Genomic DNA, 70036 nt, shown 5'->3' with positions numbered 1-70036 from the left:
CTCCCCACTAGCTCCCTGCTAGCTCCCCGCTAGCTCCCTGACAACCACCGAATGTAGCTTGACGCCAGACAAGGGCAGTAGCAGCAGTGCTAGCTGGCTACAGCTGGGAGCTAGCGGGGACAACCACTGAAGGTAGTAGCGCCTTATTACCTGATTTTTGCGGTAAATCACTACTGTTACTGTGTGCTCACCTTGAGCAGCATGAGGTCGTTGACCTTCTCTGTTTTATCGTAGCATGGGTGACAAACTCTCTGCTTCACCTTGCGGACCTGCCTGGACTCTTTGCCCTGTCCCGTGATGGAGTGCACCCCAAGAGACACCTTCTTAACGCTGCAAGAACAGGAAACAGGATTTTAGTAGCAACCTTAACACGCTAGGAGAGAACACATGAATGACAATATGATGACGTTATGACAGTTGCATCATTATATGTGGCAAAAGTGCAAAACCTCCTATCTGCAAAATGATCCAGGAAAAGTGGGGGAAATCCTCCTATTTGCACTTTTCTTTTAACATTCTTCTTTTTTGTATTTTGTATTATGTATTGCGTATTGCCCTCCCGTTGTCTTGGGGTCGAAATGACCCGCGTACGAGTGTATATGTATGCATGTATGTGTATACTATATGCAGACTGTTGTCCTCGGGGTCAAAATGCCCCCGTAAGAGTGTACGTCTCCCCAACCCTAACTCTCAAAATGACCAAGACTGTATGTCCACATCCTCCCGCATACATATACACTCGTACACGGGTCATTTTGACCCCAAGATAACGGGAAGGCTAACAAATAGCATTCTGCAAGAAAACAACAACATTTTTTTTGTATTCTCAAAAAAGTGCATTTTGCAGATAGGAGGTTTTGCTCTTTGGCCATCGATGTAAATTATATATGTGTATTTATATATATGTATATATATACATATATATATATTCACATATATATATTAGTGTGTATATAGACATATATAATACAGATATATGTATATATATATATCTGTATTATATGTGTGTATATATATACAGTATATACACACATATATAGACACACAAATATATATATACACAGTGAATATATTTTCACTGTCGTTGTGTTTTTTAAAGTTTGCCCAACATGCAGATAAAAATAAATAGATAAAGGCTACAAGGCTGAAGCAAATCCTGTCTCAGGTTGTGTGTCCTTTTTTTTAAGTGAGTGACATTTGTGCGAGACGACAGCATCGCATGTCTTTGTCACATTTTCACTGACCTAAATCTTAATAATCTTTCCTCTTGTGTTTAAAAGTCAGGTTGCAAATCATGTCTCATCCACATCAGACTAGTGAGAACTTTGAGTTTTACTTAAAAGAGCAAATTACAACAGTTTTTGTTTTCAATTGAAACTGAAAGTAGAGTTTAAATAGAACACAATAGCTCCGTAATAAATAAACGTTGTTCTTACTCGCCACAGTGGGCAGCGGTCAGGACCCAGGACGGGTGGATCAGGATCCCGCCACACATCGGGTTCTCCATCAGAGCCATGAACGGCAGCGAGTGGGGCTCCACTTCTTTTCCGCCAATAATCTCAGAACCGTGACCTGAAACAGAACACGCTCTCAGCTCAGTAGTTCACACACAAAAGAAGTTGATGAATTAGTCAAAAACAGCTGCACTGTATCATTGAAAGGAGCACGACTTTGCATTGTGTGCATGTTTACATGCATGAGAACATGTCACTCACTGGACTGGACAACGAGGAGGAGGAGGACCACAGGAGAGAGGAAAGCAGTGAAATCCCCCAGGCGGAACATTTCTTCTTCTTCTTCTTCTTCTTCTTCTTCTTCTCTCTTTGATGTGATGCCAGAAGCTTTGAAACTAACCTCGATGCACACACTTGTCTTTTATATGTCAGACTGGAAGGATGTGGTCTGGCGGTGGAAATGCACGAGTCAGCAGAAAGGGTCTCAAGCATCACGCATCATCGGACGCGTCCCGTCTTCATTTCGAGGCCTCGTGGTCACGGTTTCTCATTTCCCAGCAGTCAGTCAATCAGCACCACTGTTACTGACAGTCTGTGGGGGGCTGCATGGACCGGTCCCATCACCAGGGCGAAGGGCCTGGTGTGAACCATACTGGAGCCCTCCAGCTACACTTATGAGTAGATAGCGTTGCGTCATGACTCATGAGAAACATGGAACATGCTGGCTGAGGTGAATGGTGAAGAAATGCATTAATAAAAAAGATAACTCCGAGGAAGATGAGGAACTGAAGCTGTATTTAACATTGTTCTGATTTCCTCCCAGAATTTTGCAGATTCTGTGTTTTTTCCTGTTGTATTTATTGGCAATTAAGTTATTTTACTCACAAGTAGTCGTTTGCTTATTTAGGTTCGATTTTTTGATGTATTAGGATAGTTTTTAGTTTTTTTATTTGTAGTTGTCTAGGTTTACTTAGTCTTTAGATTGTTTATTGGTTTATTGATTGGGTAATGCTGTGGGCAGCTGGGGTTTAGGCGGGTACAGGACCAGCATGCACCTGGGTAGGGCGATGCACAGGAGAGGCAGCATGAGTTCTTTTGTTTGTTTGCTTGTTTTGTTTAGTTAAAGTAAATATCAGAAAAATTGAATCCTGCACGGACAATGCATTGTTTTGGCTGCGTAATCCACATACCCACAATGCATCAGTGCCCCTTTGAGTTATGTTTATTTTCTTTGATTTATTGGACAATATGGACACCACACCTGTTTCTTCACATCATGGACTCTGAATGTAATCATCTGAGAATGAGATGTTTGTGGTGACGGACCTCTCATGCTCTCAACACGCCCGTCTGCACATTTTAACCAAAAGAAGTTGATGCGGTCTTTCTTTTTAAAGGAAGTCTTCACCACAGGTACTTTTGCACGACATCTCTGGAGTCTCGTCTGTCTCACAAGTCTCTGCCAAGAGTTCTTAACTTTGCATCTGTTGACATGTACACTCACTGTGGGAAGTGACACATGTCAAGCATAAACACATACACACATAAACACATACACACATAAACACATACACACATGCACCTGATAATGAGAATCAAGCCCCTACATGGTAGAGATAACTATGTTTATTGGGTTACATATCACAGGAGGTCACCTTCAGGGGCAAGAAAGAAAGGATAGAATGAATGGAACCAAACATTAACTTCATTTTTACAAGTTACATGAATAAATATATAAATATAATTAGTCTCGCCCGGGGTTATGAAATACATCCTCATACACAAGGCTTCAAAGGGTGAGTGTGTGACTTTATGCGAGGCTGCTTAGTTAGGTTAAAGGTGCAATACGCTCTGTAAAGATATAGCTGGGTAACTTCCCGGGCTCCATCCAATCCAATTGAAACCCACGCATACATATACATCTGCCCTCATCTGTACTTTCTGCCTTTTTGAGATGAAATAATAAACACACACACACACACACACCTACACACACACCGTTCTTCCATACCCTGAATATATGATGTTTTGCTGGCTTGTCTCTTGTCGTCCTCTTGATCTTATGTCTATGCATTGTCTTTTTTCTTACAATAAATAAATAAAAAAAGGAAGTATTTCCTGTACTTTCCTCACATGAAGCCGCTGTTGTGCATATTTCAATCACCAATATAAATAAATAAACTTATAGCGTAGCTAAAAACGAAATTAAATGATTATATTGTGTATAATTTGAGCAACTTCTTCATGGTTTGACACTGACATGAACTGTCTTTGCATGGCAATACGTTTGACTGTGGTCTGTTAGCTTCTCTGTGTGGTTTGCTAGCTTCCCCTCAGAGCAGGGCACAGTGTGTGTGCACGTCTTCACACAGGTCACCTTCCATGTGCAGGGATGTTGCGTAATTACGCGTCCCAGATGTGAAACTGCTGGTCCGCTCCAGCAGAGAAAAGCTGCGTGCCGTCGGGGTTCACGGCCAAGTGCAGGACTCTATGAGAATGACCTGAAACGTAAAAGATCAAACGCGACTCAACTTTGACCTTTGAATGCCTTCTTTCTCATTTTAAACAACCGTTAGAGTCAAAGCATCGTGGGGACGGATCATTTATAGTTTATTCACATCAAAACACACAAGTTGGAATGGAACAAGTTTAGGACATTACGAATTAAAAAGTCTCATCGATTTGAAAAATGTCCAATTTCTTTTTTATTCTAATATGAATAGCACAATTACTGAATGTAAAGAAAGTCATGAAGATATTGTGAATGATCTTCATGGGATTTTTAGAGGAAACTGTGACTTGTCATAGCAAACTTCGTGGCTTTTGATGTGTTCGAGTCACAGTTTCACATTCGTTAGAAACCCGGGACACGAATGAGTCAAAACGGTTAGAACGAAATATCAAATCTACAACCCCGTTTAAAAAAGATGTGTAGAGGAAAGCTGCTCACTGCAGCCACTAATACTGATGAAACGTGACGACTCGCACATCTGCACTCATTTTTTTTTGTTTTGCACAGGTTGCACATTATTGTCATTATCTTGAAAAGATATTCAGTGCAAAACAGGTTACTTTCTTTTTCGGTGGGGCCTGACAAAAAGAGTTTGAGAAGCTCTGCTCTGACCTGACAGCTGGCCGACGGGCCGGAGGGAGGGGAACTCCCAGGACCAGCAGTGGACCTGGTGGTGAGGAAGGCCGTGACCTGTGACCAGACGTCTCTTCTGCTCGGCCCAGCGCAGAGAACAGATCTGCAGGTGGAGTCGAGGAGAACGGTCAGTCCGATATCGATGCACAGTATTAAATAAATCAATATCTTTGATACACTTTGAGTGCAAAAGGGGACAGTTCACCCCAAAAAAATGCACTACATATTATTCCTCTCACGAGGAGCGCTATTTATCAGCCTGGATTGTTTTGGTGCGAGTCACCTAATGGGGCGACTGTGGCTCAGTGGTTAGCATGCCCGTCTTTCAATCGGTGGCTCGAGCCCCGGCTCCGCTAGTCCATATCTATCTGTCCTTGAGCAAGACACTTTACCTCGATTTGCTCCCCGTTGCTGTGTTTACAGTGTATAGAAAAAATGTAAGTCGCTTTGGTTAAAAGTGTCAGCTAAATGTAATGTAATGTAAAGGGCCCCAAAAAATTACACAGCAAAGTCACTCAAGAGGAGTGACCTTTGAGTGACATATAGTCGCCTTATATTGGAGAGACGATACCTCCAAAACTAGGATACTCACACAAGAGACTTCTGGATTGATAAAAATCATTACAGGTATTAGAAAGAACACATACACACATACATACATATATAGACATATATATATATATATAACTGTTCCATCATCACCTGAGAATTTGTGTTGGCAGAAGTCACGCACGTCCCTGAATCTGTGTCCCAGACTCTCAGCTCTCCATCGGTCCACCCGCCTCCCGTGGCGATTATCTGTCTCTGCCATGGACACCAACCCATTGCCTGAACACACAAGTACAATGAGTCCAATACAAACACACACACACACACACACACACACACACAGTTAATATTCACACGTTTAGAGCTTCTACGGAGGTCTGGATTTGGTCTTTTGGTAATTAATTTAGTCCAAATACAAGAACACCATGAAGACGGTGTGTGTGTGTGTGTGTGTGTGTGTGTGTGTGTGTGTGTGTACTTGTGTGTGAGAGAGAGTGGATTGCACAGAATGGAGACTTACAGTTATCAGTCATGGATTAACTGCACACACACACACACACACACACACACCTTAACAGCGCTGGGCTGTGTCATCGTGATGATTGGCTGACGTGACCGCGTGACCCCGGAGATGCCGCCGCCCCAAATACGGAGCCGGCCCTCCGTGGAGCCGCTGGCCAGCCGGTCGCCCCCCGGAGACCACTGGAGGCCGCAGACCCCGTCCTCCTGCACGGCGGCGCCCACCAGGGCCGCCGGAGCCCGAGGGTCCAGGTGATGGATGCGCCCCAGAGCAGAGCCGCTGTGGGATTGTGGGAACAGTCATTTCCCCGTGCACGCATGCATTCAAGCTTAATGAAAGCTGCGTTTCCATTTGGATGTGGAGGTCATTCCTGCTCTCGTGATGCTGTAATTCTTTGTCACTTTCTTTTTTGCGACAACACACACACACACCTGCTGAGTAACTGCTGCTTCCAGGAAAGCCCTCTGACCACAGACAGGTGTGACGGCAGACAGCTCATGTTCCGCTTGCATTCAACATCCCACAGCTACGAAAGTCATAAAGAGAGAGAGAGACGCCACAAACCAGTCATCACCCTGCTGGTGTTACACCCCACCTCATGAATCAGTTTCCACCCTCTTTGTACTCATTCGTCACCTGTATCTCGCCTCGCCGGGTCCCGACGCAGAGAGCGCTGCCGTCCCCGCTCCAGCTCAGGCAGGAGACGGCCGGCGTCCGATGGCGCCCGCGTCCCGGCTGCGGACTCGTGTCCAAAGACCCCGCCAGGGCGCGGCTCTCTGAATCCCAAAGGCAGACAGAGGAGCCCAGTGCCAATGCAATCATGCCGTTGCAGCTGCAGTCGAGCAGATTAGTGTCTGAAAATGGTGGGGAAGATGGAAAGTTTGACAAACTGTGGTGTGACTTAGTTTTGTTAAAAAACAACAAACTAGGGCATTATTAATCCACGGCGGAAAATAATCGCCCAACAAATACACTGTTTCCTCCAATTTATACATCATTTGCAAAAAAAGTAGGGTGTCCAGCTGTTTTAGGAAAAGATGGAGCATTTTATACGAATTAAACTGGATATTTGTGACCAGTTTTTACAGATTAATGTTGAGTGTCACAGGCTGGGCGAGGCGGCCTAACACGCTTTTGGTTCGGTCTCTTTTCATGGGAGGGACTTGTTCACCCGCCCCCAAAAAAAAATATATAAATATAAATATATATATATATTTCTTCTCTTACAGTAGTCGTTGAGCAGTGACGGTGCCGCCAGCTTCATCACTGACTCTCCCCGCTGACTCACAGGAGTTTGGTCCAAGAGAGCAAACGGCTGCAGAGCCCGTCTCCTCTCATCAGAGCCTGCGATGGGGGAAACAATACAGCAACATAACATAAAACACATGCACAACGTTTCACATCCAACAGCATCTTTTGGGTTTACTGTTGACGCCGCACTGATTTTCATTCACTGCAACTAAGATGGAATCATTCTTAACAAAACAAAACACCTGAATCTCTAATCTTTACGAGATGGACTCAACCTGATGCAATAATACATAATACATATACATGAATTAAATATGCTGTACCGGCAGGTTTAGCACCTCCATGTTCTGGAACTGCAGTTCTCCACACCCATCCCTGCAAAACAAGAAGAAAGACATAATGTAGCCTTTTACCACGAGGTTTACATTGATACCACTAACTGTTGCCGTAGTTTGCACTGTTAGCGTCGTTAGCTGCTACTGTTGCCGTAGTTTGTACTGTTAGCGTCATTAGCTGCTACTGTTGCCGTAGTTAGCTGCTATTGTTGCTGTAGTTTGCACTGTTAGCGTTGTTAGCTGCTACTGTTGCCGTAGTTAGCTGCTACTGTTGCTGTAGTTTGCACTATTAGCGTTGTTAGCTGCTACTGTTGCCGTAGTTTGCATTGTTAGCGTTGTTAGCTGCTACTGTTGCTGTAGTTAGCTGCTACTGTTGCCGTAAATTGCATTGTTTGCTGCTACTGTTGCCGCAGTTTTCACTGTTAGCATTGTTAGCTGCTACTGTTGCCGTAAATTGCATTGTTTGCTGCTACTGTTGCCGCAGTTTTCACTGTTAGCATTGTTAGCTGCTACTGTTGCCGTAGTTAGCTGCTACTGTTGCTGTAGTTTGCACTGTTAGCGTCGTTAGCTGCTACTGTTGCTGTAGTTTGCACTGTTAGCGTCGTTAGCTGCTACTCTTGCCGTAGTTTTCACTGTTAGCGCCGTAAGCTGCTGCTACCCCCCTCCACACCCACACCTCGGCGGCTGAAATACTACCAATCTTGCGTAAAGCAGTAAGTGCAGTTCACAGCTTTTCTTATTAAAGTAAAAATAAACAAAAAAATTAAAACAATGTGGCGGAGACAAACTAAAATGTCCTCTGCCATTTGTAACTGAAGCTAAAAACAGAAACCAGATGTGCTGTTGTGATTTCTGACTTCTGACGTTTCAACCTCGTCATCGATAGGATCACGTTGTGATAAATAAAAGATAAATAACAGACGGCCTGCAGATGAATCCCATAACTTCAGCGGCACAACTTCTTTAACCCAACCTGTTCGGGGGGATCTTCCGTGGCGGGCCGTCCAGCAGTGAAGAAGGAGCGGGGTGCGTTTGCCGTCTCTGATCCGGAGAGATAAAGTCACAGAAAACGATGACGTCACAAAGCGGCGCTGCAGTGAATCGTCTGCATATAACGGTGACGAGGATGAGGAATGGACACATGAGGGTGTGAGGCGGCAGTTTTGCATTTCTGATTATACAAACCAGAAAACTGTAATATAATGCTGTGGGTGAGTGAGGGTTCTGGTACCTCTCCGTGCCGGTTCTCGGGGTTTCGGTGGAGAATCCAGCTGCAGCCTCTGGCGGACCGCGTCGAGCTCAAAGCGGGGCCGCCGCCAGGTGTCCAGCGGCGTACTCGCCGCTGGACCCCCGCTGCCGCTCCTCCGGATGATGCGCCTCCTGAACCGAGAGTACGAGACGCGCTGGACCTCGATTGGTCCCTGAGAGGAGGAGGAGGAGGAGGAGGAGGAAGAAGAATACATTCATAATTTAAACACAAAATTACAGGAAATCCCAGTCATCTCAGAATACTGAATACTGAAGAGGAGTCGCCCTCTGGTGGTCAGGAGAGAGAATGCAGCTTTAACACATGAAGCATAGACTTCTATACAACCAGAGGAGTCGCCCCCTGGTGGTCAGGAGAGAGAATGCAGCTTTAACACATGAAGCATAGACTTCTATACAACCAGAGGAGTCGCCCCCTGGTGGTCAGGAGAGAGAATGCAAGTTTGAAGACACTTCCGCTTCGAGGTTGCCGCCTGCCAACAACACTCAACAGCAGACGTTTTGTGCCTAAAAACAAATTTTAGAAATTAGATTCCAGATAGTTTAACGTCATTGTGGACATATTTCATAATTAACCGACTTACTCCATCCGCTCACACACATTACCCAATGAGTGTGCGTATATCTCTTTAAAGCTTTTGCACTGGAAAACCCAGCAGGTAGCCTAACGCAAGACTTTTGACTCTCCTCTTATTTTGAAGGACAGTTTCCGGTGTTGCCGCAGCGTTGTTCTTCTCGCCAACTTCAGCAGAACTCGAGGTGGACTTCATGCAGGACTCCAGCCCGTCTCCAAGATGGAGGCCTTAGGGGGCTACCCTAGCAAGTCCTCCAGCCCGAAAGCGAGGACGCTTGCGGTGCTGCTGAGCATGACGGTCGGCGTCGGCTGTCTGCTGCTCCTGCAGACGCAGCTGCGGCCGAGGAGACCCGCGGACTTCTACTCGTTCGAGGTGAAAGACGCGAAGGGGAGGCCGGTGTCTCTGGAGAAGTACCGGGGCAAAGTGAGTTTTTGGGGAATACGCGCAAACTTTGTGTTGTTTAGATTGTTTTAAAGTCACCCAGCGTGAGTTAACCCACGCTGGGTGACTTTAAAACAAACTGACTTCCACATAACGGCACCCCGGGGTGCGTCTCCCTCTCTCCCAGGCGTCGCTGGTTGTCAACGTGGCGAGCCGCAGCGCGCGGACGCAGGAGAACTACGCGGCGCTGCAGGAGCTGCACCGGGAGCTGGGCACGTCGCACTTCAACGTGCTGGCCTTCCCGTGCGCGCAGTTCGGGGACACGGAGACCGGGAGCAGCCGGGACATCGAGGCGCTCGCCAAGTCCGCGTACGGGGTCACCTTCCCGTTCTTCGGCAGGATCAAGATAATGGGCTCGGAGGCGGACCCCGCCTTCAAGTTCCTCACAGGTAAGGAACCGAAACCGCAGACCGCGAGGACTCTGCTACTTCAGTTACGGTGATCACCGAATGAGCGGCAGCCTGGACCGGAAGTGCCGTCTGGACCGGGTCTGGTCCGAACCTTTCTGCTGTGCCACGTTTCCCTACAGAGCTGCAAGAGCTACTCAATGTTTTTTTTTATCAATCTGGAAAATCTGATATTTTTGCATGATACAACTTTTTTTTAACTTTTTGTTTACTTTTTTTAACTTCTGTAAACATACAAAATACATATTTATGCTTCCTCAGGGTGGGGAGGGACTACCTTAATTATTTTTTCTTTTTTTTATTGGTTGTGTGTGTGTATGTATGTATATATATATATATATATATATATATATATATATATATATATATAAGTGCTAGGCAAAGTTGCCCAACATTCAATTATGAATGAAAAACTAGTGTATTGCACGCTTTTATTTTAAAGTAATGTTATCAGAACAATATAACAGGCCCTCTGGAGCAACAGCAAGTTAACAACAGTATATAAATCTGCTTATATAAAATGTGTCCAGCCCTAAAATATATATATGTGTATATATATATATATATATATATATATATATATATATATATATATATATATATATATATATATATATATATATATATTTACACAGACAAGCGTCTTTAGAGCACATCTGGAGCTCGTCCGTGAGCTCCTGAGGTTATTGAAATGTAAACAAACTGAATGTACTTTTGGGTTGAACGTAGGCTCATACTTGTAAGTGTCACCTATTTTTGGTGCGACTTCTCAATTTAGCAGCTTAACGTCTTTGCAAAAATATGAAACCATAAGAATGTTATCATTGCTGCAGCTGCTGAACGTGCACCGCGACAGAAAACATCAGGAACGTACGTTTTCTGTCGTGAGCCGCGCTGATATTCCCTTTTTTCCCATGTCTTTCCAGAGAAATACCCTCCATCTCAAGGTATATGGATGTATTTTAGATCTATATCACGCTTCTATTGGAGAGTAACACAAGATAATATACATATATTCATACGACTGATTGACTTTACCGACTAATAAGCTGTCAATAATTAATTTGGGTCGTTACATGCACCGGTAATGAGTTGTCGATGTGCTTCTTTTTTTAGATTCGGTGCAGAAGACGCCCAAGTGGAACTTCTGGAAGTTTCTGGTGAGTCCGGAGGGGAAAGTGATCCGCTTCTGGAGAACGGACGAGTCGGCCGAGAGCGTGAGGAGCGAGGCCACGGCGCTGGTGCGAGAAATCATCCTGAAGAAACGGGTGGAGCTATGAGGGTCCGACGTGTGTGTGTGTGTGTGTGTGTGTGTGTGTGTGTGTGTGTGTGTGTGTGTGTGTGTGTGTGTGTGTGTGTGTGTGTGTGTGTGTGTGTGTGTGTGGACCATCCTGCGGTTAATGACAATCCAGAGGGACAATCCTTATCATGACCACTGCTGCAGTTGAAGGATTCTTTAGCCATTTGAAGTTTTGGATTTTTTTTTTTAAACAAAAAAATCGTTTAGCAAATGTTCAGTTTGGGCTGTAGTCTCCATGTACCATCTCTCTCTCATGTTTACATTAAAATTGATTTCTCACGGTGGAGCATAAACTTTTCAGCCCCTTTTCACTGTCCATCTGACGAACTCGTGACTTGATTTAGCTCGTGAGGATCGGTTTTAAAAGCTATTAAAATGTTTCGAGCTACTTAATTAACTGTTGATGCAACAACAGTTTTTAAATAAATTGTTTCTAACGCCGTTATTTTAGTGCACGTCACCTTTTAGTTTGAAGACGGATGACTGGTCGCCAAAAATAAAAGCTTTCCTCAAATGTACAACCACAGACGAAGAATCGGTCATTATGATCGGTTTGGTTTGTTTACAAAACCTCAAGTTCGATGATTTCGGCGTCACCATTGAGATTACAGCCGCCATGTTGTTTTTCAACCAATGCAAGTTAACACAATTGGAATATGGAGGAGTGACGTCGAGATGCAAATCTCTGATAGCAGTAGAGACCTGTCAATCACCTTGTAGCCCCGCCCCTAAAGCGTCCCCTGCTTTATGGTCTGTTTGACTCTAAATGACCATAATTTACTAAATGAACATCATGCTGTATTGAAGAAGACTTGAAACTAGAGATTGAGACAAAAACTCATGTTTACAATGTTTACTGAGGGAATACATCAAGAGAAGTAGAGTCATTTATATAGACTTCTATACAACCAGAGGAGTTGCCCCCTGGTGGACAGGAGAGAGAATGCAGCTTTAACACATGAAGCATAGACTTCTATACAACCAGAGGAGTCGCCCCCTGGTGGACAGGAGAGGGAATGCGGCTTTAACACATGAAGCATAGACTTCTATACAACCAGAGGAGTCGCCCCCTGGTGGACAGGAGAGGGAATGCAGCTGTAACACATGAAGCATATACTTCTATACAACCAGAGGAGTTATTAGAAATAATGCAGGTAAAGACACTTTAGTATTGGCTTCATATTTCAGACCCGTAGGTTTCTGCCTGCGCAAAGTCAACATTTGGTTTCACCCGGGACCCGAATGGCAGCCTCCTGGACTAAAAGTCCTTTTTGCAGCCGGAGGAGTCGCCCCCTGCTGGTCGGTAGAGAGAACGCCCGTTTTAAGACACTTCTCAGCCTGCCTCCGTTGGTTTCCTGTCGGCTGCAGAGGTCTATGGCTTGTGGGTCGAGGTGGACGGTCGGAGGGCAGCAGCAGGTTAGCTGGCGCGCAGAACCAACCAGCTAACGAGACACTGCCTACCAGCCGCCCACAACCAGAGCGCTGAAGATGCACCACCAGGAGATGCAAGCTTTCAGCGTGTCGTAGTCAAATGTGACCGTTTAGGGAGCAGAGCAGAGTGAGCTGGCACAAGAGACCTCAGCTAACATTACACTGCCTCCCAACCAGCCAAAGGCCCGTATGCAAACCAATGGATTTGACCGTTGAGCCGAGTGTTTAATTAAAGGGACAGTTCAAAACCAGATCATTCTTCTTCCTCCACTACAGTGTATCACGCTAGATTGCTTTGGCGTGAGTTGCCCCAGCAACGTCTCTCCAGAAACCACGGCCCGGCTAACTGGAGATAATCCTCAGACAATGAAGTGTCCTTTTGAGCTCCGGACTTCACCGACTGTGTGGACGCTTTGTTTCTCAGGTGATGAGCAGCAGTGAGGAGTGCAGCTGACGGCTGTCAATCAGATACACGGCAGCAGCAGTGCACTGCCACACTGTCACCACCAGGAGGAGGAGGAGGAGGAGGAAGAGGAGGCAGACACTACAATTAACCCTTTGGTGCAGATTTCCTTCTTACCTTGAAGCGACACGGATCTTCTCTTTCTTACAAAATCTCTCATTATTCTCCTCATATTGTCCTGGTTATATATAACAAATAAAACACTAAAAACCACTTCAGTCAAAGCGCTGCTCATTAGCATAAAGAAAACTGTCTTATTGGCTAATTTGAAATGATGTATAATGTCATAATGAGTGAAAATGGTGTTATTTGAATGATTCTATAATAAGCTCTTTTTTTCTTCCGTTGAACCAAAGAGACAAAGCCATGTGTTTAGACATTGAAGTGGTTACCTTGGTACCAACAGCAACAGTTCACATGAAAAACACCAATCTATAAAGCTAGATATTGTAAAAACATATATATATATATTATATATATGTATACATATATATGTATAAATGTATACATATATAAAATAGATAAATGACTCACCCAGTCGTTTGATGGTCCACCTGTAAGTTTCATCTCCACTTTTCATAACTTGAGTAACCACACACACACAGACACACACACAGACACACACACAGACACACACACCCATGAGGCCGCGCTCGTGCCCGCGCACCTGTCTGTGCGCTCTCCCGGACGGACTGCGCTCCTAAATACTCTCCCCGGGCGGAAGCGCGTCAGCGGCTCTGCTATTGGTGCTGCAGGGTTTAATGAAGTAGTGTCCTGTTCCTGGATGCCCTCCGCGGTTCTGTTTCTATTGGAGACAAACAGATACAGAACAGAAAGAGAGCAACGCGGTAACGCTGTAAAGGCGGAGGCGGCAACGCGTTGCCAGAGAAGGACAACAAGACGTTTATCATTTAACTGCCACTCTATTGTCTGAAGGGAATGTTGTTCTAAAGATGAATAATGGTGATTAGATGAAGTGTAAAGAGTGAGGGATATTTAACACAAGCCATGTAAAGCAAGGGATCGTGTTAAAGTATTTAAAAGGAAATACGAATGAATATATATATATATATATATATATATATATATATATATATATATATATATATATATATATAAAAACATATGTATTTCTTTCCTCAAATAAAAGGCAGTAAAAATACGTACCATAGACAACACACTTAAATAATAGATCATAAAATCATACAGCAGTGTAAGATACACACATATATAAATATGGCCCTGTATAGCAGATCAAATTTAACCGTTTTCTAATTTAATTTTAGTTATTAAATACAATGTTTGTATTATAAACTAGTGAAATGATGCAAAAATGTATTCATTGAAGGATTCTAGAGTTTCAGATATTGTGTTTTACTGTGTTTTATTGTGTTTGTGCATTGTATCTGCACTTTTTTGACTATACTGTTGTCTTTAATGTCTTTTTTGTCTTTTTTATATTAATCTTGTTTACTGTATATTGTGTACGAAGAGCAAAGTGAAACTCCATGTATGTGTAAACGTACATGGCCATTAAAGCTCATTCTGATTTTGATTCAAAGTAGAATATTTGAATTAACAACTAAACTGATACTATAATAATAATAATAATAATAATAATAATAATAATAATAATAACATATTACTTTGATAAAATGAATAAATAAAAAAACACACCAACACCAGAGGAACAAAAGACATTTAATGAAACATGATTTTTGGGGATAATCTCGCGCCTCTTCAGCTCAGCCTCGTGGTGCGCTCGCGCTCTCTGGCGCTAAGTGGGCCGAAACGGCGCGAGCGGCGCACGTTCTCGCCACCTGCCACGTCCAGATGCGCTCGCGCACCACGAGCTCGAGCCTGGAACATGCGCGGCAGGTGCGCGCCTCTCAATGACACGCAAAGCACGCAGTGCACGCGCTCCCCTCATGAGCCCCTTTACTCACAACAAAGGGCCATAATGCACGTGCACGCGTTATTAAAGGTGCACGTGCGTCATGACTAATTAACTGTCTAATTAAACTGTAGGCTGTTTAATTATTATGATTTAGGCATTTGTAGCATCTTTTTTGTCTTAATCGTCTTACGGTTTTCCTCATTTTATTACTTAAATATTGTATTACTTAAATGAGTAGATATACTTTCAAATATTCATATAAAGGCTCACTTTCATCATAAAAAAGGGCTCAAATAAAAGCTCAACTTCTGTGTATAAGCGACATTTACCCAGAGGCCTTTGCGCCTGCATTACAGCGTCACTCCACGGGACTAATGACTGCTTTCTTCTTTTTCCCGCGGGGCTCTGTGTGGTTTAGCCTCCCTCCAGGTTTGGCTTTAGTCACCTTAGAAACTCATTGTGTGTGTAACACACACACACACACACACACACACACACACACACACACACACACACACACACACACACACACACACGCACACTGCTTGGCGGCAGCTTAACCGGTCAACGCGTGTCGCGAGCAGCTCGGCTCTCTGCGCGTAAAGCGTCTGGAGGCGCGCGCCTGGCTGTGAAGGTTCGCGCGGTTCCTCAAACAAAGCGCGTGTCGGGCTGGACGTTGGCAGCAGGACGCTGTTGCTGCTGACGGCTGCGGGGGAAAGATACCTTTATGTTTTATTTACTTTTCATTTAGGAAGCCTACTTATGCTTTAGTTGCAGTACTAGGTCACAATGATTCAGAGGGAAACAATGATGCACTTTACTCTTTACTGCATACTTTTAATACTTTGAGATATCAGAATCAGCTTTAATGGTCATGACGTTTACACATACGTGGGATTTTAATCCGGTTTCACTCAGCTCTTCGTATTTATACACAATGTAAACAAGATACATTTAAAAAAGACAAAAAAGACATTAAAGACAACCGTAGTCAAAAAAAGTGCAGATAGTGCAGATGGAGGTGTCTGATTAATTGTTAAAATAACAATTAAAATACAATAGCACAAATACATTATCAATTTGTACTATATGACAGATAGATAGAGAGAGAGAGAGAGAGAGAGAGAGAGAGAGAGAGAGAGAGAGAGAGAGAGAGAGAGAGATAGATAGATAGATAGATAGATAGATAGATAGATAGATAGATGGATGGATGGATGGATGGATGGATGGATGGATGGATGGATGGATGGATGGATAGATAGATAGATAGATAGATAGATAGATGATAGATAGATAGATAGATAGATAGATAATAGATAGATAGATAGATAGATAGATAGATAATAGATAGATAGATAGATAGATAGATAGATAGATAGATAGATAGATAGATAGATCGATAGATCGATGATAGATAGATAGATAGATGATAGATAGATAGATAGATAGATGATAGATAGATAGATAGATAGATAGATGATAGATAGATAGATAGATAGATAGATAGATAGATAGATAGATAGATAGATAGATAGATGAGGCACAATACAGTCTTGAGTCTCTACTTTAAGATATTTCCCCGGACATTGTTCATAACTCTCTTATTCTCACCAGGGAGGAACTTTATGACCCTTGACATTTGTCATTATGACATGTTCTGTATCCTATATGCAACCTTTGTCACGACATCACAGCTAAATCCACTTTTGATTGATATATTTCAGTTACTTTTTATGTTTTAAGAATCATTTTTGTATATACTTTTTGCACCCAATGTATTTTAAAATGTTTGATAATAGTTTGATAATACATTTGTTTTAATGTACTGTTATTTGTTTGTTTACCCATCTTTCTTGCACATTCTAATATTTTTCTATTTTAAAATGATGTCTCATGTTATTGTTATTCTGATCATGACATCATGGAACAAAAGCCTCCCGCCTTTTTGTTTATAGATTGATGATGGAGGGATATATAGATAGATAGATAATATTTAGGCCTAATATTTCAGATTTATGTAGTTTAATTGCATATACAATTCATATACATTTAGATTACACAGTTTTTCATGAACAAACTAATAACTTTATTGTGGTGTATATTTGCAAATGTATATTTCAAATTCATAACCAGGTTTACGTATTCTTTATTAATGAAACCTATTTGTTTGATATTCATAATAATCAGGTTTATGCAATGTATATCGACACCTTCAAAGCCTCTTTGTTGATGTACCAATGGATGGATGGAGCAGCAGACAGATGAAGCCGCTTTACAGCTAAAGGCCTCATGGTAGAAGGAAGATTACGGGACAGACGCACAAAGGTCAGAAGGTCAAATCTCTTCTTCCTGTTTTATTTTCTTCTTCTATAAGTAAAAACAAAAAAAATCATTTCAATTTCCCCAAAAAACCAAAAGATCTACGGCTGTCGCTCAGACCACACGGTCACTGAGAGGCCGAGACAAAAGGGGAGGAAGTCCCTGCTTCTTAAAGTCGGGGTCACGGGGTCACGGGGTCACATTTGTTGCGCCGCCGCAAACAAGACACGTTTCTCTCCGTTTGCTCAAACGTCACCTCTCCACAAAAAGCACTCCGACACAAGCGTTTATAAAACATAACTTTTATTTTCGCCAAAACAAATCCCGTCGCCGGGGCGCGAAGACAAACCCGCCGGCGGCGCTCCATTGTTTGGCGTCATTACATTTCGAGGCCTGTAAACAGAAACACAATGAAAAGTGGCAGTGTTGTTTCCTTTCTGTCCGGGGCGCCGCCTCTTGACTGATCAGCTGGCGCTACCTGAGGAAGACATCCCCCAATCATTTACAGCTCTCCCTATAGATCTGCTTGTTAAGCATTAACCGCCGCTGAGCCCACCCACCCGCCCGCCCGTCCTCAGCTGTGGTCGGGAACCCAGCGGAAGCGGTGCCCCCCTTGCGGCGTCGTGGAGGTGAAGGCCCGTCCGTGAGGAAACACCCGAGTCCTCACGGTGCAGTGCTCTCGGACGGACGTCCGGAAGCACGAGACGCTCTCGACGGCCTCTGCTGAGTCCGCCGCCGAGCTGCCGGACGCAGAAGACATCTGCAGGCCCGAGAATGCGCCGTGCAGCCGTATGGCCTCCGGCGGCGGTAGCGGCGGCGGTTTGTTCCCGGCGTTGGCGCCGTGCAGGACGGCGTTGCAGCGCGTGCTGATGTCCCTCAGCATGTCCTCCACCGAGTCGGAGGGCTCCGTTTCGTAGCCTTCGTCGAGCCGCTGCCGCTTGCAGGACGAGCCCAGGGACGTTTGGGCGCCGCGGGGCGCCGCCGGCTCCCTCGCCTGCGGCTCTCGGACCGTCATCAGCTCCTGAAGGGCCGACAGACACGGAGAAGTGATTTAGGATTCACGCTCGGCCGTGCTTTCTGTCTCGGCAGCTCGTACTCACCTCCAGCACCGAGGCCAGGTGCTTGGCGCGGCTGGCCAGCTGCCGGAGGGGAAGGTTCCGCTCCCGGAGAGAGTCGACCTCTTCCTGGCGCCGCCGGAGAGTCTCGTGGAGCTGCGGACGCACAGAGGAGAAGGTCACGCCGGCACGAAGACACATCGCATGAACTTTGGCCTCTTGGCACAAACAATTCTCTGTGTTTCGACACACAAGTTCTTTCAAATGGAGCTCCGGTCACATGACAAGGACAAACTCCACCTAAATGAATACCGTCACCACGATGTCACGTCCAGCGTGCACATTCTGTCCGTTTGGATATGTCGTCGCTGTCGTCCGTGTTTACTTCCTGTCAGCTGATGCCAGTCACATAACAGGGTTCATGCACATTCTGACCAATGGGTTCCATGACTTTAAACCAAATTTCCATGACCAAACATTTAGTGAAATCTGGGTGTAAAGAGTGAGAATACAAAGCATACAGTAAACCTTAAATGACTCAAATGAATGAGACAATAGTTTGATTAAAAGAATAAACATTCATATAGATGCCTGTATGTATGCCTGCTTATATTTTGAGCGTCTTTCTTTTAAAAGCATAGTAATTATTTCAAACTCAGCGTAAATGAACGACATGAACACATGAATATAAAACATTTACATGACTTTTATAAAACTTTTGGGATTTTATTTTTTTCAAGGACTTTTCCAGGCCTGGAAATAACCATTTTAAAATTCCATGACTTTTCCAGGTTTTCCATGACCGTATATGAACCCTGACACATACACTGATAACTGGAAATAAACTGGGACCCATTTAGAATGTTTCAGGTTGAAAGACGTGATATTATGAATACAATATTGTAAGTCATTTTTGGAGACAAAAAGACAGAACAGTGATTAGGTCACGGCTTTATGCTCCACCACTGCATCATTTATAATAAACACATTCGTGCACCACAGTCACTAAGTCCAGATAAAAAAGAAAAGAAGCACTGAACATTGTTCATCTCAGGGAGGATTTACCTGATTGTTGACTTCCATGGAATCTCCCAATGCCCTGCCCTGGTACTGAGCCATGCCCAGCCAGGGAGCTGCGTCTTGGGCTGATGGGTCACCTGAAGAGTAAACCAGACCGGCGCCTGAAGAGAAGCACCTCTGAGGGGCGAGGAGGGGCAGGACGCACCCCTGGAACGGGACCAGCTCGGCTGGAGACAGACTGCTCTCCAGGGTGGCCGGAGAATCTGACAGAGGAGACAAACACCAGGGGTTAGTCTTATTTTAGAGGGTTTCTACTGAGCTGGAGCTCATGCGGATGAGTGGTTGTCCTGAAACCACAAAGTTGCCGGTTCGATCCCCAGTCTCCCCATAGTGTGCATGTCAAAGTGTCCTTGAGCAAGACACTGAACTAGTTGCTTCCCGGGTGCTTTTCAGCAGCCCACTGCTCCTAAATTGCTATGAATGGGTTAAATGCAGAGACCACATTTCATGTATGTATGCAATATGACTAAATAAAGTTTATTCTATCATTATTATTGTAGAACACCCTATCAAGACTCATGTAAATGTTTGCATCTCCACAGCTTTGCGTTACTCACCAGCCATGAAATCCAGCGCGTAATCTCCAAAGTCTTGTTCATCTCCATCGGTGTCGTTGACCTGCAGGGTGAGTCACACAGACGGTTAATTAACAGACACGCACGCGCATTCATATTCAATCTCGGCCCACACGGAAGTCACAAACTGCCCCCAAACCTGGTAGTCCCACCACGACCACGCGGCGTGGTGCGGCTGCGCGCCAGAGACCGTCCGGGTGCTCATTTCAGCCGCGTGAGCGCGTGTTTGTGGACGCGCTGTGCCAAAGACGCGGCTCGTGGACCGAAACGTGGGAGGTTGTGCCAATTAGCGTATTATACCCTGCAGCGCGTCACGAGGGAACGCGATCTCATTGGTGCGGCATTCCAGCACATCACGTCAAACATTAACAACCTTATCTTCCGCCATCGCTCTCTCTCTCTCTCTCTCTCTCTCTCTCTCTCTCTCTCTCTCTCTCTCTGATCTCACCTGAGAGCCGAGGGAGTCGCTCTCCCGCCTCACCGCAGACGCGCAGTCCTCCAAATCATCCCAGGAGATTGTGGAGAAAGCTGAAAAGCAATAAAAAGAAGGTCTGCATGATTCAAGTGTGGACCATTAATGTGCACGTGCCGTGCACGCGCCACTGGCGCACGAGACGCAGAGTCAGAGGTGCGCATACCTTGCTCAATGACGCACGGGAGCTCCACGTACCCGCCGACCGGGCTGCTGCTCCTCGGCACCTGCAGGGAGAGAGTCTGCACGTTAACACCGCTGCACGTGCAGAGATGCATTGTGGGTCAGTGTGGTGTGGCGTTGTGTCGCATACCTTTGTGTTCCCTGCAGCCCTCCTCCACGTGTGGCTGTTGCGCGCAACGCCAAACGCGCTGCAGTCTCTGTGCGTCTCCATCGGCTCGGCTCTGGCTGCAGGTCTGTTTGGTGCAGAGCGGATTTATAGACGGAGTCCTTCCCGGTTCGAGGCTCTCCGTGCCGCGGCCTCGGCACCAATCAGATGCACGTAGCCGGTCTCCAGGGAGCGACACGCGTCCTCGGAGACTAACGGTTTTGTCTGGTCTGAAGTGTAAAGTGGGACCGCGCACAACGGCGCCATTACAGCAGGTGCTCTCTGCGTCTGACGTGCCCTCCATACCTCCTCCTCTCCCTCCCTCTCTCCTTCCCTCCCTCCTTCCCGCCTGCGGCATCATATTCCCCCTGCGCGCCGCCAGACGCACATTATAAACCAAGTCCGAGAGTCAGAGAGGTTGTGTGAGAGAGAGGGAGAGAGGGAAAGAGAGAGAGGGAGTGAGAGAGAGGGAGAGAGAGAGGGAGTGAGAGTAAGTGGGAGTGAGAGAGAGAGAGAGGGAGAGAGAGAGAGAGGGAGTGAGAGAGAGAGAGAGAGAGAGCGTCTCGATGAATGTGAATCCAAACCTCCCCACAGAGCTCTGTGAACCAGCAGACATGCGCATTGAGTCCTCAGGGGAACAGCATCCTGCTCCGTATCGTCAGCGCGTCATCAGCTGTGCGTAAAACACTTCATCCGGTCAAGGCCCGTCTCAAAGTGGGGGATTAAAAAAGGGAAAAGGGCAATTACGGCAGACAGCTCAGCAAACACTGCTGACTAATGTCTCTCTTAGTAAACAAACAAGAGTGAGCTGTTGACCCTTCACGCTGACGCACCTGTGTGGTCACGCGTAATGGATCATCAGAGGAAGACCGAGCCTGTTGGCACAGGTCAGGTTCTAAAATAGTGACGGTGGGTGAAGTGACCTCCAGCAGCTACAATGGGCCACAAAGGGAACTTGTATGCGGAGAGAAATGTGTTTATTTCAGCTGTTAACCCCAAAGAGGGCATGAGTCATGACGTCATTCTGCTGGTTTATTGTTCAGAAACCAAACAGAGTCATGCAGTTTAGTGGAAACATGCACGCAGTTTGGCACGATTTGCCATTGATGTCTCTGGAACGACTTATTTCCAATTTTTTTAAACTTTATATTAAACTAGTAATAAAATGCCTCCTGTGGGTGTGAATTATGTTGTTATGATCATTAAAGAGACCAACACGAAATAATTCACAGATCTTTTATTTCTTACAATACAAACAATAAATCAATGACAACGAGTGCATTTTTTTTCCTTCATGAAAGAGGTGCAACAGTTACAACACGTTCCGTAAACTCGCAGTGCATACACAGTAAACAATGACTGAATGAATAACATAACAGAATATATCAATGTATACATGGAACATCCCCTCTAAATAAGCTATGCCTTCAGTGACTGCTGGTTTAAGGACACCAGCTGCCGCAGGTTGTCCCTGCACTCCCGTGCCAGGTTGTGGTTGAGGGGCCCCTGCTCCAGCCAGGACCAGAAGTGGCCCTTCGCGCCCAGGGGGTCCCCTTCACTGGTTGGCTGCGCGCGCAGCTTCCTCTGTTCATCTTCCAGGAGCTCGCCGGCTATCCTGAGCGCGCACCCGGCGGTGAGGGACGGCGGGTACGTGTTGAACGCGTAGTCCGCCAGGCTCAGCTCGCACACCTGGCGCGCGAGGGCGCTGCGCCGCCCGGGGCCCTTTGTGCGCGGGTCCGTGCGCGCGAACCAGCTGCACTCGAGCCGCGCTGCCTCGGCGTACGCGTAGTAGTCCAGGAAGAAGGCCAGCGTGGGCGCCGTGAGCCGGAAGTTGAGCTGCCGGAGCACGAGACCCTCCAGGTTACACAGCTGCTCCTTAGTGTACGCGTCACAGCACAGCGCGAGCAGGTCACGGATCCACGGAGAGCCACCCTCCACCTGGGGATATAGTGAGAGGGAGTGTGTGAGTGAGGAGTGTGAGAGAGGGAGATAGAGAGTGTGTGTGTGTGTGTGTGTGTGTGTGTGTGTGTGTGTGTGTGTGTGTGTGTGTGTGTGAGAGAGAGAGAGAGAGAGGGAGGGAGTGAGATAGAGAGAGTGTTAGAGGGAGGGAGGTAGTGAGAGAGAGAGTGTGAGAGAGAGAGTGTTAGAGGGAGGGAGGGAATGAGAGAGAGGGAGTGTGAGAGAGAGAGAGTGTTAGACGGAGGGAGGGAATGAGAGAGAGGGAGGGAGTGAGAGTGAGAGAGTGTGAGAGAGAGAGAGTGTTAGAGGGAGGGAGGGAGAGTGAGAGTGTGAGAGAGAGAGAGTGTTAGAGGGAGGGAGGGAGAGTGAGAGAGAGAGTGTGAGAGAGAGTGTGTGAGAGAGAGAGTGTGAGAGAGAGTGTGTGAGAGAGAGAGTGTTAGAGGGAGGGAGTGAGAGTGAGAGAGAGAGTGTTAGAGGGAGGGAGGGAGAGTGAGAGAGAGAGTGTGAGAGAGAGTGTGTGAGAGAGAGAGTGTGAGAGAGAGTGTGTGAGAGAGAGAGTGTTAGAGGGAGGGAGTGAGAGTGAGAGTGTGAGAGAGAGAGAGTGTTAGAGGGAGGGAGGGAGAGTGAGAGAGAGAGTGTGAGAGAGAGAGTGTGTGAGAGAGAGAGTGTTAGACGGAGGGAGGGAATGAGAGAGAGGGAGGGAGTGAGAGTGAGAGAGTGTGAGAGAGAGAGAGTGTTAGAGGGAGGGAGGGAGAGTGAGAGAGAGAGTGTGAGAGAGAGAGTGTTAGAGGGAGGGAGGGAGTGAGAGTGAGAGAGAGAGAGTGTTAGAGGGAGGGAGTGAGAGAGTGTGTTAGAGAATGTGAGAGAGAAGGAGTGAGAGAGGGAGAGAGAGTGTGTGAGAGGGAGTGAGAGAGAGTGTGTGAGAGAATGTGAGAGAAGGAGAGAGAGTGTGTGAGAGAAAGAGAGAGAGAGAGAGAGAGAGAGAGTCGCTATGGATGGAGATCCAAACGTTCACTACAGAGTTCTGTACTAAAACCACCACATGAACAGCTTCTTTCTGCCTGACGTCACTCTGGTGAACATGTATCACTCCTCCATCTGCACTTTGACTACTGTTGTCTTTAATGTCTTTTGTATATGTATCTTGTTTATTGTATATTGTGTATGTATGAGTATGAAGAGCAACGTGTAACCGGAGTCAAACCCCATGTGAACACACATGTCCAATAAAGCTGGTTGTGGCTCTGGCTCTGGTTGTGGTTCTAGTTGTGGTTATGGTTGTGGTTCTAGTTGTGGTTGTAGTTGTGGTTCTAGTTGTGGTTGTAGTTGTGGTTGTAGTTGTGGTTGTAGTTGTGGTTCTAGTTGTGGTTGTGGTTGTGGTTGTAGTTGTGGTTGTAGTTGTGGTTGTGGTTCTAGTTGTGGTTGTGGTTCTAGTTGTGGTTCTAGTTGTGGTTCTAGTTGTGGTTGTGGTTCTAGTTGTGGTTGTAGTTCTAGTTGTGGTTCTAGTTGTGGTTCTAGTTGTGGTTGTAGTTGTGGTTGTGGCTCTGGTGGTTGTGGTTCTAGTTGTGGTTGTGGCTCTGGTTGTGGTTGTAGTTGTGGTTGTAGTTGTGGTTGTAGTTGTGGTTGTAGTTGTGGTTCTAGTTGTGGTTGTGGTTCTAGTTGTGGTTGTGGTTCTAGTTGTGGTTCTAGTTGTGGTTGTAGTTGTGGTTGTGGCTCTGGTGGTTGTGGTTCTAGTTGTGGTTCTAGTTGTGGTTCTAGTTGTGGTTCTAGTTGTGGTTGTGGTTGTGGTTGTGGTTCTAGTTGTGGTTCTAGTTGTGGTTGTGGTTGTGGTTGTGGTTCTAGTTGTGGTTCTAGTTGTGGTTCTAGTTGTGGTTGTGGTTCTAGTTGTGGTTGTGGCTCTGGTGGTTGTGGTTCTAGTTGTGGTTGTGGTTGTGGCTCTGGTGGTTGTGGTTCTAGTTGTGGTTCTAGTTGTGGTTGTGGTTGTGGTTCTAGTTGTGGTTCTATTTGTGGTTGTGGCTCTGGTGGTTGTGGTTGTGGTTCTAGTTGTGGTTCTAGTTGTGGTTCTAGTTGTGGTTGTGGCTCTGGTGGTTGTGGTTCTAGTTGTGGTTCTAGTTGTGGTTGTGGCTCTGGTGGTTGTGGTTCTGGTTCTAGTTGTGGTTCTAGTTGTGGTTCTAGTTGTGGTTCTAGTTGTGGTTGTGGCTCTGGTGGTTGTGGTTCTAGTTGTGGTTCTAGTTGTGGCTCTGGTGGTTGTAGTTCTAGTTGTGGTTCTAGTTGTGGTTGTGGTGGTTGTGGTTCTAGTTGTGGTTCTAGTTGTGGTTGTGGCTCTGGTGGTTGTGGTTCTAGTTGTGGTTCTAGTTGTGGTTGTGGCTCTGGTGGTTGTGGTTCTAGTTGTGGTTCTAGTTGTGGTTGTGGCTCTGGTGGTTGTGATGCCCGAGGCCGCACCTGCTTGCAGGCCAGGAACAGCGCGGTGATGCCCAGCAGCTGGAAGCAGTCCGCGGCCACCGGCCTGGAGGCCGTGAACCTGTCCACGATGTTCACCGTGAGGCAGCAGCACTCGAAGGACAGCCCGAAGTGCTTGTGGACCGGGACGAGCCAGCTGACGAGCCGACAGCGGTCCTCCGCAGTCAGCTGCGAGCAGAACACAGTATATCAGGGAGGGGTGGAGGAGGGTTTAGTGACAAGATGACACGTGCTTATCATCTGCATAACGGTTACATGTTCATTCTTTATGCATTCAGCAATACACGTTTCACCAGCTCCAATATGGCAAGATGGTTGTGGGTATAATAATAAATAATAACAAACACTTTGTAGTTTGACTTTCTTGAAGAAATTGTACTGCCTTGATTCTTGTTGTTCTGAGTCTACTATATCATTAGTTATGATGAACAAAATGTAATCTCTATTGGGAAAAAAGTGCGCCACTATACATTATATGAATATATGGACAACCTCCCGCAACAGAGGATATACGCGGTTCGGATAATGGAATGGAATGGAACATTTTATGAAATTGTTTTGGTTTCACAGATGTTTTTCTATGAGTTCTGCAGTAAGTAGGCTAGATAATAGCGGTATGTCAATAAAAACAAAAACAAGAAGATTAAGCTACATAAAAACGGTTGAATAAATGACACATATTTCGTATTCCTGGCCTGTAACACTATGGTGTGCGTCATAGCCTACTTGTGGCTGGCATGCCAAGCTTTGGCCGGATTGAAACTGCGCCTCGGCGTCTCTCTGGATCTGGAAGCACTCGTCGCCGTACTGGAGGTACCAGTTGCTCAGCTGGCCCGCGGGAGGCTCGGCCGCGCGCAGCGGGCACACGTCCGCCTGAGCCGGGGAGCAGACCATCGACGCGTCCAGCCCTTCCTCGAACCCGGAGTCGCTCAACTTGGACACGAGCGTCTGCTTTCGGCGTGCCGAAAAGAGGCGCGCGCAGGCCGCCCGCCTCCGTTTGCGCACGGGGTTGGAGCCCACACGCTCTCGCTTGGACGTCACCATGTCTCCGGCTGTCTGTCTTCACTGAGGCCGGGTGCGAAAGCGGCAGCAGCCTCCTTGGATGTGATGGGGACGGGTGTTCCATCTGGTGTCGTTCCCTTTCCCGGGGTGTTCCCCGCGCTGCTGCAGCGCATCGCCCGGGCAACACGAGCTAAACAATCACTGCCCCATGCAGGAATTAATTACCAGAAACCTTGAACCATATGTTAGTTAGATGAGGCTTTCACTGCTCACGAAAACAAAATGAGATAAATACATCAAACCCTTCCCCCAACGGGTGTTATATACAACTGTAAATCATAGCTTGTTTTATGAAGAAGAAGAAAAAAAGGCTCAAACTGCTGTATTTAGATGTATTGAAAACCATAAATAATATACAAGTGAAATATATGAACAAATTAAAATGTCACAGATGTGTGTAAATGCAAATTTTGGAGACCTCGCCTGAATGTTCTCTGTTCTAAACCCTCTCTAACTTTGTTCTGCTTCACTTTATCAAAGTCAACCTTTGCAGAGAGAATGTTCACATATACATGTACAAAGAGCAAAGTGAAACCGGAGTCAAATTCCATGTATGTGCAAACTTACATGCTGATTCTGATTCAGATATTGTGCTATGATTTGGGTTACAACCTTTTAATTTTCATCTTCATTTACTCTTAACCAGTAACATATAGACTGATATTTACATTCAAATAGTCCTAGTGGTTGCAGAGATACACCCTTTTTAGTTCGGGGATGCAATTTTCGAGGAAAGGGCCTAAAAATGTGGTTTTTTTAAATGTTAAAATACTGTAAAGAAAGAAAGAAGGGAAATGTGGCCTAGTGTGTTACATTGTTCCACATGTTACTTTGTGAATTCATCAGGTAAATAATTTGCTTTTCCTTGTTGTGAAACTTCTAAACATTCTTGCAGAAATAACATGATCCTATATGTGAAAAGGCGTTGTAGTTTCACATGAGATGCATGCAGCCCAAAAGGCTCATTTTGCGATGTAAAAAAATGTCTTATAAGTTTTATACATTTCGCAAATGTAAGGATGTTTATCCATAACAATTACATAACCTCATCTCCGATATTTTTGTTGTACTATTTATTTATTATTATTTTCAAAACGCGAGCCAGATGCGGTACAATATTAATGAGTAATTCACAATATTAATTTTGTGTTTAAAAACATTTATAAGTTAAAAATCAGTGGGATCCGAGCCGACTGCGCGCGCGGTGGGCGGAGCTTGATCGCTGACGTATACAAAACAGAGGAGCCCCTACGTCATCTTTCAAACTCCAGCGCAGGACGAGCGATCATGCCAAGTCAGACCTGAACAAGGCTTCCAGTGTGCCCTCTGCACACGTACCGACGGTATTTCACCGACTTCAGTGCTCTTTGGGGACAATAACCGCTGGCGTTTTGTTGTTTAGTTGTTTGACGTGGCTGCAGCATGAGCGGTTTAAAAATTACTATGAAATGAGCCCGTAACGGCTATCTGTTCTAGCTAGCTAACGTTAGCCGTTCAGCGTCCTAGCTAATGAGCTAAATATGAACGGCTAACGGTAACGTTAGCTGGGGGGGCTATACGTCGCATGTTAGCTAACTGCCGTTTCGTTTGGTGGCGAACACTTAAATCCAATTCGCTGAAGGGACTGAGAGCGATGCGCGCGAGGTGAAATTATACGGTTGACTCGAGGAAGAGGAAACTGCGAAGCTGCCCGCAGGAGCTAAGCGAGCTAGCTAGCTAGTTAGCTTACGCGGACGCCGTGTAATAACAAGTTCGGTTAGTTAGCCGTTAGTTGGTCACGTCCCAGTTAGCCAGGTAACTTGATCCGCTTGATTCCGTTTGGTGCTCGCGCGTTTACCTCGCAGTGATGTTGTGTTTGGTTTGGTCACATGATGGGAAGCACCACACGTTAGCGTTAGCTTCGCTTTTTCAGTAGAGAACTGTCAACATCCACAGCCTATGCAATAATAACGATGGTGTTATTAGCCGTTGCTTGTATAGCTCTTTGGCAAACGTATTGTTGTGCTAATTCAATGCTTTAGCTTACATGGGATACAACACTAAACACTAATAAAATAGGAGTAAAAGATAATATATGAGGGTTTACATGCAGCTGGCTAATCACACCAACACACATGAATACAATTGGATGGTGGAGGTATTTACATAAGTTTATGAAAGTGTCTTTTGACTGAAGCGGGTGTAAAAGCATACAATACATGTATTAAATCCACATGAGATAAAAAAGGACTTACTATATTTGTGTAGGATGGGAATTATCAATGGGACTTTTTTAATTTTTTAACAAGGATCCAAAGTTAGTTACTTGTCCCCTGGGGACCTCAATTGGTGACAGAGACCAGGTCACAGGAGGCAGAGGGATGAGGAGTTAACGGTTAACCCGAGAGCCTGAAATTACAAAAAAAAATTCCGCCAGATATCTGTGGGCTCAACTCCTTTTAAGATCAGATTGTAGCTGTGTCTTAATTGACTCCAAAGTTTGCGCAGGGGCCTGGTCTGAATTAGCATTTGCAGCCAATGACAAGAGAAGGCAACTGAAACGTTTCTCCAAAGAAAAAGCGCAGATAAATGTTTCCATACCGTTTGTGTTGAGGATGTTTTACACAAGTACTTCTTCTCTTATTAACTGAATATTTCTTCCTGCAGTTTCTTTTGCAAAAGTGAACCATGGACTCGGGCAGGCCTTACCGGGGGCGGCAAGGCGGCAGAGAGAGGGGAGGGGGGACGGAGAGAGGGTCGGGGACGGAGAGGGGAGAACCCTGGAGGTCCCAGGAGCAGGGTCGAGGACAGGGCTTCAGATCAGAGGGAGGTCAGCAGGGCAAGAACCAAGGCGGACCCTACCGGGCTAGTCCCAAGAAGGGAGGGATGGGGCCCCTGAGCTACTCCCCCGGTGGATTCAGAGGCGGTCACAGCCCCTCGCAGAAGGATGACCCCCGGTGGTTCTCGGGTCCTGAGAACAGTGGCGGCGGTCGCGAAGATGCCTGGAGAGAGCGCTCACAGCAGCAGCAGTGGAGGAGGAGCGCCCCGGGAGAAGGGCCAAAGGATGACAGGGAGCAAGGCGGGAGAGAGGACCCCGACGGCAATGCTCACAAATCAGGTGAGGATTTCGGAAAAAATCGGACTGGCTGATTTAACGGCGCTGAAGCTTATTCAACACGAATTGACGCCACCTTCCTTCCCGAAGGGAGACGACGGAGAAACCGAAACAAGAACAGAGCTTATGGCGAGGAGAACAGGGGCCCGGTGATCGAAGAGTCCACGCTCTCGGCCCAAGAGCTCCAAAGCTTACGGCAAGCAGAGCAGCGGCTTAACAAAGAAGAGATCTACACCCTGAAGAAGGTAGTGTGGGGTGTCTTTTTTATTCAGGCAATTTTTCTTGGGAAAAATATCAATTTGCTGCTTTTTACAGTAAATGCACTTGCCACTTTCGCATTACACTTACATCCCACCTTAAAGTACTGCTATCTGTTGACTGCACTTTATTTTAACTTTAATTTTATATTCTACTGTAGATTTAATTGTAAATATTCATGCTCCCCGTTATTGCACTTTGCTTATTGTTAAATGTTATGCATCTCCTGCCAGGACAAATTCCTTGTATGTGAAAACCTACATGGCAATAAATGATATGATGTAGTACTTTGAATATTTGTGGGTATTTCACTATTGGTCAAAAGATTGTCTGGGGCACGGCTGCAACTAACGATTATTTTTCCTCTAATCAAGAACAAAATCACCAGATTAATAATCTATTTGTTTTGGTCCTTTTTTGAAATGACAGAAAATGGAAAAAAGACAAAGTTTTCTTCGATAACGATTGTTTTTCTTTCTTCTGTGCAACAATGTTTGATATGTTTTAAGAGGCTGAGTTAAGAAGCTCCACAACAGTTTAGTTATTGCAGCCGCTGTCTGACGTCTGTACTCTCCTCCTTGTTGCTTCAGAGGTCACACAACAACCCCGGTGCCCTTTACACCTGCGCTCTGTGTGACGTCCTGCTGGATTCTGTGTCGGACGCTTACAGACACATCCGAGACAAACGGCACAAGAGGAGGGCCAGGGTGAGGAAAATGACCGTAGCGTTATGCAAGTCACCATTTAGACGATGTGGTCGTCGCGTGGCTGCAGTCTTCTGTCCGTTGAAGCCGGTCCTGATCCTGTCGCCTCGTTTGTGTCCACCAGGAGAGGCAGGAGGAGGCGATGCTGACGGAGATCCTGCCGCCCGGCCCGGAGCACGCCGCCGCGGTGAGCGCCGCGCTGGAGGCCGTCGTCCTGCAACACGGGATGAGCGACCAGGACGTCGCCACGAGGCAAAGCGTCGTCTCGATGATGCAAGACCTGCTTCTGTCCGTCCTGCCTGGTAAGTCACCCGGGGGACGAGATGTTGAGACTGCGGTTCACCAGACTGCGTGAATAACACCGATCCATCTCTCGCCCGCAGAGATCCGGCTCAGGCTTTATGGATCGTCTTGCACTAAGTTTGGATTTAAGGATTCTGACGTCAACATTGACATTCAGTATCCATCTCACGTGAGTTTAGGTTTTATTTTTTTCACACTGTTTTTAAATGGGTTTCCTCACACACCTTCAGTCTAAGTAATTGATATTGGTGTTTGGTTTTTATTCATACCAGTTTGACTTAATGGGGTTCTCAATTGGAGAAAGGGACAAAAATATTCTTTTTGCTCTAGTTTGTAACCTTTTTTAACGCGACTGTTTCATAAGACATGTCCTTTATTTATTTTTTCACTTTGTATTTATGTTTCGTAACGACTTTGGCATGCAATGTATTCACAGATGCATCAGCCAGACGTCTTGTTGTTGGTCAAGGAGAGTCTCTCCGTGAGCCGTGAGTCACTTCTTCTTGTTTTCACTGCGAGATGCGTCTTCGATTTTAAATTCACGTGTCGCCAGACCGCCGTGGAAGATTTTAAATGGATGGATATATATATACTTTATTAATCCCCAAGGGGAAATTTGTTGTCAAAGCAACAGGGATGAAAGATATATATACAAAATAAAATTCATGTAACGTCTCTCGTTCTTTTCCTCAGCTATTTTTGTGGAAATGGAAGCTGATTTTCATGCCAGGGTGCCCGTGGTCATCTGCAAAGAGATAAAGAGGTGGGTGTTATTATCCAACATCTTTAAGAACCAAACTGATTAATAGAAACTCTAAATTGATCTTTAATTAAGACGTTATGAAGCTACCAGAATGGTTTCTTCACGTCACCACATGCACAACATCAGTAATCCGCTAATGGAAGCCCGTTGCTATTCTCCACAGCGGCCTGGTTTGCAAAGTGAGCGCCGGGAATGAAAACGCGTTCCAAACCACCTCATATCTCGCTGCTCTGTCCGGCCGGGAGGATCTCCTCCTCCCGCTGGTTCTGGGACTCAGACGCTGGGCCCAGGTACGTTTCCAGCTGGGACGCAGACGCTCGCATCAGCCAGTGTGTCCCTAAATTTTCTAAACGTGTTCTTGTTTCCGCTTCAGATCAGCGTTATCGACCGCTCGGAGGAAGGCGGGCTGCCGCCGTACGTCTTCGCCCTCATGGTCATCTTCTTCTTGCAGCAGCGCAAAGAGTCCCTCTTGCCTGCCTACCTGAAACCAGAGGTGAGCCGGTAAACAACGGTCATTTCAGCATTGATCTGAGCATGAAACTAATCCTCCTCATTTTGTCTTTTTTTAGATTAAGGTGTTTTCACTCAGCAGGCTGTCGGACTTCAATCTCACGCACACGGAGGACGGACACGTGCACTGGGCCTACACTCCTCCCTCCAAAGAACAGCCAGCAGAGGGCTCCTGTATAAAGGGAAAGGTAGGCATGAGTACACGGTTTTGTTACCCCAGAGCTTTCTTTAGATGAATGTGCTTTTTGTCTAGATTTGTTTTACTACAGTAATAAAACAGAACTTGCAGAGACTTGAAACCTTCTGTTACTATTTATATATTATACTGAACAGGTTTTGTCAGAGTTCCCAGAGATAATGTCACTAGCAGCTGAAAGTTTGTGCCGTCTGCGTTTCCTCTCAGGTGCCTCTGGCGTTCCAGAGCCCTCACCCGCCCGTGGAAGTTGGGCTTCTCTGGGTGGAGATGCTCCGCTTCTACGCGCTGGAGTTCAACCTCGCCGACAGCGTCATCAGCGTGCGGACGGGCGCCGTCCTTTCCCGGGAGATGAAGGACTGGCCGAAGAAGCGCATCGCCGTGGAGGGTCAGAAACTCTCCTTTTGTGGTCTGAATTAGAAGGTTTATGCTTGTGCACCGGAGTTATGCAACTGAATGCCACTTGGTGACAAAGCGATTAAAAAAAAAATCTGTGTGCGACACGCATTACAAAACCTTGTTCAGTGCATTACAAGTGTTCTCATAAGGTTTTCCCCGTAGCAGCTCTAAGACGGTACTTCCTTAATGCCTGTGGCAATTTATACTGAATAAATTAGCTTAGCGGCTAACGAGACTTTTCTTTGAAGTCACTTAATTTGTGTTGACATAAACGAGCGGACTCGATTACGACCGCATCTCGTAAAAGACATCTCCAGACCTCTGATCCCAGCCAGTGATGGACGCGCATAGAGATTCACTCAGACAGGATTTAACTCAAAGTCATTTCCCTCCTTCAGACCCATTCGCCGTGAAGAGGAATGTGGCTCGCACCCTGAACAGCCAGCAAATGTACGAGTACATCCTCCACTGTCTCAAGACCACGTACAAGTACTTTGCGCTGCCGCTCACCGCGCCCGGCGCCGCCGGCCACAAGGCGAAGGCTCGGCGCGGACAGGCGGCCGCCGAGGCTCCCGGCGGCGAGGTGGCCTCCGCCTTGAGCCAGCTCGGCATCAAGGCTCAATCGAAAGCGGGCGAGAACGGCCCCGAAGACTCCGACTGCATCATCGAGGACGAGGAGGAGGTCGAAGAGTACAGCGACTCGGACGAGGAGCGGGAGAAGGAAAAAGCGGACCTGGGGAAAAGCAGCCTCTCCGAGGACGACGAGGACGACGCCGCCGAGCACGAGAGGCAACACCTGGACAGCTTCACCACGGAGGACGAGGACATCTTCCTCGTGGACGAGATCTCCGGCGAGGAGCTCCTCTCTGACGAGGAGGGCCCAGATTTGGACACGCCCGGTTCAGTGGATGAAGACGAAGAGGAGGAGGAGGAGATGGCGTTGGCGCCTGAGAGTCTCTCATCGCCACACTTGGAGGACAAGGTCGAGGACAAGGGCGCGGAAACTAAAACCCAACAGCTGAAGAAGCGGTCTTATGCGTTCACGAAGCAAGCGTTCACCAGAGGAAAGGTAAGCGCTGGGGTTCACTGCATCTTGACACGGTATCTTCTGAACAGTTTAAAGTGTTGCGTTTCTCGTAGGACGACTGGAAGTGAAATTAGACGAGCGACTGTAAACGAGACGCGTGTGATCTGTGTTTGAACCCCTTTCCCTCAGTCACACATGGTCGTGTGCAGCTTGTGCAAGCGAGACGGCCACCTGAAGAAAGACTGTCCGGAGGACTTCAAGAAAGTGGAGCTGGAGCCGCTGCCTCCCATAACGCCGGAGTTCCTCTGCGTCCTCGACAAAGTCTGCGAGCAGTGCTACAGTGAGTAAAATGTAAAATGTGTATTTCTTGCAAACAAATAGTTTGAATTTCAAAAATTGGCTTTTACGGCATTTTATTACATTTTACAGATGGCATAATCATATTTGAACAATGGAGCTCATGCAAGATTATTTACATTTTCTGATCCTAAATCTTTTCTGTGCTCAAAGTTTAATTCAGCAATCTTTTTTTTATTTTTTATTATTGCACAGTCTTGTTTTGTAAATTGCTCGTTTCCGCTGCATGAAGGCCAACTGTTCATGAGCAGGTGTGAATTTCTGAGTTAAAAATATACAGAGCTTCAAGTGCCGCTCTCCAAGCGGTGGAACTGCAACTTCCTGGTCCGGCACGAGATGCGACTGCAGACGGGCGAAGTGATTTAAAATCAAGCGCACGGCTTTGTGTCTGACGATGATCTCCGCTCCCTTTGCAGCTGACTTCGCCCCAGACGAGCTGGAGGTGGGCGTGAGGGAGCACATCCTTCAAGACCTGGAGGTCTTCGTCAGACGACAGTTTGCCGGTGAAGTAACCGTCTTCACCGTTTACCATCTTTTTAGTTTTTCAAAACTTAAACTAGTATGATGGAGATGAGTCTCACTGCATTTAATTTAATTTTTTTTGATGGACAGGAGCTCGGCTGCAACTGTTTGGATCGTCCAAAAATGGCTTTGGCTTCAGACAGAGTGACCTGGACATCTGTATGGTGCTGGAGGGGCAGGACAGCATAGAAGTGAGTTCTCTTCATTTATTTCTACTGCAAGGACTGAGATGTCACTTTTGGTACTCTGCGTTTCTGCTCCAGTCATTTGTGGATCACATTAAATGATCGGGCATTTGTAGTTGTTGGTAATCGGGGTTCATTGTTCATCTCGCTCCACAGGATGATTACTGCATCAGCGTCATTGAGAGCTTGGCGAGAATGCTGAGGAAACACCCAGGTTGGTAATAAATCAGTGACGCTCTCAGGCCCTCGGTTCAGATGAAGAAATGCTCCCCAAACGCATCTTCTGTTAAATAGCAGTGGCTCATAGGATTTTTTTTTTTTTTTTTAATGTTTATTAAGCAATAAGTTTCTCAGCTTGCAGCTATTCCACTTGTTTCCTTTTATTGAACGAGTTTGTCCCCAGTTCCTCGTAAAGTAATGATTTTATATAACAGAAAATGTCAAAGCGTCTCTTTTAACCCGTCACCAGGTCTGAAGAACATCCTGCCCATCACGACGGCAAAAGTCCCGATTGTGAAGTTCTACCACGTTCGCACCGGCCTGGAGGGAGACATCAGCCTCTACAACACTCTGGTGGAGCGCTCTCTCTCTCTCTCTCTCTCTCTCTCTCTCTCTCTCTCTCCCTCTTAGTTTTCTGTTTTCATGTGGTCTCTTCTCGCTGTTGGCTAACTCTTCCCGCTCTCCACCCCTTCAGGCTCTGCACAACACGCATCTGCTCGCTCTGTATGCCGCCATTGACCGAAGAGTGAAGATCCTCTGTTACGTCATGAAGGTTTTCGCCAAGGTGAGCCGGCGTTAGACTCTGTACGTCTCCGTTGTCATACAATATCGTCATATTGTGTTTTATTTGTCCCACTACAGATGTGCGACATTGGGGACGCGTCCCGTGGCAGCCTCTCGTCCTACGCCTACACCCTCATGGTGCTGTTCTTCCTGCAGCAGAGGGACACACCAGTTATCCCTGTGCTGCAAGAGGTACGAATTATGTTTGTTTAAATTGAAGTATCCAATACCCTGTTGTTTAAATATCGGTACCAATAAAATGTGGTATCGTACCATCTTTAAGACTGACGCTGTCTTAAAGAGCCGAAGACGTTTCCTTTCCTAGTCGAGGAAAGTTATATTTCCATCATTATGAAACTGATGGGAAGAAATGGACTTTGGCGGACCGCCACAGTCTGCGTTATTAATGATGATCACTTTCCTGTAATTCGGCAAATGCATAATCAATCAAAGAGCATGTGTTAAACTTAATTAGTCTTCCAGCATCGCCCTCATAAACTTCTCAAAGAACTTGATTTAAATTGAGTGCCGTTTTGTTTTGGAAGCTCAAATCTGATTGTACGCTTTGCAAGTTTTCTTCTTTTACATTTTAATATTCTTTTCATGAATTTAAAAATGTGATGTTGCATGTTCTGTCATCTATTATTCCATTTTTTTTATGATGCTTTTTGCATAGAAGTCACTTTTAATGTGATAACAGTTAAAACTTAAATTCTCAAACTACTTTGTTTCAACATGTAAGCGCAAACTATGGTTGACCTTGCAGACCCTCTTTGTTTGGGCCCTCAGAATATTTTTTTATTTTATATGTATATTTTTACATCTCAACACCAGCATATCGTGGACTTTTTCAGGCCTATAAAGAGGGATTTATTGCCAAGAATCTGCAATTTTCCTCAACTTCTCTCAACTTTGTGTCGCAGATTTACGACGGAAAGAAGAAGCCGGAGGTGCTGGTTGATGGCTGGAACGTGTACTTCTTTGACGACTTAAAGGCTCTTGTGAGTCCTTTCTGTTTATTTTATTGTTTTATATGTTCTGTGTCTGCCATTTTGGGTGAACATGTGTTAATAGCGTCTTCCTCCGCCCGCAGCCCGGCCGCTGGCCGCAGCACGGGAAGAACACGGAGACGGTGGGCGAGCTGTGGCTCGGCCTGCTGCGCTTCTACGCCGAGGACTTTGACTTCAGAGAGCACGTCATCTGCCTCCGTCAGCACGGCCGCCTCACCACCTTCAACAAGCAGTGGACGTCCAAGTACATCGTCATTGAAGGTGTGGCAAACTACGTTATCGTGTGGCCGCTTTGGGAAGCGTTATATTTCTCTTTTTCTGACTCGAAATGCCTGTCTGTGTTTGGTTTTATTTTAATTTCCTTTGTTCATATTCCAGATCCGTTTGACCTGAATCATAACCTCGGTGCTGGTCTGTCCAGGAAAAGTAAGAAGATGACGTCGCTTGTGTCTCCTGTCGTCTCCTGTCGTCTCGTTGCTTTTTGTCCTGCCTCTTTTCTAACGCATCTTCTTCTTCTTGTCGTGGAAACAGTGACTAACTTCATCATGAAGGCTTTCATCAACGGCAGAACGGTGTTCGGCACGCCAGTCAAAGTCTTCCCTCCCGTGTACCCCTCTCGGATGGTGAGTGTCTGCTGTCTCTCTCCTGACCGATTACTCGGTGTTTCCCCAAATTGCTTAAATGATCAAATCATTAAAGTTGTGATTTCTCTTCATGCCCCAGGAGTATTTCTTCGATCCGGAAGTCCTCACCGAGGGAGAGGTGGCGCCCAACGACCGCTGCTGCCGCATCTGTGGCAAGATCGGCCACTTCATGAAGGACTGCCCCCTGCGGAAGAAGTAGGTGCAAAACCCGGAGCGAGCCCGGCTTCGTCGCAGCGTTTCTGAATTACATTTTGTATGCATTAAAAAATGTATATTTAAAAATTCAACATCCCCTCGCACCCTACCTGTAATACCTCCGCCCTCCACTAGAGGGTCGCGCCCCACAGTTTGAGAGCCACTGAGCTACGCGTTTGCATCACTCAGTCTGTGACTTTTGGCTCAGGTCCAGACACAGACGGGACTCTGAGAAAAGGCCGGAGCACCTGAGGGACATGGCGGAGGACGGCAGACACAAGAGCGAGCCCTGGAGGAAACGGGAGTCCATGGAGGTGCGCTGCTGCTACCTGTGTGGATCCAGCGCCCACATCAAGAGGGACTGTCCGCAGTACAGGAGCCCCGCAGGTACGCCGTCGTTTTGCATTGAGAAGCCCCGAAAAGACATTTATTTTAACTCCCTAGTAGAACTGACAGTTTAGTTTTTGTGCTATTTTTGCATCGACGTCCATGAAGCTTTAAAAGGAACAAACTGACCTCCCTTTTTTTTTTTTTTAATTGGTCATTTGACAGGCAACATGAGGATGGATGGCTTCGCTTCCACCTCTTCACCTCACGGGAGGAATTTGAGAGAGCGACAGGTATGATCTTGATATTGCGACAGTAAAAACGTATAAAAATATATTTAGTTGGTCGACGGGTGACTCCCACCGCTTCACCTCTTCCTCTTTTCAGGGTTCACCGATAGGAGAAGAGAAAAGGAGAAAGCAACAAAATGTGATGCTAAGTCCACAATCAGGTATGTCCAGGTCCTGAGCGCCGTGCCTACGCCACGGTGTCATCGAGTCGCTAATTTAACATTGAGTTTGTTTTTAAAATGCATGTTATTGCAAATGACTTCCTGGAATATAGGTGAGAAAGGGTCACTTCAGGTTGTCTTTTTATTTTATTATATATATATATATATATATATATATATATATATATATATATATATATATATATATATATATATATATATATATATATATATATATATATATATATATATATATATATATATATATATAAACACACACACACACACACACACAAAAGACTTCACGAGAACCCAAACTAGTTTTTAGCAGTGAAGAAACAAGTTCATGCTTTTTGAGGGAGATTTGTTTTTCTGTATGTATGTATGTATATGTATGTATGTGTATATATATATTTTAATTTGTATCAAGAAGAAAATAAATAAAAAAAATTGATATAAAGATTTTTTTTAATTTGTATCAAGAAAAAAATATATTTTTAAATTAATTTGATATAAAGAAGAAACAAATATATATATTTTGATATAAAGAAAATATTAATTTTTCTTTATTTGATGTAAAGAAAACGTGTGTATATGTGTATGTATGTATATGAAAATTTAAAATATTTTTAAAATTAATTTGTAAAGAAAGACTTTTTTGTATTAACTAATTTGATATAAAGAAACAATGTATATTTTATTATTTGTATTTATTAATTTGATATAATTAAAAATATATGTATTTTTCTTTTTCAAATTAATTACCTGATTTAATTGATAAGAATTTAGGATGGGAATATATAACTATTATGCTTCTACCTTTCCATTCTTTCTGTTTTGTATATTAAATTGTGGCTTTACTTATTGCATGTAATTGACTGAATACAACACAAAACATCTTACTTGTAACCTGAAATGTTTTGGTGCAAATATGCAATCAGTCCATCTGGTTTCCAGTGATTGACGACTGCGTTCTGGTTTTGGTTGCAGGTAGTTTAGCCGGCCGGAACGTGGGCCGCTCCGGCCACAGGAAGAGCCCGGTGGAATGAGCAGCGGGCCGCCGCGTGGTTCTCCTCTTGTCCAGGCAGACGGCGACCCAAAGTCCAGAAACCATTGAATCTGAATGGGACTGTTGGGCCAATGGGAGCCTGTTAAAAGCCAAAGCCAGGACGCCTTGACTTGAAGCCAAATAGGGCCTTTTTATGTGCAAGTTTGTTTTTTTTCTCCCTTTTTAAAGCGCTCCTCCTAAGAGGAGCTTTTTAATCCTTTCATTTTAACAAGAGAAGCCATTTTGCATGCCCTTCATGTCTCTGTTTACCTACACTGCCAGTCAAGTTCTCTTTTTATATACGTTCACAACAATGTAGGGACATTTCTTGAATTAGAAAATGCAAGTACGTGACTAATAATTAAAAGCGTCAGTCTTTTGCGGGCAACGTTCTACACATTTGTACGGTGGGTTGTCCTCTACGTCAAGTGATTAAAGGTGCCGGCCGTGAATGAAACCAACAAGTCCCTTATCGGGTCACACTTTTATGGATCAATGTTCCTGTTATATTTCATTAATGTTAACACACAAAATGACTAAGAGGTTTGTTTAAAAAAAAAAATGTGACTGGCAGTGTACGTAATGGCCAGGATGTTTGTTTTTTTTTAAATTTTATTTTTTTAATCTCATTTCTTTTTAAATCCTGACTTATTTGTCCTCCGCACTGACGTCCGTATGTCTTCAGCCTCGAATGCAGCTCCGCCCACAGTCTCTCTCTGTTAGCGAAACCAACCTGTCTCTGTGTGTGTGTGTGTGTGTGTGTGTGTGTGTGTGTGTATATATATTAATATTTTTCTTTCTGGGTCGTACCCTTTTCATGTTGAGACCGCTTATCCACCCGGTTCATAGACGACATGCCCCTCTGCCTGTGAACAGAAGCACCGTGAGACTGTCTGCTAACCCGTACGCGTCCAGACGAGCTAGGAAATGTTGTGACCGTAGTGCGAGAACATTTAGTTGAACAAGAGTTTCATGCGTACTCTGTGGTAAGGTGTTTAATTTTTTATGCCCCCCTCCCTCCAATATATAACTGTCAGCTGACAGTGTACTCCGCTGCAAACACTGCTCACTTTCTCCTAAACTAGAGGTCATCTCAGTTGGTTCAGTGAAGAGATAAACATATTTATTTGCCCTAAGAAAAGACTCCATGTTGTCTTCATGGCCACAGATTGGTAGCTGCACTGTGAGGAGGGTACGCGCTCTTCGATGATGTCGCTGCTAGTCAACGTCTCAAAGACCTGCTTATCATTCAGATGCGAAGATGGACTGTGTGGCTTTGTCGTTGTCCTAATATGGCTGACTTTTATTCAAAGAAATGTGTCGTTGGTGCTATTGTAAACAAATTTATCAATTTTTTTTTTTTTTTTTAAAGTTTCCTTCGTCAGACTCGAATGGGAGGTTCAGTTTGTTAATGAGGGGAACTCCCCTCATCCGGCCAGGGAAGGTTGAACAGTTGCAATCCATTTTGTGTCTCAAATAATTCATTAAACAGAAATCAAATCCCAGTGTGCAATATTTCCTTGTACGTGATGTTTTTTTTCGTAATGTTTATTACTGTTGTGCATTCATAACACAGTGATGTACCACTCCTATAATAAAACTGGAACAAACAGTCCAAGCTGAAAGTACGGGTGGATGCTGGTTAACTTTTTATTATCTCCATGTTTGCTGAATACATTTTAGCAAGAACGGTATAAAACAATTATGATAGTCCTTTATTGGTCCCGCAGTGGGGAAATGTACAGGATTACAGCGGCAAAGTGCACACGAGACATAGTAAAAAAAAAAGTATAAAACAAGTGGTATAATAAACAGTTTATACAGCCAGAATACATTTAACTAGTGTATTTATATTGCACAGGTTGGAGTAATTTAATTTTTTTTTGTAATCCACTAAACACAACTATTATAGTATTTTTTGTTTTGTTTAAAGAAACTGGATTAACTGTAGTTCCACATGACTCGATGATTGGCTCATACAGAATACGCGTCATTTGTTCTTTATTTATGACACAAAGACTAGCACGTGCGAGCGTGAATGTTCCGTTTTCACCTTTGACAGTGCTGGAAAAAACCTAGTAAGGTCCTTTAGGTTGAGGCTTGTTTTTAGAAGTGACACATTGGTGAAGAAGCATGAAATAAACGACTTACACGAGTATTTTTAGAAGCGTAACTGGCATAATTGAGAAAGTTACATAACACACGCCTGTGTGTTTTCGTCGTCTTATCCGTGAGCCCATTGGCGGACGGGCCCGTCCGTCATAATATCAGCCAATCGACGAACGGACCTCTTAATTGGGGCGGTTGCCGATTGCATAAGACGCATGCGCAGTTCAATGTTGTGATTATAACAAGCAATATGTCTGCCTCCATGGTGCGGGCGACCGTCCGAGCGGTCAGCAAAAGGAAGCTGTTACCCACGAAAGCCGCACTGACCCTGGTAGGTCACACACCGTGGTTACAACACCGTGTGTGTCTGCTCACACACGCTAAACACACAACGTGTGGCGCTAGCCCTCCAACGGCCGCTTTGTTGCTTCTAAGCTACGTGAGCCTACGTTAGCTTAGCTAGCTAACCGTCAGTGACTTGAACGTCACACACGCACACACACATGGTACAACCCTGGTCCTACTTTTACTGAGGTTTCTCGTGACATTACAATGCACTTTTTATTGTGTGAAGGAGCTAATATTAGGGGACGGACACACTAGGCACCTATACAAATGGCCTAGCTAGATGCTAACGGTTTTCCTTTGCTAAGCTAAGCTGTTTCGTAACGTGAGATCGGCTGTCATGTTCTGTCACAGCCACTAATAGTCTATTGCATCCACACAATTTAACACAATGCGGACGACCACCAGCCTAACGCTAGAATCGTGTTGTGTGTGTCCCTTTTTAAAAACCAAACTCCTTGCTCACTTCTTGACTTAACAAGTGATTTAAAGAAACATTTGCTATATGTATGAATCCATTTTAATTAAACATATATATTATTGCCGAAGTGTTATCTTATGTCATGTGTATCTGTTTTTATTATTCTAAATGAAAGACACACTATTCTAACAGTAGTTTTTCTATGTGAGGGGCACAAATCACCAGAGCAGAATCTCTTGTCTGTGTGCTTCGACTAGTCTACCTCTACCTGTGAGGAGAAGGGAACGTACTCTATGTAGTATCGGTGTAAATACGATAGGCGGTCGGTGCTGGTGAGGGTCCCAGTTGGTTGTGATGGGCGGGCGACGCTGCAGCTGTAAGATAACCTTCCAGCCCTCGGTGGTCCGAGCTGATAAAGGACGTGCGCCTAAATGTTAAGGAGGAGGAGGATGCAGCCCAATTTGTGAGAAGCCATCCTACCCTGTGTAAAACCCAGAGCAAAATACTCTGTAGGACCTACACGTTATTATTTACTAGACATTACCACAACACTTGTTTTGACAGTTTAGAATCAGAATTAGAAACCGTTTATTGCCAGGAATGTTTACACAAACGAGGAATTTAGTTTGGTGGAAGGTGCATACATTAGACATTCGACGAGACGAGACAAACAACAATCACAGACAACGACAGCAACAGTGCAATGATATTTAAATCAATTATAGATAAAGATAAAGTGTTTAGTTGGCAAACATCTCCAGGCTGTGACACATTTAGCATTGTTCTGTACACACACACACACACACACACAAGCAGGTGAATGCGCAGGCTTTAAGGGATTAGCTCCCTGTGGCCGGCGGGGTTCAGTTCGCTCTCCTCCATGTGAGGCTCCGACCGCTTTCACTTTATGTAGCGTGATGGTTTGGGAGAAGTGTGCTGCAGCTCCTCAAACAACCTGCTGTTGATTGATAAAGGTACAACTATAATGTAGTACACACATTTATGTGACATTTATGTAACACATAAGACAATTTACTATAGTCGTATGTATTTTTTTTATTGTGTTTTATTATCATATGCGTGTCTGTTATTCCTTGGGATACAGAGAGAACTCGAGAGACAGAGACTTTCTTTTCATGCAGCTGATGAAATGTCTGCTCTGTCGTCACGCCGCTCTTTGATCCTTTTGGGGGAGGGTTGTCTATCATCTAGGGAACACCTGGAGGGAATTTACTCAAATTTGGCACAACCGTCCTCCTGGATTCAAGGTTGGACTGCTAAGAATTTGATGCTCCCTGTGACCTTTAACTCAAAGAATTCACATGCAAAAATATGACAAACCAAATGTCTTAAGAGGTTGAAAAGTACGACGCGTCGACACCTGCATCGCGTTACACAAACGTGTGACGGGATGCAAACGCCGACTTGGCAGCCGGTCAATTCAGACCAGTTAAAGTGTTGCCGAAGAAACGTCTCACAGTATCAAACCACCGAAGAAACGTAAACCGGCACCACGATGTGTTTCTCTATTCTTCTGCTTTTTGCCAAGTGTGCTTTTCTGCAAACACACACACACACACACACAGCTTCTATTTGAACCCTGTGTGCTTTGTTAACTTTTACAACCTCTTGTTGTCTTTTCTTCTAGACCCCAGCGGCTGTGAACAAGATCAGGTTTTTGCTGCAGAACAAGCCAGAATACGTGAGTAGCCGACGGTTTAGACCATTTTCTGTAACTTAACAAGTCCGTCAATCCACATTCCTGTGTGCAGCCGCCCTCCACTCCCGTAAACCCATAACATTTAAACCCATAATGAGCTGTCTCCTTTACGACTGGCGCTCGAAAACTCTCCAGCAGAGATGGGCCAAAAGAAACAAAAGGTGTAGATGACACCAAACGGTAACGTCCTTGTGGTTCTCCGTAGATCGGTTTGAAGGTCGGGGTGAGAACGCGCGGCTGTAACGGGATGACTTACACACTGGACTACACCAAGGAGAAGGGGAACTTTGACGAGGAGGTGCTGCAGGACGGTGAGTCTTGTGTTGTTTTTTTCGTGCTTTCACGAAGGTGTGCAGAGGAGTGACGTCTCCGCTGCGACTCTTCTTGCAGGCGTGAGGGTGTTCATCGAGAAGAAGGCCCAGCTGACCCTGCTGGGAACCGAGATGGACTTTGTGGAGTCCAAACTGTCCAGCGAGTTCGTCTTCAACAATCCCAACATCAAGGGCATGTGCGGCTGCGGAGAGAGCTTCAACATCTGACCCCGTCCTCCTCCCACCGTCCCAATGTGTCCAGACCCGCGTCCCCTCCACGAAGACCGAGAGACTGAACGGTGACGTGGAAGTTGGGCTCTAACTGCAGACCACTTCCTACATACACACAACCTGAGCGTGTGGATACATAAACATAGAGGAAATGTTTTAGTTCAATCTGTGTCATGAAAAACTTGCTTTTAGGTTCAGTTACCTCTGATATTGACACCGGCTTTCTTTTTTTTAAACTGTGATGTGCATAAAAAAAAAAAAAAAAAACTTAAAACAACCTCAGAAAGCGAGACGTTTTTGTTTTGCTGCCAGTTTTTGTGTTAAACGACACAATATACGCACAATATTTTCTGAAAAGTCCAATTTTAAGTTGGTGAAGCTTGAATCCATCCACTAAAAGCCCGAAGGCCAACCTCCGCTGTGTGGCGGCGCTCCGTCAGACGGTGTGCCGCCACCAACCCAGCGGTCTGCAACAGTGGACGAGTGTCTTGACCGCGCTTTATCATTTGTAAAGTGTATATTTATCTCTGTGTAAATATAAAGAATGTATATCTCCCTTTGAACCACGCAAGCGCACAACAATAACATGCATCCCTCATAGAAGAGTACATGAGGCTCATGTTTTTTCCTCTTTAGCTTGATTGAAGCAGTTGCGTTTATATCGTGCAATATGTCATGTGTGTACATATGGAATAATAAATTGATAAATCCAATAATAAAATGACGGTTGTTGACGATGTTTTTATTGTGCAGCCGTCTAACCACGAGGCTGCAGGACCATCGCTACGCCTTTATCTGAAATGCAGGAACCTGGACCGGGTGTCATGGGGACTATTATTTTTTGAGTGATTGGGTCATGGACTGTCGATGCAGGGACGGAGGTTCTGACAGCGGAGAGTTAAATGGGGTGAAGGTAATGAATACCGTATTTATTGTAAGATTCACTGTCGGTGTTACAAAATAAAGTTGATTTTGAATTTTGTGAAGGATGACATCACCCAGGGAATTATTTTTTCCCCTAAATCTTAAATGGCGACTATAGTTATTAGCTAGTAACTAGTAATTAAACTGAAAATGAATTTGTTTTGGCTTCTTTTGAGGCCGCAGAACAAGCTGTCAATCCAACATTGGTCCCCTGTTGTAGCAACACGTTGTCCAGCAGCTTCTGAGTGATATTAGTATTCATTTGAAATGAAAGTAAACAATAGTGATGGAGAGATGAATCTTCCTGAAGCATTGAAGCTTTCCATTCAATCGGTTCACATATGGGCCGAAGCTTCTTTTGCTCTACTGCGACACCAAGTGGACAATAAATGTGAAACAGGCAGTGATCATAACGACACCATGGCTTTGATGTGTGAAGCTTTGAATTGAATAAATTATGTTTGTGACGCCAATACATCAATTATTAACTTATTAATATTGTCTGTCTCTATGATATAATGATGGGGTCAAAAGTGAAATTGGAAACATTGAGAGAGGTTTGTGATGTGACTGGCTCAGTGGTTAGCATACCCCTCCTTTAATCAGAGGATTGGTGGATCGAGCCCTGGCTCTGTTAGTCCATGGTGATGTGTGCATTTTATTAATTTTTATAAAAATAGGAACTTTTCGCCTGCTTTATAAAACTCCCTTTCACAAGCACAGATGAAGCTGGGTACAGAGAGGAAGGAAGGGAATCCATTGAGTTTCGCTGCCCCTTAGGTTTCAAATCGCACAGCAAACCCACGAACCATTTTCTGAATCAGTCACGTGGCACGGCCGGCTTGCTCTAATTTATAATAGATATATACTTTATTCATCCCGGGGGGGATTTGTTTGAAACAGCAGCAAGTTACAGAGTAAACATACACATATTAAGAATGAAAATAAAATAGCAGAGCAGAACATGTTTCATTTAAGAAAATTAAATAAAGAAAAATGCAAAATCAGAATAAGAATGGTTGCGTTTTCGTTATCTTACGCCTACACACAGGTATTTGTACAGTAGCCCAGAAGGGACAAACCGATCGCTGGCTTTTAGATAAGCCATTTGCCTTTTTCACTTTTTTTTTGCGTTGGCCACCGTAGTTCTTTCCCAACGTGCTTAGCAAATGGGAGAAGTTTAAATTGCTTGTAATCTGCAAAATCGCCACTACGTACCGCCAGATCCTACGCACTGGCCCTTTAAGAGCAGCAGCGTCCGCTTGATAAACGGTCGTCCAACTAGCTCTGTTTTTGGTCTCTACCAACAAATATCTGGAAAGGATGCGAATAAAACGGTGACACTGAACCGAGACGGTAAAGTGGAGGCCGAAAAAAAGAGATAATCCTTCACAACACATTTGATCCATTGCTATTATAAAAAGCTTTATATTGTCTGTACACGTCTATTTAAAAGCAAAATGGATTGTCTTGAATTAGAGCCATGCTTATGAGTTTCTCAGAGAACATGTAAGCGGCCTCCCCTTTATTCTTCTTGCTTCATGTTCTTCCTTTTGATTTGATTTTGACAGTTTGAGCTATGAGTCACATGTTTACGAAGAAAATATGGCAAAAAAAAATCCGATCATGTATATATGAATTACGGCAGCAGAGTCGCCAAGGGTAGATGTGTTTTGGCAGAATGGTTATGAATATTTCATCTGCATGTCAGATTTCCCCCTTCTGCTACTTCTCTCAGATTTACAATTTACTAAGGACTTTGGCCGAGAGGAAATCACCGTCCCTAGTCCGCCGAAACATCAGCGCTAATCCCACCGGCGCCAGGGCCTTCAGATCCAGAGCAGTCTTCCCCAAGAACCTCGACCAGCTGTCCAGCTGTCGCTTTGAAAGGCGGGACTTGCTGAAAGAGAGCGCGGTCGCCTCGCCTCCCACTACCGCCGCCGCCGCCTCGTCTCGGGAGGGACAGCCTGCGCTGCTGGCTGGAGAGTCCAAGATGCTGCCCTCCGAGATGCAGCCACACATCCTGGGCGTGGCGGCTTGGCCCCAGCGGCCGTCCCGGAAAGCGCCGTGGACGCCGCCCGAACCGTCTAGCCAAACCGGTCAGTCGGCAATCGCACATCACAAAAACAAATAACTAGCAAACTCCTGATCAGGAAGACTCTCCTTCACCTTCAGTTTACTAATTTGTCCATTCACGTCTTAGTATATCGCCCACTGTAGTCCTACACGCCTTGGCTCAAGTTTTAGTTGGTTGCAATATGTGACTTCACCACCAGGTGTCGCTAGATCTGACACACTGAATCTTTTTCATTTTAAAAAAAAAAAATGAAAAAGAAGGTTTTCCTTGAGGTTATAGATGTACAACAATAACGATCACAAACAAAACTAGAAACAAACAAAGAAACACATTTTTGGGGTTGCAAAAACTGTGCTAACTGTGACGCTTGTGATCCCGATCCAGTGCCAACCAGCGAATGGTTCTTTGAAGACTTGGAGGACCTCCAGAGGAAGCTGTTTTTAGGGGCCTCAAAGAAAGCTGGAGTCCCGAGGACTCATCAGGACCCTAGGTGAAGACAAAGACGCAGAAAAGATAAAATCCAGTTGAAACCAGTCGAGATAGTTGTTGTTTTTAAATTTCATGAATTTTTACATAGCATGGACATAAACATTGGCTCTTTAGACAAAGTAGTTGCACATTCAACTATTAGAAACCCAGCATGCAGAATAAAACATTTCTGAAAATGTTTTAAATCGAACCCATCCAACAAAGGAGCACCTTCTGCAAACGCATTTTACACCGCCTAAATTATGCTTTATTAGAAAAATGTAAGTTCCTTCTTTTGTGCGATTAAAAGACTATAAAATATAAAAGAAGAAATATAAAATAATCGATGAAGATTCAAAATCCTGTTGAAGTTTCCTGTTTTTTTTCTACTATAAGAGACCAAATGGGAGCAAAGGGGATGCTCAAATTGTATTTGTCTGTCACACACACACACACACACACACACACACACACACACACACACACACACACACCCTAATCTTACCTTAACCTAACCTGATTCCTAATGATTTACATTATGGGGATCTGTCCCCAAAAGGTAGGCGAGTCCCCACAATGTGACTGTGCATACAGATTTATGTCCCCACAAGATGCGTAATACACACACACACACACACACACACACACACACACACACACACACACACACACACACACACAAAATAATCTTACCTTAACCTAAACCTACCCTAACCTTCAACTTCACCCTAAAATGTAATGATTTACATTATGGGGACCTGTCCCCAAAAGGTAGGTGAGTCCCCACAATGTGAGTGTGTATACAGATGTTTGTCCCCACAACATGAGTAATATGCCCACAAAACAGAGAAACTAGTTTGTTTGTTTGACGGTCAGGATAATATGTCAAACAAGAGGCCTCACTTTGAGCTACAACCACTTGCCGTTGGCACGGTGAGATGCAGACACGTAATGACGGCTTTAAAATACCCCGTGTGTTCGTTGTGAGCGGGAGATCAAGCTGTGCTGTCACCACGACCTCCACCAGTCATCCGTTTGAAAACGTTTTTTTTTGTTTGTTTTGCAGGTCACCAGTCATTCTGATTCTGTTTCCATAATGTTTGATGAAATAAAACGTAAACGCAGGGCTGCCTGCAGGATGTGGGCGTGGTTTGAGTAGATTGACATGCAACTCAAACTACATTTAAACGGCTATTATCTGAACAATTTGTGTTAAAATTCTGCCCAATGTTTTCTGCAAGAAATTACATTTTTCCCTTTGAGTGACACGACAGGCAAATCATGTGTTTATGCCCTGGTGAATTTTGACATTCTTCTTTTTCAACATGCCTTATTTAGGACAACAGGGGAAAGAACACTACAAAATACACATTTGGCTCTTCATTTGTACTACTTTGTCTATTTGCATCTGTAGATTTCTTCTAAATTCACCAAAGGTTACCATTAAATAACGCCTAATTTGCATATTTAATCATGACATTTCAGCAGACCTGCGACACAGAAAACATTCGTCTCAATGAGAGTGATCGACCGGCGACATCGAACACCGACTGAAACTTCTGGATTTCAACAAGATGAAGAAATTAAATGACTTCAGCTGCAGCCAATTTACACGAGCTCACCCGGTGGTGGTGGAAATCTCTCTCTCTGTCTCTCTCTCTCTCTCTCTCTCTCTCTCTCTCTCTCTCTCTCTCTCTCCTGGTGGTCTATAACAGGGCTTTCATCTCAGACCTGCAGAGAACAGAACAGCATCCCGTCTCCCACCAACACGGGACTCAACCCTCCAGACAGAGAGAGAACACGGGTAAGAGAGGCTTATTATACGGGCGGAGCTTATTTAATATGCTTAAATATGTAAATGTATTGCAAATGGCCAGATATACATATGGTAATTCTTCAAACTTCGACGTCATTCATTCTGTGCTGTCTTTAAGTGTTGTTGAGAAAGTCCAATGCGTGTTACCCGTGCACCGTGCAGGACGCCCCCGGCTCTGACTTGTGAAGATGCCTGTGGAACCAGCAGCAGCCGACCACGGTCCGGACTGCGGGTCGGCGTGCAACGAGTCCGCAGCCACGGGGGGCCGCCAGGGGCCGCCGGCGCTGGTCGACGCCTGGCTGGTCCCCACCTTCTTCGGCCTCATCATGCTGGTCGGCCTGGTCGGGAACTCGCTGGTCATCCACGTGGTCACCAAGCACCAGCAGATGAAGACCGTCACCAACTTCTACATCGGTAACCTTTGAAGCGCTCACCACCAAATCAATAAAGAATACTTTCTTCTTCTTCTTCTAAATGTGTCTTTAATCTCACAGTTCTATATTATCATCACACCTCCCTTTAAGGCCTAACGCACGACTGAGAGGACATTTCAAATAACTACTTTTAACTTTGACCTGAGTGCAGCTTTGCCCAGGTAATATTAAGAGACTTTATTTAGACCAACAATACTTTTACTAAGTTCTGACCCGACTTTGATCAAGAACGTTCCAGAGAGTTTGGTCTAATCGTGCCGTTGGTCAGATAATAGAATCTCAGAAGTTGTATACCTTTTGTTCTGCGTCGTCGAAAAGAACACGGGTCAGTTAAAAAGCTAGAAACCTCAGCAACTCTCAATGTTATCGGCATGGATGCGGTTATCTGTGGTCCTTTGTCTTGAATGTCGTTTCTCTCATCATCACTGCTCTCGTCCTCTTCCAGTAAACCTGGCTACCACCGACATCTTGTTCCTGGTCTGCTGCGTGCCCTTCACTGCCACGCTCTACCCGCTGCCCAGCTGGGTCTTTGGAGAGTTTATGTGCCGACTGGTGAACTACCTTCAGCAGGTCAGAGAGATCATGGTCCTGCGGACACCGTGACTCGTTGTACGCCTCCGTCAAGTTACGGTTTACATCAATGTCTGTCCAAAACGTCAGCGCTTCATCCTTTTTATCATAGTTCAACACTTTTGTGTGAAACTGTCATCATTAGCATCTGATTTATTGAGTTACGGCCAAATAAAACCATGTGTTTTGTGAGGTCATAGTGATGTTTGACCACCAAATTCTAATCAGTTGGTCCTGAACTGGATGTTTGTGCAAAAATTAAGGCGTTCCTGAAAAATGGACCAGGTAGACGGACAATGCCTCCGGTCACGGCTGTAGCCAGATGAGATGTTTTAGCATCGTAGAGTGCTGCAGGAATGAGTCCTAAAACCCAAAAGTTAAGTTAGCATTGTTGCACTTCCGGTTCCCTCGTCTTGAAGTCTTTTGGGTTTAGAAGACTGAGATAAGGTCTGTGGTTAAGAGATTTGACCGTTTTGGTCATCCGATATAAAATAAGTCAGTTTTTGTGAAATTTTAAGATTTAACGCGTGATCAAAAAAGGTGGTTGCTAACAAGTGGCTACATGAGACGACAAAACGTCATCACGCCGACTAGTGAGATTGTTTGTAGCCCAGCGTTAGCGTTTTACTTCTGCCGATTGCAATCATGCTTCAAAAATAATAAAAGTAGTGAAGATGAAGATCATCCGGCTGAACAAGATGTGTTTGCCACAGGATGCAATGCTAACTTTCAGGGTAGGCTCTATAGATGTACATCTACCCGAGTAACTCAAAGAAGCTAAACTTAGACCCAAAACATAAAACCAACCTGAACCAAAACCGGCATTAAACTGTCTCTGCGCAGTAAAAGTACTAAGTGTGTGTGTGTGTTTGTGTGTGTGTGTGTGTTTCAGGTGACCGCTCAGGCGACGTGCATCACGCTGTCCGCTATGAGCGTGGACCGCTTCTACGTGACCGTCTATCCTCTGCAGTCGCTGCGCCGCCGCACCCCGCGCATGGCTCTGGCCGTCTCCGTGTCCATCTGGATCGGTACGCCACAAACAACCACAGCACGCACACGCACACGACCTCACACACACATCGGCACATCGACAACTTTACCTTTCAATAACCCTCACTTCCTTTTGATCCAAATGATCGACTGCATTAAAACTTCTTAAGCCTCAGACGTTTTTTCGCAAAAATTGCGAAGGTTTCCATATCCATTGTGAAACTGGGGTTTCTCCTCAACCACAAGGGCTATTTGAATAATTCCGGTGGTAGTTGAGCTTGATCCCCCATTTTTGGGGTACGTGAGGTTAAAACTCTTTGAGCCCTTTTATATCAGGTCACAAGGTACAAATCAAGAAAAAAACATGGTATTAATCCAAAAGAAATAACATGTTGGGTATCAAATTAAACATAAAAATCAGGGGTACAATAATATGCAATCCCCAACATGTACAACCTCTAAACACAACTCAAACAATAAATAGGATTAGGGGTTAGGGCTTAAATGGCTACACCCGAAGTCAGAAAACTGGTGGAACGAAAAAGAAACGGCCCCAGAGAGACAGTTGAGGATTCTCCAGTTGTTGTTTTTTGGGGCATTTGGTGGCGATGACTCATTATGAGCATCACGCTCCAGGTCAAACAGTTGGGTGTCACCCTCCCCATCCCCCGTTTTCTCCAGGCTCCCTGCTTCTGTCGATCCCCGTCGCCGTGTACCAGCGCCTGGAGGCCGGGGACTGGTTTGGTCCCCAGACGTACTGCAGCGAGGTCTTCCCCTCGGCCCGCCTCCAGAGGGCCTTCATCATCTACAGCTTCCTGGCCGTCTACCTGCTGCCCCTGCTCACCATCACCGCCTGCTACGCCTTCATGCTCAAGCGCATGGGGCAAGCCAGCGTGAATCCCATCGACGGCGGCTACCAAGTAAGAGTTGCTTATTGAATCCACAGAGGACCGAATGTGACCCCGATCGTGACCAACGCCTCCCTGACTCTCAGCTGCAGGCTCAGGCGGGGCGAGCGGCGGCGGTGCGGGCCAGAGTCTCCCGGATGGTGGTGGTGATGGTGGCCCTGTTCCTCATCTGCTGGGGCCCGATCCAGGTCTGCATCCTCCTGCAAGCGTTTGGCCTCCGCAGTTACGTTCTGTACAAGGTGACTGACTCTGTGACGTCTGACGCTGCCCATGGGTCGGCAGTAGGGGTGTAACCGAGTACCGGGATCAGGGCTCACTTTTAAAAGAGGTCGTCTTGGCGGCCTTTAGGCAAAACTGAAAATATTGTTGCTATTTTTAGTCCCCTTTGCAGTATGATTTTCCGTCCAGCTCAATGATGTCGGGGTACTTTGCCTCCCAAGTCTTCATAAATGTCTATTTTTAGTTTTCCGCTCAGATTCATCTGGTTCTTTATCGCTTGAATCAATTTGTTTGAGTCTCTTGTAGGAATGTAGGAATGTCGGTTTAAATATAACAATTATTACCAATGTATTAATTTTGGGTTCCACGTTTTGCTGTTTGCTGTCCCTGTTTTTCATATCGTTAAAAAGTAGTTGCAACTATTGGCAACCAAAGATCAAGAATTAGTTGCTGCAGGATTGAGTCCAAGAACCAGGAAATGAGTCAGCATTTTTGCCCTCCCAGTTCCCGGTTCCCTCGTCACAAAGTCAATGTTCTTTTTTATTTTAATAGCCGTTTGGTTCGATGCCTGAAATGAGATCTGTTGTGAAACACAAGCTGAGGAGATTTAAATTGACGAAATATGTTCCTCTCTCATGAATTTTTAAGATTTTATATTAGAAAAGGTGGTTCCTAACAAGTGGCTAAATGAGGCGCTCATGCGATTGTGTTTCAGTTCGGCCAAAGACGCTCGTTCGCTCTTTATTTCTGTTGGTTTTCCACAGATAAAGGGAACAGGTGCATGGCTTGATGCCAAGGCTACAAAAATACGTAAAAATATTTGTGCGAGCAGGAACTCGAAACGACCATTTAGAATATTCTCTGTGACGAGGTGTGGAGCTGCAGTCTAAGTTTAGCTCTTGCAGGCGATGACGGTGAATAACAGGACTGCGGTCACACACACACTGATGTGGCTCTTGCTTCAAAAACTGTGCGGCAGATCGATGCCTTTCATCTAAGTCCGTCTCACTTCTGCACCCCTGCAGCTGAGGATCTGGGGTCACTGCATGTCTTACTCCAATTCCTCCGTCAACCCGCTGGTGTACGCCTTCCTGGGCAACAACTTCCGAAAGGCCTTCAAGCACGCCTTCCCCGCCGTGTTTCTGTGGCGCGTGAGGGGGAGAGTCAGGGTGGGCAACGTGGACCCGCAGGATCGGGGAGAGGTGGATCGCCCGGCACCCAAAGGAGAAGCAGAGATGCACTTTCTTTCATCCGCATCCTCAACCAAACCATAAATAAACAATGACCCTGTGCGCTTATTGTTTATTTATGGTTTGGTTTGTTCTGGACACACACACACACACACACACACACACACACACACACACACACACACACACACACACACACACACACACACTTGTTTCCATCACTTTAGAGGACATTACATTGATTTCCTAGAGACTGACCCCAAAAGGATGTTGAGTCCCCACAGCGAAATAAGATGCATGTCCCCACAAGATCGGTATAACACACACACACACACACACACACACACACACACACACACACACACACACACACACACACACACACACACACACACACACACACACACACACACACTTGTTTCCATCACTTTAGAGGACATTACATTGATTTCCTAGAGACTGACCCCAAAAGGATGTTGAGTCCCCACAGCGAAATAAGATGCATGTCCCCACAAGATCGGCATAACACGCCACACACACACACACACACACACACACACACACACACACACACACACACACACACACACACACACACACACACACACACTCACTGAGTGAATAGTAATGCCTTCCTTGTGATCTCTTAAAAGTGACAAACACATCAAGAGCACCCCGTGACGTTCACAAGCTGCTGAATCAAAAATTATCTTTGTCACATTTTTCAAACTCAGCTTGGACTAATAATGCAATCAGTGGACGCAAAAAAAAAAAAGGAGCTCCTGGTGTTTCCTCATCTTTATCTTTCTCTTCTGTGCAGGATACTAGCTCTTCTAGTAACAGAATCACAGCACATTGAGAGACGAAATACCTTCCATTTTCCTCTGAAGTCCTGAAGCGTGCTTCTTTTGTCTGTGAATCTATGCGCACGCATCCGCAGGGAATCCTACTTGTGATGTCAGCCGAGCTACAGTTGATGTGTATGTGTGCAATAGGAGGCGGAGCCAACTTGGACATAAATGGAATGGACATTTTTTTGTTTATTTCATTGCAGGCTCGTCACATTTTTACTGGGTTGGTCTTACGCTCTCCTAGAGATTTACCCACAAGTCCTTTCTCTCCCCCTTCAGCTTCACATGTATCTCTGCAGAAACAACGTGCACCTTTAAAGTTGCTCACCAGCACTGATTTTGAAATGTCCAAATTCTTGCAGGTCCCATTGATTAATTGGTGATGTTGTGATACAGCAGCTAAAGGTTATCACTCCTGTATTTTACCTAAATTATTTTTATTTTACACAATACATAACATGGACATGATCATTTAAACACGTTTTCCTGGCTCCATGCTGTTATATAAATGGTCCTTAATAATGCGACACTGTTATCTGTGATGTTAAAAGAATTAAAAAGCAATGAATTTAGTTCTTCTTCTTTGCTGTCAGCGCTTTTGTTTTGTGTGGCGTGACCTCAAAACCAATCAGTGCAGACCTAAAACCAAGCTGACCAATGAAAGCCGTTTACAAACACTACATGTGCCACCAGCCAATGAAACGGCTGCCTGGCAGATCCGGGTGCTCATGCTACCTTCAGGTGACAACAGAAATATTTGTATTTCCAAAGACGTAAACGAATATAACACACATGAAACATAATAGAATGGTCTTTGTTTTATTGTTGTGTATCTGTTGTTTTTGTTGTTATTGACGAGTTGTATTATCAAAATAAAACAGAAATTAATTCAGGCTCAACATGTGTGGCAGTTCTTGCTCTATATATTTGTATTTACATACAAATAATGCAAATATGTGCAAACATATCAAACTAATTACGTTACGTATTAAACATAAATGAACACGAACAAGCTACGAGGCGTTTACAGACGTATTCTCTATTTTATACGGCCAGATATGTACAGCATTACCTGGTTTTCTCAGTGGAGCACACACGTTTACGACGGGGCCCTGAACGCAACATTTCACACACCGCTGGATAATTTGCAACGAGCCGTGCGCGAGAGGAGAGAGGAGGAGAAAGAGAAGAAGAAGAGAGGAGGAGGAGAAGAAGAAGAGAGGAGGAGGAGGAGGAGGAGGAGGAGAAGAAGAAGAAGAAGAAGAATAAAAAGAGGGGGGGAATCATCCACATCGCTGAAGCAAAGCAGAGCAGACATCCACCGGGAAATCTTTCTCTCTTTCTCTTTAAATAACACGTCACATCATGGAGCAGAAACAAGTCATCAACTTCGGCGCAGGACCTGCAAAACTCCCGCCATCCGTAAGTTTAGACGCACACTTGTGTAACGTTTGTGTAACGTTAATAACGTGGGAACAAAAAAAACGAGCTCACGTGCAAACGTTTTAAAACTCCGTCGGCACTACTTTCTCTTGATAACGACAGGGACTCGCGCGCAGTTAGAGGTGGCTGGCGGCTCGCGCTCCCCGGCGGAGGCTGCAAACTGCGGGCCGAGTTGCGTCATCCTCACGCGGGGGAGTAAAACACCGGCTCCTTTTCGTGCTTCGCTGGCAGCGGCGGAGGCGGCGCAGATGGCAGTGAGTGATCTGTCATCAGAGAGCCTCATCACGCCCGTCAGACTATTTGCGCGTTTTTTTTTTTTACGGTAAAACAAACACCGAGATAAAAGAAAGAAAGAAGCAGCGTCATCTTAAAAAGTGGTAATTTTTTTTTAGGTTTTGATTATCCCAATAAACCATTTGTTATTTTTGCTAAATATTTAATAAAAACATACATTTATTTTTGAAAGTAGTAAGTTGAATAATGTGGATATCATAAGTTAAAGGTAAATATTACAACAGTTCCACTACTTTTAAGTTCAGAAAATTACAACACAAGTTGCGATATCAAAAAATATTATCATTATTTTTGTCATCACTTACAATGACCCTTGAAAGAAATGGGAACATGATTACTATAATAATAATAATAATAATAATAAACATAATTAATAACCTGGTAAAAACAATAACATGTGACTAACCGACCTCTATTTGGCGTTTAAAGTCTTTTTAAGAAATACCTAAAGCAGGGTTCTCACAGTCATGGAGTTTTAAAATGTTTATTTCCAGGCCTGGAAAAGTCCTTGAAAAAAATTAAGTACCAAAAGTTTTGTAAAAGTCATGTAAATGTGTTATATTCATGTGTTCATGACGTTCATTTACGCTGAGTTTGAAATAATAATATGCTTTTAAAAGAAAGACGCTCAAAATATAAGCAGGCATACATACAGGCATCTATATCAGTCAAACAGGCCATAAGACAGGGGATGCTTTAGGGGCGGGGCTTTCTGTGATTGGCAGGTCGTCGCTGCTACCAGAGACGTATACGGCGTCTCTACGTCGTTCCTCTGCATTCCAAATATGGTAACTTCCGTTTACTGATTGCAAAAAAAAACAACATGGCGACGACCGTAATCCAAGATGTTGTCGCCATCTTGGCTTCAAAACGTCAGTCCACAAACCACGATGCCTACACCCACTTCTTTTGATCTTCATTTTGGGGGAGGGGCTTTAATGGGAGGCCTGAAGGGGCGGGCTGCCAGTGTTGATGACTTGGCAACCTTTTTTATCAGATTTAGCAACTTTTAAAGCTAGCGCTGCTAGCTGTGTTAGCTTTTAAAGCTAACGCTGCAAGCTGCTTTCATTGGGAAAGTGTCGGCAACACTGTGCTGTGTTTTTTCGGTTGGATAATAAAATTATATTAACTCCCGTACTCCTGCTAGTTACTCAAGATTACCAACCCTGCCTTCTTAACATGTGGTGCTTTTCTGTATTTCAGGTGCTGCTTCAAGCACAGAAGGAGTTCCTGAACTACGGCGGCCTCGGCATTAGCGTTCTCGGTGAGTGGAGCCGCATCACGAGACGAAACCGCCGTCTTTCTCACGGTCAATGCATGCAAACAATTAAAGGATGCGTTCACAATGTTTTCAAGTCTCACTATTAAAGGCCCCATCTGTTATTCCAAAGTTCATCCGGAGCTATAATGAGGCTTCCGCTATCTGAAGCAAATAAATTCAGTAGGAATCTCCCAAAGTTGCAATGTTTTTAGGGTATCAGGATATCTTCATGCTGTGTTTTCTGATTCTGTTCCAACCAGAGATGAGTCACCGATCAGCGGACTTCAACAAAATCATGAACAAAACGGAGAGTCTGATGAGAGAGTTGCTGTAAGTGCTGCTCTTTGTCGTTTCACGTGGCTCCTCCTCTTCCTCCTCCTCCTCCTCCTCTTCCTCTGCCCTCCCTCCACCATCGCGGTGCTTTCAAGACAGCGGGAAACTTGCATAAACACCCGAGTATGCAAACTAAAACTTGATTGACGGGACCAGCAGGATTATGGCAATAATTGCGCATTCCTTTTGAATCCCTTCACCTCCAACTGCTTGTTAGGCTGCCGGTGGCCCGATGCCAAAGAGCTCCAGGGTTGGGCCATGCGTTTGTAAGTGAGCTTGACGCTGACTGCTATAAATCATCGAAAACGCAAGACGGAGGCCACATGCAGGCAATTTTAATCAACTTTTTTTAACCAATAGAACACCAACCTATTTTTAGGCCCTTTCCTCGAAAATGTCATCCCCAAACTAAAAAGGGTGTATCTCTGCAACCACTAGGGCTGTTTGAATAATGTTGGTGTTATAATAAAAGGTACACATGTGAGATGTTGTTCAGATGTGCAAATATCAGTCTATATGTTACTGGTTAAGAGTAAATGAAGATGACACACAGAAACAAGTGAAAAGGTTTCAGGTCCGCCTATAAAAAAATCACTTTCAGGATGACTATTTCTTTGAAATGATGCAGCTGTAAGGTCCAACTCTAACCCAAATCATAGCTCAATATGTGAACATTCTCAAACCCAAATCATAGTTCAATATGTGAACATTCTCTAACCTAAATCATAGCTCAATATGTGAACATTCTCTAACCTAAATCATAGCTCAATATGTGAACATTCTCTAACCCAAATCATAGCTCAATATGTGAACATTCTCTAACCCAAATCATAACACAATATGTGAACATTCTCTAACCCAAATCATACACAATATGTGAACATTCTCTAACCCAAATCATAGCTCAATATGTGAACATTCTCTAACCCAAGTCATTACACAATATGTGAACATTCTCTAACCAAAATCATAACTCAATATGTGAACATTCTCTAACCCAAATCATAACTCAATATGTGAACATTCTCTAACCCAAATCATAGCTCAATATGTGAACATTCTCTAACCCAAGTCATAACACAATATGTGAACATTCTCTAACCCAAATCATAACTCAATATGTGAACATTCTCTAACCCAAATCATAGCTCAATATGTGAACATTCTCTAACCCAAATCATAGCTCAATATGTGAACATTCTCTAACCCAAATCATAGCTCAATATTTGAACATTCTCTCTGCAAAGGTTGACTAAAAAGTGAAGCAGAACAAAGTTAGAGAGGGTTTAGAACAGAACATTCAGATGAGGTCTCCAAAAATTTGCATTGGGGCACATCTGTGAAATTTTAATTTTCTCATTTATCAAACCATATATTTCACTTGTATACCTTTTTCTCTCTTCACAGGAACATCCCCGACAACTACAAGGTGATGTTCCTGCAGGGCGGCGGGTCGGGACAGTTCAGCGCCGTCCCCCTCAACCTCATCGGCCTCAAAGAGGACCGGTGCGCCGATTACCTGGTGACCGGCACGTGGTCCGAAAAGGCCGCCCAAGAGGCGGGGAAGTACGGCAAAGTCAACATCGTCCACCCGAAGCTGGATCGCTACACGAGTAAGTCAAGGGTTGTGTTGATTTAAAAAAAAAGACTAATATCGGTCTTTTTATTCATTTATATAGACTTCTATACAACCAGAGGAGTTGCACCCTGGTGGTCAGGAGAGAGAATGCAGGTTTAACACATGAAGCATAGACTTCTATACAACCAGAGGAGTCGCCCCTGGTGGTCAGTAGAGAGAATGCAGCTTTAACACATGAAGCATAGACTTCTATACAACCAGAGGAGTCACCGCCTGGTGGTCAGGAGAGAGAATGCAGCTTTAACACATGAAGCATAGATTTCTATACAACCAGAGGAGTCGCCCCCTGGTGGTCAGGAGAGAGAATGCAGCTTTAACACATGAAGCATAGACTTCTATACAACCAGAGGAGTCACCGCCTGGTGGTCAGGAGAGAGAATGCAGCTTTAACACATGAAGCATAGACTTCTATACAACCAGAGGAGTCGCCCCCTGGTGGTCAGGAGAGAGAATGCAGCTTCAACACATGAAGCATAGACTTCTATACAACCAGAGGAGTCGCCCCCTGGTGGTCAGGAGAGAGAATGCAGCTTTAACACATGAAGCATAGACTTCTATACAACCAGACTTCTTTTTGCAAGCAGAAGAGTCGCCCTCTAATGGCCATTGGTAAGAATGCAGGGTTTACGACACCGCCGCCTGACCTGAACTCCTGGATGAACTGATTTAGATTTTGGTGGTCGAACGACACTGTGGCTTCTCCAAACAAATGTTTCAACAAATCAAATAAAATTATGATATAATTGATATAATTATGACATTTCGAAGGACTGGTAGCCAGGCGGTCACAGGGCCGACACGTCGAGACAGACGTTCACGCTCAAATTCACTCCCGCGAGCAATTCAGAGTCCTCGATTCACCAAATCTAAAATTTAACTAGCACACCAAAAGTAGAGCTGGCCGTGTGCCCAGACTGCTCCACAATACACAATGGAGCCGACTGCCAGTGAGAGACTCCGGTATGCGAGCAGCCTTTACCGCATGGCTGAGTCCGACTGAGGTTTTTAAGCAGAATTGTTGTTTGCCACAACGTTTGGAGGCTGCTTATTACAGTGCTTTTATGGAAATGTATGTTCTTCAAGCGGCCGTCACCAGAAAGAGGAGGCTGTTCATGTTTCTGAACATCTGGCCGTGCAGACAGAAAGTCAGCTGGCACATCTGGTTCTTTCCACTTTTTTTCCTGTGGTTTTTATTGCAGATCTGGGTTCTTTAGGGCCTGTTCTTTCCAAAAAGGTGTGTTATTAGTATGTGGGACCTTGGTAAGAGTCTGAAAGCACACATTTTGAACATGTCGGAAACCGCTCAAAGGGTTTTCGGCCAATCTTGCTTAGCTCATGCTGGTTATTCATAGTTAGTGAAGTTTTTTTTGAAAATATAAATTCTTGATATAAAATAATAAAGTAATATAACTAATTTGGGGTTCATTCGACTACTTGAACACGGTGAACCTGGAGAAGAAGACCCTTTATCGGGTTAAAAGGTTCCGTCTAGATTTTCAGAAGTGAACCAAAGACGGTGGTTTAACTGTTCTGCCGTCGTTCCCTCCAGAAATCCCCGACCCCAGCAGCTGGACCCTGACCCCCTCGGCCTCCTACGTGTACTACTGCTGCAACGAGACGGTCCACGGCGTGGAGTACGACTTCACGCCAGAAACCAACGGGGCGATCCTCGTCAGCGACATGTCCTCCAACTTCCTGTCCCGACCCGTGGACGTGTCAAAGGTGAGGACCGGAGGGATTCTTTCTTTTCTGGACTCCTGGTCTCTCCGCCCCTAAACTTCCATATCGACTGTTTGAACCGTCAGGAAAACCTTTTTATTATTCTATTATTATTAAGTCAAAATGGGGAATCTTAAAAACTAATGCATGAGATAAAATGGTTTAAGTTCTATTCAGATAAAATGGTTCTAATGAAATAAAATGGTTTAAGTTCTAATAAGATAAAATGGTTTAAGTTCTAATGAGATAAAATGGTTCTAATGAGATAAAATGGTTCTAATGAGATAAAATGGTTCTAATGAGATTAAATAGTTTATTAAGTTCTAATGAGATAAAATGGTTTATTAAGTTCTAATGAGATAAAATGGTTTATTAAGTTCTAATGAGATAAAATGGTTTATTAAGTTCTAATGAGATAAAATGGTTTAAGTTATAATCAGATAAAGTGGTTCTGATGAGATAAAATGGTTTATTAAGTTCTAATGAGATACATGGTTTATTAAGTTCTAATGAGATAAATGGTTTAGGTTCTATTGAGATAAAATGGTTCTAATGAGATAAAATGGTTCTTGTGGTTCTAATGCGATAAAATGGTTCTAATGAGATTAAATAGTTTTTTAAGTTCTAATGAGCTAAATGGTTTATTAAGCTTTAATGAGATAAAACACGGTAACGTGTCGTATTTCAACGCGTCCCCTTCGTGTAGTTCGGGCTGATCTTCGCCGGCGCGCAGAAGAACGTGGGCTGTGCCGGGGTGACCGTGGTCATCGTGCGAGAGGACCTGTTGGGCCGCGCTCTGAAGGCGTGTCCCATCGTCCTGGACTACAAGGTGCAGGCGGGGATGAACTCGCTCTACAACACGCCCCCGTGCTTCAGGTACCGGCTGCTCGCTGCGTTCTCTCATTCCTCAAGCAGCAGTTCACGTTTTAGGATTCTCCTAATGTTTGTCTGTCTTAAATATGAAGCTACAGCCAGCTGCTGGTTAGCTTAGCTTAGCATAAAGACTGGAAACAGGGGAAACGGCTAGCCTCGCTCAACCAAAGAAACCCGCAGGCTTTATCGTATGCTAAGCTAACCGGCTGCTACATGAGACGTATTCATTTTCTCATCCAACTCTACGCAAAAAAGCAAATATGAGTGTTTCCCAAAAATATTTATCTATATGTCTTTCAGGATATTTAAAAGCATTTCACAATCATTGTGTCAAAAATGGCTCGTAACTTTATTTTGCCGCTTCAGCATCTACATCATGGGTCTGGTCCTGGAGTGGATTAAGAACCAGGGCGGCAGCGTTGCCATGGAGACGCTCAACAAGCAGAAGTCCTCCATGATTTATGACCTCATCAACTCCTCCAACGGTTTCTATGAGTAAGTGGCGGAAAAAACGTCAGCAACGGATGTTGAAATGGGAAATTCAGTGAAGGTTAAAACCTTCTGGGGAAAGATTAAAAATGTTAAATCTCAAACCAATATTTCATGGGAAGACAATGAAATATTGCATCTGGTCTAACTCTTCCGCTGATGGTTCCCAGAAGGTCGGCTGAATAATGAAATGCACAAAACTGTTAAGCTAAGAAGGAAAACAATAAAAACATGACCACCATTTGGTTTCCGAAAAGAACAGAGCTCAAACTTTGAAGGTGCTAAATACAAACATTCAGAGCATTTCTATTGCCTCAACATTGTGACGGCTGAGCCAGCAGCTAGCGGCTAACGGCTAACGACGACAACAACCGGTGTTGAACAAAAAATGCTTGGAAAACCCACTTGTACTGTACCTTCAAAACAAAAGCTCTCCTTCACATCAAACATGTAAATGCATACGTAAGCCAACCAAAGCCCATGTAGTGTACAACGACGGTAACGATGAAAAACACAGATTTTTTAGTCGCGTCCCGCCGTGTCCGTCCGTCCAGGTGTCCCGTGGACGTGACTTGTCGGAGCCGCATGAACGTACCATTTCGCGTGGGGAAGAAAGACGGAGACGAAGCCTTGGAGAAGGAGTTTCTGGCCGGCGCGTCCAAACGGGGGATGATCTCGCTGAAAGGACACAGGTTAGTCCCACCTGCATGTAGACCCACTTCATTGGTCTCTAACTAGACAGAATTATCCAAGTTGGGTTCTGTGAGTGGACGTGAACGCCACGAGGGATTCGGCTGCTTGGAGTTGGACCCGTGCGGACCTCAAACGTGGCGGTTTGTCTCCCCCTGCAGGTCAGTTGGAGGAATTCGTGCATCTCTGTACAACGCCGTGACCATGGAGGACACTGAAGCCCTGGCCAGCTTTATGAAAGAGTTCATGAAAGAGCACCAATAAAACAGCCGTCAACACACATCAACCCTGGTTTACTAGAGATCCATGTTGGATCTGAAAGCTGCACCTTTTTTTTAGAAGCTCGTTTTGTAAAACTCCTTCATTGGCCAGAATAAGCTTTAACCACTACTGTTGTCTTAATTACATCTGTGTTTCATAGAAATGGTATTTTAATGTTGACTAACGGTGCTTTAATACGCAGACGGCAGGTGATGTTGTGACTTGCTCAAAACACATTTACATTCCAGTAAATCTAACTTGATCATATTTATATGTTGCAGCGTCATTTCTTGTCTTACGTGTCATTTTACTTTAAATTCGGGTAATCCAAATCCCCTATGAACACACATCGCCCTTCAGAGGGCAGAGAGGCAGCGTTACCCGAGCTGTGCGACGCCGGTCTGGTTTCCTTTTAATAATCACATTACAGGTATTGTTTAGAAAATGGACTAATATACCTTTTAAAGGGTTGGGTCACCAGAGGTATCTGTGATAGCCTTGCACACAGCTTTTGGTTTCGTTTGAGCAGCTTTTGAGATTTCTGCCTCAACCAAATACGATGGAAGTGAATGGAATTTAATGTGATTTTTGGCATCATTTCAAAATCTTTACTACTAATTAATCCATCCGCTGATCCTGTAATCTGGTCAAGAAGTGATCTCATTGATCGGTATCAAGCCATAAATCAACACTTATGTAAGGGGAGACTACAGATGAAAAGAGTAAAGAAATGGAATAGTAAATACTGTCGATTACTTGCATCAAAACAATCTTTTATTTTTTATATGTACAACTTTGTGTTAATATGCATCATCTTTATAAATATGTGCTAATTTGCAAACATTTCCAGTACAGAAATCGAAACACTCGACAAAGCCAGGATCAACAGTCTTGTTTGATTTTGTTGACGTGAAAAACTTTGTCTGTAAAAATCCTTGACTCTAATATATATAAATATTGTATTTTTTTATTTCATGAATCAGAAAATATAGCCAAAAAGCCATGTTTTTACTATTAATTAAAAACCTTCAGAATCTAGAGAGGAATAAAACTGGGAAGCTTTTGATGTAAGAGCTGCTGAAGAAGAGATTTATTAATCTGTCTGAGGAAAAAACTCATTTATATTAAAACAACCTTGAAAGATTTGTTTTGTAAAATAACACACATGTTGAAAGACACTACAGGTGAATAGCGTATAATAGATATCACCATGAAACCTCTCCAGTTGATTACTCGCATTAAGATAATATTATTTTTTTATTGTACATTTTCTGAAATGTCATGTTAAAATATGTAAAATCATGAGTTTGGGAGGAAATCTACGGACGCAAATGAACCAAGTAGTAAAAATATACATGTCAATGTATATTTAGGATGTTTTCCTTCCATTACATCCAGAGCAGGAACAACATGTTTTTCTTGCTTTAATGGGTCAAAGCCGTCGAAGCGGAAGCCTCTGTGTGCTTTGTCCGTTCCACTAAAAGGTGCAATCCGCCTCATGCACGTGAGCACATTGGGTCTTTGGTCCCGTCTCCACCTGTTGGTCATTACTCATCATAATGATGCGGCCGAGTTGCAGTCTAATGATACTAATCGTGCTTCTAATCGCTTCTTCGACGCTGATTGGAAGGGCGTTCGATGTCAGGTGAGTTAGCCGTCAGTGTTAACTCCCACTCCATGTTTACCGCTCATGGTTGGTTTAACAAGAAGTCAGCGAGAACCGGGACCGGAACCAAAATGCTACAATGCATCATTTTAACCACCCTTGGTCCAAATGAACCCAACTTCACCCCCTTAGATGATCTCAGCAGCAGAGACTCTGACCTCCCTCAAGGAAAGGTAAACAAATTAGAAAGGCATTACCGAGATCAATGACGTATCCCGTCGTTACGGGCTGCTAAGAATACAAAATAACTATCATGTAAATGTGTTGTCTGCGTGAATTAATTGTATTCTATTAAAAGATTAAAATTATGTGACCGCTTATATTTGACACCTTCCTCATTCCTTTCATCATCATCCATTAACTTAACTACTAGTGGCCTCAAAGATGCCTTTCATAAGATAGTTTAAAGATCTATTAAAAGAACCAAAAACAGTCGATTTGAACTTGTTAAACGTTCATAGACAGCACAAGCGTGTCCTTGCTGGTGGTAGAAGGAACCATAACTGATGTAATGAGCCATTCGCAGTTTTTCGCATGTTTGGATTGTCCGGAAGTGACCTTGTAACATGTTTTTCCTCTCGGAAGAGTTATTGGGGTTTGTATAGGTGTGTGTATATTTAAAATACATGCATGTACTTATCCGTTGAAACTACATGGATAGACTGTAGCAGGCATTCATCTTAACAATTATTTTAAAAAAAAAGAAACCCAGGTTATCAAGATTTACATACAAGGCAGAAAAAGTAAGAAAATTAAAAAATAAACGTTCTTCCTGCAAATGACCACTAGGTGGAAGTGTTTATCAAGAAACGTTTGTCTGCAAACCGTGTTGGACCCACTTATCTCAGAGTGATTTAGCTCACCCCATTGAGTCAGACTTCATTGTCATAAAATGTTGATTAAATCATGTTGCCAACGCATATAGATAATTTATAATGATAGTGTTCCATTATAGATCATGAGGTTATTAATACACATGAACAATGAAGAGAAGATGTAGTGAAACAAGTAGTCACTGCTAATGGCTCAATTGAGAAAGGGAAAATGTATTGTACTGTTAACACACTCACACACACACACACTAATCTTAATCTTACCTTAACTTGATTCCTAATGATTTACATTATGGGGACGTGTCCCCAAAAGGGAGGTGAGTCCCCACAATGTGACTGTGTATACAGATTTATGTCCCCAAAACATGATTAATACACACACACACACACACACACACACACACACACACACACACACACACACACACACACACACACACACAGATTCCTCTGATAAGGACAACTCACCACTAGAGACCATCAGTGTCCCCTCACATCTCTGCCTCATGATGTTTTGACAGAGCTCAGCATGGTTGTGTTTCACTTTCTATCAACATCTCACATTTATTCCTTTCTAAAACAAATTTCAAGCATTGAACTATCCGTCCATACACAGAAAAGTCCCGGTGTTTTACAGTCCTTGTCACCTTCTCCTGATGCATTAGTGTGCAGCGGCCATGTTGTTAGTAGAACACGAGTTGCACCGCTTTGTCAGCGCTTTCCTCTTTCATGCTTTACAAATCTATTAGTGGATGTATGGTTGTATGGGTGGAATAAGTGGGAATTGAACTACCGACCTCGCAGCCTGTCAAAACGTTTTCAGGCTTAGCGTCTGTATTATGTCGCAGCCCACTTTAGCAGAAGCAAGATCCTTTAAGTGGTGTTTCCCATTAAGTTCTTTTTGTCCCAAACGGATTCAATAAACCTCTCCAAAAAAAAAGCCGGGCGATCGTGAACTGAAACAGACTCTTTTGGAGTCCGAAAAAAGAAAAACGCGACTGGCTATTTTCTTACTTTCATTTCGAAATGTAATGAAACACAAGGTTAAGTTGATCCAGGAGTTATTATTTTATATAACATCCCAGGTGATTCTTCCCAAAAAGTAATTTTGGCTGTTAGCAAATATCAATACCAAGAGCAGGGGAGAAAGTCTGAATGCTGGTGTTGACTGAGGATCCCCAGAGTGTGTGTGTGTGTGTGTGTGTGTGTGTGTGTGTGTGTGTGTGTGTGTGTGTGTGTGTGTGTGTGTGTGTGTGTGCGCGCGTGCTGAAAGGTAAAAAAATGAAAATGTTCTGCCAGACGGAGGTATTGCTTTAAGCCAGATGAGTTCCCTGTCAGTGCGATAAGAGAAATTCAAGGTGCAAGTCTTCCAGCAACACGCTTGTCTTAGTTCAGGGTCATCTTCAATGGCGGCTCTGAAACCCTTCTGTACTGCGGCTTGATTTGGGCTCATCTCCAGTGCACATTCAGCCACTATCTCTATGGATACTATTACAGCTTTTAGCTCAGCCTCTATCTAGTTCAGTGGTTCTCAACTGGTGGTGCGTGTAACCCAGGGGGCACGTGAGATTTAAAATATATATATTTAAAATGAGCATCCATTAAAAAAAATGCTTTAAAATTGTTATTTAATAAATATTCTATAAAATATAAGTGTATGTTCATAAACTGAATTTGAGATATTCTATATTAAATCAGACACTGATAGCACAGCGCTGTGTAATACATCTTTTTTTTTTACCCAAAATGCTTTGCACTCGTCAGGGGTGCCAGTCATGGCTGCATGCTGAAGGACCCCTCGTGGTCGCGGTGACTCACTCTTTCTCAAAATACCTTTTATTTATAATACATTTGTTTCATATAGCACTTTAAAGGCACTCAAAGGCACTTTGCATTGACTGCCTGCTGACCCGTCACTCACTACTCTTAAATGTTCAAAAACCATAACCTGTATTGCTTTGTACTTTATTGTTTTGTGCTTTGTGTTTGGCTAACAGCTAACAGCTAACAGAATCGCACCAAAAAATGCTACGACCAGAGACGCAGTTATTTCCGAGCTGTTTTTATTTGGCCTCAACGTCACGTTTCCGTGTGTATTATAATAGAAAAAGGAAACCTGGGACTCTATACAGTTATGCAAAGCCCCAAAAATAAATCAAAGTCCATGGGGTTGGTTGAGGACCTCATGTTCAGGCTCAAATACAGAAAGATATACTGTTGCCTGAAGCAAGTGAGGTACAGTCAATTATGTAAAGAGGCCAATAAAGCACATGGAGAAAGAACTGCAACAAATCAGAAGATGTACAAGAGGAAGAAGAAGAAAGAAAAAATCCATCCCTCAGACAGATTTAAGATTGCTCATTAGAAATGAATTGATGGCAGTCATGCATTAATTGGAACAAGCCTGTCAACCGTTTGCATGTTTGCAAGTGCATGACTGTGTTGAGCAAACCTTGCTGTTTGTGGCTGTGAAGTGGACTGTGTGCAGTGTGAGTTTATGACAGTCGAGACAACTAAAAAGGATTAAGTATGGGAAAGAATCGGCGGGGAAATCAAGCAAATTTCAAACGAGTCATCTATATTTGTGAAGGAGATGTGAGGAAACGGTATGCATTTCACTTTCAATCTTTCCAACGGAGGTTTCGCTCTTGTGTCTCAAGTTCTTTATACTCTACTCTCTCCCTAAATGCAATTTGGATTCTGACAAACTGCCTTAACCTCTCAGCAATTTCCACGAAAAATATTGTCCACGACCCCGCTGCAGATCCACCTCAAAGCAGAGAAGGGAAAAAAAGAAAAGGCAATTGAGAAATAAGAAGAGGCAGAGGGGCTTTGAAATGCGAGTAGGGTTACAGCAGAGACGGGAGGTTGTGACAGGATTGTAAGGTGATTCTCATCCTGTCAAGCCCACTAATGTCGAGGTAATGCCAGCGGCAGGCTGCAGTAAGACGGTGATAATGAAAAACACCGGGGAAGACAATATCAAATGGCTCCTCTACATCCTACAGTGGAGATTAGTCGGCACAAAAGTAGGGTGGCAGAGGCAGAGGAGGCAGAGGCCGGCTTTAGTGCTGCTGATTGAGTCTCTTGTCAAGAGCTCCATGCTTGCAGCATGAAAAGTTACTGTGACTGACATCCTTTATTTCAGACACACGCACACGCAGTTTGCATTGCCTCCGTCTGTTTTCTATAGATACTGTGTACACCGTCTGCTCAAAGAAAATCACTCAATTTATCCTCCAACTGGTTTATTCCGTCTCCCTCGGTGTGCATTACAGAGCATTTAGTGCCCACAAAGAGGAGAAACAGAGTGATTGTGTTTCTCCTGCCGCACAAAGAAGCTGCAAAGGAAAATGCACATCTTTAAGTGGAATATGGTGGTTTCATGTGGATTTAAGTGTCCACCGTACTACTGTATGCTCTTCAAAATGTATGTATTTCTGTTTCTATTTTTAAATGTCTCTCTAGTGTAACAACCTGCATCAATTTAAATTAATATAAATGTAAATGTAAATCAACTGTTACAGCTGCATTCTCTCCATCAGGGGGCGACGACTCTGATTGTATACAAGTCTTCATGTGTTAAAGCTGCATTCTCTCTCCTGACCATCAGGGGGCGACTCCTCTGGTTGTATAGAAATCTGTGCTTAATGTGTTAAAGCTGCATTCCCTCTACTGACCACCAGGGGGCGACTCCTCTGGTTGTATAGAAATCTATGCTTCATGTGTTAAAGCTGCATTCTCTCTACTGACCACCAGGGGGTGACTCCTCTGGCTGTATAGAAGTCTGTGCTTAATGTATTAAAGCTGCATTCTGACCACCAGGGGGCGACT

At 44.4% G+C, this 70036-nt stretch overlaps 9 protein-coding genes across 9 annotated transcripts in view; 5 read left to right on the top strand and 4 right to left on the bottom strand.

Annotated features, from left to right (window-relative positions):
• Positions 1–2105, bottom strand: part of LOC306740163 (granzyme A-like) — a gene marked incomplete at both ends in the record, with an annotated part of 4037 nt that extends 1932 nt beyond the window's left edge. The window contains 4 exons of the mRNA XM_079222269.1: positions 192–330; positions 1437–1572; positions 1716–1719; positions 2040–2105. Coding sequence (XP_079078395.1) covers positions 192–330; positions 1437–1572; positions 1716–1719; positions 2040–2105 — 345 coding nt within the window. The remainder of the gene's footprint in view (positions 1–191; positions 331–1436; positions 1573–1715; positions 1720–2039) is intronic.
• Positions 2106–2448: 343 nt separating this feature from the next.
• Positions 2449–8717, bottom strand: LOC306740162 (cell division cycle protein 20 homolog B-like; the record flags this gene model as incomplete). The annotated part of the gene is made up of 11 exons (XM_079222268.1): positions 2449–2509; positions 3862–3955; positions 4579–4702; positions 5302–5427; positions 5719–5947; positions 6100–6194; positions 6305–6522; positions 6896–7012; positions 7243–7294; positions 8228–8295; positions 8486–8717. The coding sequence occupies 11 exons, from the start codon at positions 8715–8717 to the stop codon at positions 2449–2451; spliced, it is 1416 nt and encodes a 471-aa protein (XP_079078394.1).
• A 597-nt stretch (positions 8718–9314) lies between these two features.
• gpx8 (glutathione peroxidase 8 (putative)) lies at positions 9315–11525 on the top strand (the record flags this gene model as incomplete). The annotated part of the gene is made up of 3 exons (XM_079222022.1): positions 9315–9518; positions 9664–9925; positions 11060–11525. The coding sequence occupies 3 exons, from the start codon at positions 9315–9317 to the stop codon at positions 11221–11223; spliced, it is 630 nt and encodes a 209-aa protein (XP_079078148.1). The 3' UTR covers positions 11224–11525.
• Positions 11526–17927: 6402 nt separating this feature from the next.
• On the bottom strand, positions 17928–20929 carry mcidas (multiciliate differentiation and DNA synthesis associated cell cycle protein; the record flags this gene model as incomplete). The annotated part of the gene is made up of 7 exons (XM_079222267.1): positions 17928–18374; positions 18454–18564; positions 19474–19691; positions 20046–20106; positions 20512–20591; positions 20702–20762; positions 20849–20929. The coding sequence occupies 7 exons, from the start codon at positions 20927–20929 to the stop codon at positions 17928–17930; spliced, it is 1059 nt and encodes a 352-aa protein (XP_079078393.1).
• Positions 20930–22282: 1353 nt separating this feature from the next.
• On the bottom strand, positions 22283–26326 carry ccno (cyclin O; the record flags this gene model as incomplete). The annotated part of the gene is made up of 3 exons (XM_079222265.1): positions 22283–22801; positions 25265–25450; positions 26009–26326. The coding sequence occupies 3 exons, from the start codon at positions 26324–26326 to the stop codon at positions 22283–22285; spliced, it is 1023 nt and encodes a 340-aa protein (XP_079078391.1).
• Positions 26327–29011: 2685 nt separating this feature from the next.
• On the top strand, positions 29012–40736 carry tut7 (terminal uridylyl transferase 7; the record flags this gene model as incomplete). Its single annotated transcript, XM_079221749.1, has 28 exons — positions 29012–29441; positions 29529–29683; positions 30287–30403; positions 30525–30702; positions 30784–30872; positions 31140–31191; positions 31397–31466; positions 31630–31756; positions 31840–31959; positions 32036–32164; positions 32380–32557; positions 32967–33637; positions 33785–33935; positions 34369–34455; positions 34565–34665; positions 34816–34873; positions 35129–35232; positions 35354–35443; positions 35521–35634; positions 36366–36443; positions 36536–36713; positions 36831–36878; positions 36984–37075; positions 37176–37291; positions 37500–37678; positions 37844–37911; positions 38006–38069; positions 39060–40736. The coding sequence occupies 28 exons, from the start codon at positions 29012–29014 to the stop codon at positions 39116–39118; spliced, it is 3903 nt and encodes a 1300-aa protein (XP_079077875.1). The 3' UTR covers positions 39119–40736.
• A 740-nt stretch (positions 40737–41476) lies between these two features.
• On the top strand, positions 41477–44967 carry isca1 (iron-sulfur cluster assembly 1; the record flags this gene model as incomplete). The annotated part of the gene is made up of 4 exons (XM_079222424.1): positions 41477–41557; positions 43641–43694; positions 43918–44023; positions 44103–44967. The coding sequence occupies 4 exons, from the start codon at positions 41477–41479 to the stop codon at positions 44249–44251; spliced, it is 390 nt and encodes a 129-aa protein (XP_079078550.1). The 3' UTR covers positions 44252–44967.
• Positions 44968–49727: 4760 nt separating this feature from the next.
• kiss1rb (KISS1 receptor b) lies at positions 49728–53934 on the top strand (the record flags this gene model as incomplete). Its single annotated transcript, XM_079222264.1, has 6 exons — positions 49728–49953; positions 50419–50543; positions 51436–51571; positions 52215–52453; positions 52528–52680; positions 53686–53934. 6 exons carry the CDS (start codon positions 49728–49730, stop codon positions 53932–53934), a joined length of 1128 nt encoding a protein of 375 aa, XP_079078390.1.
• A 1946-nt stretch (positions 53935–55880) lies between these two features.
• On the top strand, positions 55881–63955 carry psat1 (phosphoserine aminotransferase 1). The gene is made up of 9 exons (XM_079222418.1): positions 55881–56123; positions 57642–57702; positions 57960–58029; positions 59440–59645; positions 61221–61393; positions 62097–62266; positions 62630–62758; positions 63307–63444; positions 63604–63955. The coding sequence occupies exons 1-9, from the start codon at positions 56067–56069 to the stop codon at positions 63704–63706; spliced, it is 1107 nt and encodes a 368-aa protein (XP_079078544.1). The 5' UTR covers positions 55881–56066; the 3' UTR covers positions 63707–63955.
• The last annotated feature ends 6081 nt before the right edge of the window (positions 63956–70036 follow it).

This window comes from Taurulus bubalis, assembly GCF_910589615.1.
Source record: "Taurulus bubalis genome assembly, chromosome: 8".
Taxonomy (NCBI): Eukaryota; Metazoa; Chordata; class Actinopteri; order Perciformes; family Cottidae; genus Taurulus; species Taurulus bubalis.
The sequence above is the reverse complement of the archived record's forward strand: the minus strand, read 5'-3'. Positions and strand labels throughout refer to the sequence as shown.

Excerpts from the sequence above, each read along its gene's own strand:
- psat1 (XM_079222418.1), top strand. The coding sequence starts at position 56,067 with ATGGAGCAGAAACAAGTCATCAACTTCGGCGCAGGACCTGCAAAACTC. Across the intron at positions 56,124-57,641 it reads CTGCAAAACTCCCGCCATCC|GTGCTGCTTCAAGCACAGAA; the intron begins GTAAGTTTAGAC and ends TCTGTATTTCAG. Across the intron at positions 59,646-61,220 it reads GAAGCTGGATCGCTACACGA|AAATCCCCGACCCCAGCAGC; the intron begins GTAAGTCAAGGG and ends CGTTCCCTCCAG.